General features: G+C 48.4%; 2 protein-coding genes across 2 annotated transcripts in view; both read left to right on the top strand.

Moving 5' to 3' along the window:
- Positions 1-4,436: 4,436 nt before the first annotated feature.
- Positions 4,437-17,875, top strand: NUFIP2 (nuclear FMR1 interacting protein 2). Its single transcript, XM_087924179.1, has 4 exons — positions 4,437-4,665; positions 10,152-11,855; positions 14,419-14,451; positions 15,761-17,875. Exons 1-4 carry the CDS (start codon positions 4,551-4,553, stop codon positions 15,811-15,813), a joined length of 1,905 nt encoding a protein of 634 aa, XP_087780305.1. The 5' UTR covers positions 4,437-4,550; the 3' UTR covers positions 15,814-17,875.
- A 40,272-nt stretch (positions 17,876-58,147) lies between these two features.
- MYO18A (myosin XVIIIA) overlaps positions 58,148-60,948 on the top strand; it is a 181,852-nt gene continuing 179,051 nt past the window's right edge. Inside the window, 1 exon segment of the mRNA XM_087924151.1 lies at positions 58,148-59,242. Coding sequence (XP_087780277.1) covers positions 58,238-59,242 — 1,005 coding nt within the window. The 5' untranslated portion in view covers positions 58,148-58,237.

Here is a 60,948-nt window from a genome sequence, read left to right as displayed (position 1 = left end):
AGGAGAAACTTTCTGACAGGGAGAACAATCAACCCATGGGGCAGAAGTTGCCTTCTGAAGTTGTGGAAGCTTCATCATCCCTGGAGGCTTCCAAGAAGAGACTGGACTGCCATTGGTCAGACATGGTGTAGGGTCTCCCGCTTGGGCAGGGGGGTTGGACTAGATGACCTATAGGGTCCCTTCCAACTCTGATTATCTGTTTGACAAAGATCTGTCTGTTTCTTGTCCTGCCTTCTGGTGCTTTGGAGAATAGCTTGACCCCCAACTGTTCTTTGGGGCAGCCCCTTAAATGCTGGAATACCCCTAGTCCTCCTCTTCTGTAGACCAGCCAAACTCAAATCCTGCAACCGTTCTTTGTACATTTTGGTCTCCAGGCCTTTAATAAAGTTAGTTGCTCTTCACTGCATTTTTTTTTTCAAAGCCTCAACATCTGTTTTGCAATGCGGCCGATACAAAACACCCCACTTTCTCTTTCTGCAATCATTCCACTTTCACTCTCATTTCCTCCACTTAAGATCTATTTTGATCCACCATCCACACTTGGCGCCTTGATATAATTATTTGTCCTCCATTTTTCAACCTTCTCATCTCTCTTGTAGAAGTCTCTATAAATCCACCTTCAAAGTGGATCAGGATCAATTGATCGGGCTTACAGATTTTGCGACCAGGTTGGTCACGCTTATACATTTCCATGATAAAAATTGATCGTGCTATAGGTTTATGTTAGGTTGATGTTAATTTGTTTGCCACGTTCATGTCAAAGTAGGATTAGTCCAATTATAAACTAACAACATCCTCATCGTACACAAAGAAAACCTGGACAAAATGTTTTACCGATGGGTATGTGGCCCCATCGAGATTTGGCTAAAATATATCCCACTACAAGTCCAAAATGTTGGAAATGCCAACAAGTTGATGGAACTTTCTACCATATGTGGTGGTTACGCCCTGAGACCAAGACATACTGGGCTAAAATTAAAAATTGGTTACAGGAAATGACAGGCTACCAAATCGAATTGAAACTAGAACTCTTCCTACTAGGAATGATTAAAGATTGATATCCAAAGAAAATAAAATATATAATTTTACATATTTTAACAGCAACCAGGGTAGCTTTCGCACAAATGTGGAAAAACCCCAGTGAGGAATTAATCCAACAAATAATAATAATAATAATAATAATAATAATAATAATAATAATAATAATAACAACAACAACATGCTCACGTTAAAAATGAAAGAGAAAGGGGATTCCAAGTATTATTTAATCTGGCACAAACGGTATGAATGGATAGCGAATAGATATAAGAAATAAGGAGTGAAGATTAATTGCAAGAGACCTTAAGAAAGTGATTTGCAAATGTGTAAAGTACCGTATATAAGAAGAATATAAGATAGAACCAATTATTGACAAAGAGAATAGTTATTGATAGATGTATATTAAATGTATTAAGACATAATAATATTTGTAGATGTCAACATGCTGTTGAAAATGTGATTATGATTTGAGTTGTATTGGTGGAAAACACAATAAAAATATTAAAAAAAATTATCCGTGCTCCATTTTGCAACCTTCTCAAACTCTCTTGTAGAAGTCTCTATAAATCCGCCTTCAAAGTGGATCAGGATCAATTGATCGGGCTTACAGATTTTGCAACCAGATTGATCACACTTATACATTCCATGATAAAATTGATCGTGCTATAGGTTTATGTTAGATTTATGTTAATTTGTTGCCGTGTTCATGTCAAGGTAGGAAGGTTTAGAGCAGTGTTTTTCCAAACTTGGCAATTGGAAGCTGGGTGGACTTCAACTCCCAGAATCCCCTGGCTAGCATGGCTGGTTAGGGAATTCTGGGGGTTGAACGGAACGTATCTTAAAATGCTTAAAACTGAAATAGTTTGAAAACGCATCCGTGTAAATTTCCCTGCATTTATTTGCTAACTCCATGCCACAAAATCATACCGCTGCCTTTTAGATCTCTCACATTCTTCCCAATTTCCTAAATGCAGAATAAATCTGTTTCGTTGCTTAAATTCTGCGATTTACCTTTAACCTCACAGCTGCAGTCTTCAACATGGTCCTCACCAGGTAGGCCTCCCTGTACGGGGAGCCCTCAACTTAACAACAAACGATCGGGCTCAAAATTTCTATCGCTAAGCAAGACAGTTGTTAAGTCAGTTTTGTCCAATTTTATGACGTTTCTTTCCACAGTCGTTAAGTGAATAACTGCACTTGTTAACAAGATGGTTGTTAAAGTGAATCTGGCTTCTCACATGACTTGGGATGCTGTCATCATCATCATCTTCTTTTAAACACCCTACAATCCCCTGTGGGGCAGTTGTCTGAATGGAGCCGAGTGTTTTCTGGCCAGATGCCCTTCCTATTGCCGGTGTGGAGTTCAATGTTCAGCAGATGTATTTTCATTGTGCCAAGAGTGAAAGAAATACCTACCTAGGTTTGAACTCACAGCTCCTGATTATGAGGCGAGAGCTCCGCCTCTAGGCCACCCGCACCTCTCCGACTTGGGACGCTAACCTTCGTAAATACGAGTCGGTTGCCAACCGTCTGAATTTGGATCACATGAATACAGGGCCGTTGCAACAGTCATAGGTGTGAAAAATAGTCACGAGTCCCTTTTTTCAGGGCTGTTGTAACTTTGGTCATTAAATGAACTGTTGTGAGGACTCCCTGCAGTCTTTCAAACCTTTGGCGCAGTGTGAATTTCAAGCCCAGAGTCTGTCGGATAGACAAGACTCCAACTCCCAGAATTCCCCCGCCAGTCAACGGTTGTAAAATGGGGTTACGGCTCACTTAACAAGGGCTGTGCTTAGCAACGGACTTGCTGGTTCTCTATCGTCGTAAGTCACGGCACTGAAAAAAGCAACTTATTTTTCACGCCTAAAAACCGTTGGAGCCATCCCCACGATCATGGGATCAAAATTCAGGCGCTTGGCAAACTGACTCGTATTTAGGACGGCCGTAGGGTCCTGGGATCGTGTGCGAGGTCCCCTTTTGTGACCGTCGGACAGGCAAAGTCAACGGGGAAGCCCAGATTCACTTAACGTCCGTGGGATTAATTGAACAGCTGCAGCGATTCGCTTAGCAACGGTGGCAAGAAAGGTCGTAAAATAGAGCAAAATTCACTTTAACCAATGTTTCGCTTAGCAACGTAAATCTGAGGCTCCGATTGTGGTCACAAGTCGAGGACTTTCTGATGGTTTTAGCACAGCGTGGAGGTGAGTGCAAAGCCTGTGATGTAAATAACATTATAATTTATGGACTGCCGTACCCATCAGCCTCCATTGTTCCCGGTGGGGAGCCATGGGTGTGAGAGTCCTACATTGTCCCCCTGGAAAACGGGGAGGGGGCTTTAGCGTCCCTAAAGTAGAAGGACTGCCATGCCCATCAGCCTCTCCTTCACAGTGGGGGAATATGGGCTCAGGGGTCCCATGCAACCCTGGAAAATGGGGTAGGGGGCTTGGAACCGGAGCGCCCTAAGGAGACGGACTGCCATGTCCATCCGCCTCCCTCCTCTTTCCGGCAGAGAGCGATGGGTATGGGAGTTCCGTCCTCTCCTCCTGGACAACAGGCAGGAGTTTTGGACCTGGTGCTGCTGAAGGACTATCATACCCATCGGTCTTCCTGGAGGAGAGCGATGGGCTCAGGAGTCCCCTTGTGTGGCCTGGGATGGGGGCGGGGTTTGAAACTGGAGCCCCTGGAGTTAGAAGGACCGCTGCACCCATCAGCCTCCCATCCCTCTTGGGCAGAGAGTGATGGGTATGGGAGTCTTGGAAAATGGGGAGGGGACTCGGAGCTAGTGCTTCCCCAAGGACTGCCCTGCCCATCATCCTCCATCCTCAGCGGCGAACGATGGGCTCGGGAATCCCGTCCCATCCTCTTGGAAAACGGGGAGGAGTCTCAGAGCCGGTCCTCCCCCAAGGACTGATCTGCCCATCAGAGGAGAGCGATGGGCTTTGGAGTCCCATTGCATTGACCGGGATGGAAGGGGGGGGTTAGAACCAGAGCCCCCTAAGGAAACAGACAGCCACCCATCAGCCTCCATCCTCAGTGGGGAGCGATGGGCTGGGGAGTCCCACCTCATCCCTTTGGCAAAGGGGGAGGAGGAGGGACTACCACGCCCATCGGCCTCCCCTCCCTCTTCGCAGGGCTGCGGCGCGGCCCGCTGTCCACGTCCGCCGAGGGGCGTGTCGCGGGGCGGGGCGCGGGCGTGGCTTAAGCTGCTAAGGCCGGGCGGGAAAGGAAGGAGGGAGGAGGAACAGCCTCCCCTCCCTCGCCTGAATAGCTGGGCGGGGTCGGAAGTGGCGGTGGCGGCGTGTGGGCGTGGCTTGAGTTCGGGAAGCGACTTTTCCTTGGGCCGGGCGGGGAAAAAGGGAGGGAGGGAGGAGGAAAAGGCGGAACAGCCCCCCCCTCCCTCGCCTGCCTGTTTGGGCGGGGCCGGAAGTGGCGGCAGCGGCGGCGGCGGCCTCCCTTCCGCGCCAAGCAGCCGGGGGCGGGCGGGCGAGCAGGCGGAAGGGCGGCCGGTGCCGATGGAGGCGCCCCCCGCCGCTCTGCTTCTACGGCCAGGGCCGCCCCCCCGCGGCCGCCGCCCCCCCGCCCGGAGACGGACACGGAGGAGCAGCAGCAGCAGCAGCAGGTCTGAGGGTAGGGTGGGGGAGGAGCGGCCGGAGGGCGGGCGGGCGTGGGGGGGAAGGAGGAGGAGAAGCCGGGCTCGCCTCAGGCCGGCCAGGCTGCCCCGCCGACACCGGCGCCATGTTGGGCGGGCGGGCGGCCTTCTCTCTCGCGCGCTCTCTCTCTCTCTCTCTCTCTCTGAGGGGAAGGCCTCGAGGCGGCGCGGGCCTGGTCTGGGCGGAGGGAGGGAGGGCGCCTGGAAGACACCCCTCCCCTCCGCCCATCTTGAGGGGGATAAAAAAAAAAGAGGGACGCCGCGGGGGTCCCCCTCAGGCGGCTTCCAGAGCGCTGGACTACGACGCCCAGGATGCCCCGCGCGGGAGGCTTGAGGGAGCCTGGCCGTTGGAGCGGGGCCCGCAAAACAAGATGGCGGCTGGGGGATTCTGGGAGTTGGAGTCCGTCCCTCTTAAAAGCATGCTGGGCGAGGGATTCTGGGAGTGGGAGTCCATTTATGTTCAAGGATGGGGGATTCTGGGAGATGGAGTCCATTTATATTCAAGGATGGGGATTCTGGGAGATGGAGTCCATTTATATTCAAGGATGGGGATTCTGGGAGATGGAGTCCATTTATATTCAAGGATGGGGGATTCTGGGAGATGGAGTCCATGTAAAGCATGCTGGGTGAGGGATTCTGGGAGTTGGAGTCCATTTATATTCAAGGATGGGGGATTCTGGGAGCTGGAGTCTATGTAAAGCATGCTGGGTGAGGGATTCTGGGAGTTGGAGTCCATTTATATTCAAGGATGGGGATTCTGGGAGTTGGGGTCCATGTAAAGCATGCTGGGCGAGGGATTCTGGGAGTGGGAGTCCATTTATATTCAAGGATGGGGGATTCTGGGAGATGGAGTCCATGTAAAGCATGCTGGGTGAGGGATTCTGGGAGTTGGAGTCCATTTATATTCAAGGATGGGGGATTCTGGGAGTTGGGGTCCATGTAAAGCATGCTGGGTGAGGGATTCTGGGAGTTGGAGTCCATTTATATTCAAGGATGGGGGATTCTGGGAGTTGGAGTCCCTGTAAAGCATGCTGGGTGAGGGATTCTGGGAGTGGGAGTCCATTTATATTCAAGGATGGGGGATTCTGGGAGTTGGGGTCCATGTAAAGCATGCTGGGTGAGGGATTCTGGGAGTTGGAGTCCATTTATATTCAAGGATGGGGATTCTGGGAGTTGGGGTCCATGTAAAGCATGCTGGGTGAGGGATTCTGGGAGTGGGAGTCCATTTATATTCAAGGATGGGGGATTCTGGGAGCTGGAGTCTATGTAAAGCATGCTGGGCGAGGGATTCTGGGAGTTGGAGTCCACCCACCCATCTTAAAACTGCCAAAGCTGTGAAACTCTGGACAGGCCTCCTCCAAGATGACCAGTCCCTTACCCGGCCTTTCAAATCTCCCAATCGGAGCCATAATAAACCTTCTGGCATGACAGGCTCAATTTTCACTGGGAGGTAGAAATGGGGAAGGTGAGCCCCATGGAGGATGCCTGAGGGCAGCGGGCAAGGAGTGAGTCCATGTATGACCGCAGCACCAGGCATTTTGTTTTATTGGTCCCGGCTTTCGTCTTCACTAGCAGCTGAACATGGGACTTGTAGTTGCATCCTCCTAGAAGGGGGTTGAGGTCTCCATTTCCCACCCTCTTTTTTCATGGAGTGGAATGGATTCTTGCCGCTACAGATCTAACCAAGTTCCTGGGCTTAGACCAGTTTGGGTTTTTTTACACATTCGGTGCCTTTAAGAGGGGTGGGCTTCAACTCCCAGCATCCCCTAGCCAGCCAACGATATCCCAGACTACCAGCCCATTCAGCTCTCTTAACAAGAGTTTGGTCAATTAATTAAGGTAGAGGTCTCCAAATGTGAACTTTTAAAACTTGGGGGACTTCAAGCCGCAGAATTCCCTGGTTAGTTCTGGTTGTTAGTCCACAAGTCTTAAAAGTTGCCGAGTTTGGAGCGCCCTGCATTATGGGAACCCATCAGGAGTTGCCATGGGGGGGAATTGCAGCCTTTGCAGCCAGGTAACCCTTTGCGGGGGGCAGGTAGAGCGTGTTTTATGCACGGCAAGAGCTTGTGAACTCAACACGTTGCACGTACCCAGTTTGGACACAACTAAACTGCCTTGCAAGGTGGCTGTGTGATAAAATGACCAGACCAGATAGTTGAAAATTTGAAAAACATTGCATTAGACCCAACCGGTATAGCTTGGAAGTCTGTCACCCCTTGTGCTGTGTTGTCATTGTTGGTCAGGAATCGGTGGGTCCTTATTTGTGTGGTTAGCACCAGCGGCTAAATCTCAGAAGAGGCCACAAACGTGTGTCGAAAGAGCTTGCTTTGTTGCAGAGATCACCTGAAGAAATTCGGGTGCCACCTGGTTCGCACACGGCACTGAATGTTGTAACGGCCTGTTTATTTTTCTTCATGTTTGTGTGAACCAGCCCACTTGTGGTTTGTCGACCAGGTTTGTGGCTTCTTATCGTTTTCAGCCAGTTTGGGCTCCGTTATTAAGAGTTTCCCAGTTCAAGTTTTCCTTGACTTACAACCACAATGGAGTCTAAAATTCCTGTTGTGAAGTGAGCCATTTCTTAAGTGAGTTTTTGCCCCATGTTACAACCTATTTTTGCCACAGAGGTTAGTGAATCACTGCAGTGTTAGTCACAGGTTCTTAAGCGAATCTGGCTTCCCCGTGGTCTGTGCTTCTCAGAAGGTCGCTAAAGGGGATCACTCATTAACATGAGTCAGTTGCCTAGCGTCTGAATTTCGGTCAGGTGACCCATAAGTCACTTTTTAAAGTGCCACTGTAACTTCAAATGGATGTAAGTTGAGGACTACTTGTATAAATCGAAAGATGTCTGGCTTTTGATGGCATTTTGTGAGATGAAAATGGATCTAGCTAGTGGATCCTGAGTTTGGACCAACACTGCTCCCTTCCTACAATGTCTTAATTAGCATTTCCCCCAGAAAATAACAAAAAAAGACCTTTTCCTGAAAATTTGGCAAAGCTTGTTCCTTTTACAAAGGATATGCTGCACAGCTGCATGAATTATATTGGTTAAGTGGAACTTGATGCTTTGAAGAGACTCTTGTCCAGCTGGATTTTTGCCTAAGACAAAAAACACATGAAGAAAATAATTAAATAGCCTGTCCTAAGTTTAGTTCTAACGTTATGGCCGGTTTCCATGTGGAATTGTCACGACGCAAACGTCACGTTTTGGACTGGCTTAGGATATCGCCTGCCTTTGGGAGAACATTTTTATGGCTGGAAGTGACTTTAGTCCGATGAAATAATAAACGGCTAATCATGAAGGACGCCCGGGAACCTGCTGGACGGCAAGCTCTACAAATTATTGGGAGAGGGGATGATCAAATAAATTCTGCTGATTATTTAGGTGAGGTCATTGCTGATCCAGAGTGCTTAAGTCCTTAAACTGCTAAAGTAGCTCATGAAAATATTGATTGAGAAGATCCCAGCGGTTAGCCAAATGAGTCCAAAGCTTGGATGAAGTCTCTCCTCAGTTGCTTCTCTTTATGGGAAATGTTGAGGTGGTTTTCTTCCAGACATTTCGTTACCAAAATAGGTAACATCACCAGCGCTAGAAAAGAGCAAGTTTGTGGAGAAGAGGAGGAGGAAGACTATGGGGTCCTTGATGCTCTCTGAGCTGGGTGGTTTTCTTGCAAACATTTCATGACCCAACTAGGTAACATCATCTGTGCTAGAAAAGGGGGGTTGTAGGGAGGAGGAGAAGGACTGTGGAATCCTTGCTGGGAGGTTTTCTTGCAGATGTTTCATTACCAAAGTAACTAACATCATCAGTGCAAGAAAACTCCAAGCTCAGAGAGCAAAGGACCTCACAGTCTTCCTCCTCCTCCTCCTCTTCTTCCTCCTCCTCTTCCTCCTCCACCACCACCACCACAACCCCAACCACCCTCCCTTCTAGCACTGATGGCGTCCCCTAGTTGGATCACAAAACGTCTGCAAGAAAACCACCCAGCTCAGAGAGCACCAAGGACCCCTCATTTCAACCCTGAGCTACAAATATTCTCGTCTCTTGGTCCCCCAAATGATGTTTTACGGCCTTTCTGTACTACTCAAAGTGATGTCCCTCGACTTGGGGCTCTCCCAAAGCATCGAGACTCCCACTCTCATCATCCCTTGCCAGCCTGGCAGCAGTTGAGGATGATGGGACTTTGGAAGAGGAGACAACGGCAGCGTGGCTGCCAAACTCCGAAAGCGCTTTTGACAGTCAAGGCTGGGGCTTCTCACAAGCTTTTAAAAACGGGCGGACTTCAATTCCCAGAATTCCCCAACTGGCGGAGCTCACCTTATAATCAGCAGAATGGATTTGATCCTTCTGCAAAATAATTTCCTTTTTTTAGGGCTCGATCTAGAAAGTTCCTCCCGGGAGCTTCGCGATTCAGGCTGTGTGACTACCAGTCACGTCCAAACCATAAAAAATGCCAAGCGTCTGTCAGAGTATATTCATGAACTGGAATAAGTCAGCCAATGAATAAGCATAGCAACTAAGTCAGCCAATGAGGACTGTTTGGAAACTGAAACTAGAAGTTGCCTAGGCATGGGTCTGTATTAAACTCCGCAGCTCTGCAGCTATGTTGAGCTCTGAGTCTTATTGAAAATGAAAATGTTTCTCTCTGCTGTGTATAATTCTTGCCTGCTGAACTAAAGTGAAACTGAAGTCTGTTTTCTGAGCGGAGTTGCTGTTGTGCTCTGAACCTGTAACATGTTTGCTCCGTGTTGGAGAAATCTACAACTGGTATTGTAAAATTTACTTTTTGTGTTTATAAAGAAGTTAAATGAAGCCTCAGTCATCTGTGTTCTATTTCTGGCGCTGAATTTACGCTGCAATACCCTGAACAAATTTGGATCATAGAACCACGGCAGTTGTAAGTGTGAAAAGCAGCCGTCAGTCACTTTTTTTCAGGGCCGTTGGGGAACTTCGAACGGCCACTAAATGAGGTGTTGTGACTTGTCTGCTGTTGCTAGAAACACACGAGCCTTTTCTCACCGTCCCGTAGCTTTTCCTCACTGGGTTCAGGGTGCGAATCTTGTTTGACCCCCCAGTTTCCTCCGGCATCCTCTCAGGTCTGTGAATCTGAGGATTCCACGGCTGTTGGGAGCCCAGATTTACCTTTTTATTTGAAATTTATTACCTGCATCCTCTGGAACCGGCCCCGATTTGCAGGAGAAGCTCCTTGGCAGATGAAAATCCTTCCTCGTCCTTCTTCTCGGGCTGTCCTAGATGCAGCCTGGGCCGAATTTGAGTGACGCCATCAGAAAAGTGGTGGAGTAGGCTTGCACCCAGGAGGAACTTGCTTCCACAGCAAGCATCCATGGGGCAGTTTGGGGTGTCAATGGCATTTGGGGGGTGTCTGGGGTGGGCTCTTTTGAATGCCTCCTTCAAGCAAGGGATTGCGTTGGGGACCTCTAATCTTCCCCTGTTCCTTTTCTGCAGATTATGGCGAACTCAATGGGACCGTTGGTAACCGAGACCCCTTCCTGACATCTCCTGGTGCCAGCGACTTGCCTGGCCCCGTTTCCGTGGTTCCCAACGGCAGCCAGCCCGGCAGGGAGCTCGGCCTGGCGCTCAAGCAGACGGCGAAAGGCGGCATGTTTGTCAAAGCCGGTCTGAGAACCAAGACCTTTAGCTTGAAAAACAACCTGGACAGGAAGAACGAGCGATGCCACGAGAGCCGAGCCGGAGAGGGCCGTTCCTGGGACAAAGGCGAGATGCACCCCGTCCCCAACGGCCTCGTGGCCGACGGTTCTGAGTACATCGCCAACGGCTGCACCGGCAAAGGGGCGGACAACGACGGCAGCGGCTCAGAGAGCGGCTACACCACGCCCAAGAAACGGAAAGGCCGGCGCAACAGCGCCAAGGGCTGCGAGAACCTGAGCCTGGGCCAGGAGAAGGTCGTGCCATGTAGCCCCGTCCTGGCCTTGAAGCTGGAGGCGGACCCCTTCAGGGCCGACGGTGGGGACTCGAAGGCTGACCTGAAGCCCGCTTGGAAGTGTGAGCAGCCGGGCGGGCTGGGGGTGGGCCACGGGAAGCCAGGCGGCGGTGGGGACATGCTCCGGAAAGCGGCGGAGGCCAAAGTCGGACTGGCGGGCAAAAAGTTTGAGGAGCGTCCCAAGGGGAAGCACGTCTTGGGATCGTCCTCGAAGGAAGATTCTTGGACCCTGTTTAAGCCGCCGCCGGTTTTCCCCGTGGACAACAGCAGCGCCAAGATTGTCCCCAAAATCAGTTATGCAAGCAAAGTGAAAGAGAACCTAAACAAGGCGGCTCCTCTGTCCTCCTCTTCCTCTTCCTCCTCTTCCTCCTCCTCGTGCTCATCTTCTGTGGGCGAGGTCCAAGTCCAGGCCCCCAACCGCCTCTCCCAGGTCCCCATGTCCGCCATGAAGTCTGTTACATCGGCCAGCTTTTCCAACGGCCCCATCTTGGCCGGGGCTGACCGTGGGGTGTGTCCGACCGGCGTCCAGGCCCTGCTGGTGCCGGCTGCTAGTACTGTCCTTTCGGCTTCTTCCAAACTGGCAGCCCAGGACTCGGGTCCCTCCGCGGTCGCCATGGACCCGCAGAAGCCGAGTCTCTTCATCTACCCGTCAAATATGCATGGCCTGTTCAGCGTGGCAGCCCAGGCCGAGTCTCCGTTCCTGTCCACGCAGCAAAACTTAGGCGATATCTTCCAGAACCAGTGGGGGTTATCCTTTATAAACGAGCCCAGCGCGGGGCCGGAGACTTCGCCCCGGAAGCCGACGGACACCAAGGTGGCCGAGGTGACCTTCCAGGGCCCGTGCCCCGCCGCGCCGGTTCCTCAGGAGGCTGAGACGCTTTCCGCCGGACCCGAACCGCCCGCCTTCCCCAAGGCCTACGAGCTGGCCAAACGGACTAGTCCCCAACTCTTAAAGCTGGAGGCCGCTGGGGAGGAGAGCGACTTGCTGTTAGAGGCCCACTTGCCGGGGGCCTTGCCCCAGGCGGAGCCCGGGGGCCCGGGGGCCTTTGTGTTCCTCGCCAAGGACTACCGCGTAGACAGTCATCTGTCTTCTCCTACGAACACTTTGTTAGTCTCCACCAAAGAGCAGAGGCACCCCGGCGGTCTAGAACGGAAAGCCAGCTGGGGGGAGTTTGACCTGCAGGCAGCTGTTCTTTATCACATCCAAGGTAACGTCTCCCGGGCTGGGAGGGATTCCGTCCCCCATCAGCCCCGGTGTTTTCTGGAGAACGGCAGCCCGGCTTGGGGTGGGAGGAGTCCTACCCTCCAGGGCTGGCGTGGGGGTCTCTCCGGGAGCTGGAGGGGGGAGGCAACTGTCACACAGGTAATCCTCAACTTGCAACTGCAAGGGAGCCCCGATATTTCTGTTGCTATAAGCGAGGCGGCTGTTAAGTGAGCTTCGCCTCCCTTTATGGCTTTTCTTGCCGCAGTCGTTAAGCAAATCACTGCCATTAAGTCAAGTCACCCGGTTGTTAAACGAATCTGGCTTCCCCATTGATTTTTGCCTGTCGGAAGGTTGCAGAAGGGGGGGATCACATGACCTCCCCAGGATGTTGCGACCGTCATAAATGCGAAGCAGTTGCTGAGCTTCTGAATTTGGATCACGTGACCCCGGGGATGCTACAATGGGGGCGTCTGTGAAAAAGGCTCCTTTTTTTTCCAGCGCCGTTGCAGCTTCACTAAATGACCTGTTGTCGAGGTCTACCTGTTTACCTACGTGGGTTGGGTGGTCAACGCAAGGGCTCGTTGTGTGTGGCAGCAAAGGGGCTGCTCTGCTCCCCCCAAGGGATTGTTGAACCCTGGGCTTCTGACCGAGGCTTCCCCAACGGCACGACGCCGAGTCCTCACCTTCCTAAAAACCTCTTTTATTTAGATTTACAGGGAATTCCTCTCCAGCAAAGTCCCGGCTACCGGTCTTTCAAGAGAGTCCGCCATTACAGACCTTTATCAGGCTTGGAGAATTGCCAGGCCGGTATCTGCCCCACGCCACACTATAGCGGGCGATATTTGGCAAGAAGTCAGGAACAGTTCTTCACCCAAGTGAACTAACGGTCTCCTACAACCACCATTCCCCTGGCGCTCCTCTTTTATTTCGTGGCCCCATCTCTGCCTTCGACGCAGAGCCTTCCCCAGACTCCAGGACTGGCCTCGGTTCCTCCTCAGTCTCTTGAGTTTGCCGCCAGCTCTGCTGGCAGCTGGCGGGCCAGAGCACCTGGGAAATGGGTTCAGGTTAGACCATGGTCTGGTTTTCGGGCCTGGCGCTTGCAAGACCGAGCTAAGCCCCAGTAGTCTCGCCTCTTCCCTGGTCTTGCTCAGCCGGTCGAATGCCTTCGATGGGGACTGGGCTTATCCAATGGCCAGGGGTGTCTTTTTGGGGAGGGGCTGGCCTTTTCTTGGTGGCCTAACTCTGCAGGTGAGGGGTGGGCTCCCTTTGGCCTAGAAGCCCTCCAGGCCCTGCAAGGCATACTGGAGCTGCTGGCCCCCTTTCTGCCCCCTTTGCAGGATCCGTGTTCTCACGGTGGGTCTTATTTTAGTTATTTTTATCCTGCCTTTATGGTTATTATAAATAACTCTAAAGTGGTGAGCATATTGGATTCTCCTCCTATTATCACCACAACAACCCTGTGAGGTGGGTTGGGCTGAGAGAGGGGTTAGGGCAAAAGTCACCCAGCCAGCTTTCATGCCTAAGGCGGGACTAGAACTCCCCGTCGCCTGGCGATTGGCTAAAAGTCACCCAACTAACTTTCACGCCTAAGGCGGGACTAGAACTCCCCATCTCCTGGTGATTGGGCCAAAGACACCTAGCTGGCTTACATGCCTTAAGGGGGGACTAGAACTCCCAGCCTCCTGGTGATTGGCCCAAAGACATCTACTTGGCTTACGTGCCTTAAGGCGGGACTAGAACTCCCAGCCTCCTGGTGATTGGGCCAAAGACACCTAGCTGGCTTATGTGCCTTAAGGGGGACTAGAACTCCCAGCCTCCTGGTGATTGGCCCAAAGACACCTAGCTGGCTTATGTGCCTTAAGGCGGGACTAGAATTCCTAGCCTCCTGGTGATTGGCGCAAAGTCACCTAGCTGGCTTACGTGCCTTAAGGCGGGACTAGAACTCCCAGCATCCTGGTGATTGGCCCAAAGTCACCTAGCTGGCTTACGTGCCTTAAGGCGGGACTAGAACTCCCAGCATCCTGGTGATTGGCCCAAAGACACCTAGCTGGCTTACGTGCCTTAAGGCGGGACTAGAACTCCCAGCCTCCTGGTGATTGGCCCAAAGACACCTAGCTGGCTTACGTGCCTTAAGGCGGGACTAGAACTCCCAGCCTCCTGGTGATTGGCCCAAACACACCCAGTTGCCTTTCAGGAGTCTCCCCTGTCCTCACTGACCCAGCCCCTCCCCAAAGGGGTCAGCTTGGCCTCCATAGCTGAAGGAATCCATTGGTGGAGGAGTGGAAAGAAGCTGGCCAGTTGACCAATGGCCAGAGCTCTGGGTTCCTTCCCTCCTTTGACAGAGCAGAGCGCCAGTCTCCAAGGGCAGCCCTAACCCACTGCACACTGCAGCCAGCCGGGTCAGAGGAAAGAATATGGCCCTTGGCATAACCTGGGCAGTCTGGTCCCAATTACCATGGTTAAGCAAGGACCGCCACCACCTGTACATTCTAATTAGAGTTTGCTTATATGTCTTTGCGATACTAACCAGTTTCTTCTCCTCCCCCCCCTTTTTTTCCCCCTTGCAGAAATGGAATCTATTTGTAATTTGCAAAAGCGAGGTAAGGATTTCCCTCCTTCCGTTCTCTTAAAAGGGGGTTCAGCGCATTCTAATTGTTGAAGGGGACAGCGGGAGGGTTGGGGTGAACCACTGAGGGATCCTTTCTTGATGTTGTGTAGCAAATCTGGCCGATCAGCCCCTTTCTAAATCTTCCCAGCTCGGACTATTTTCAAATCAAGCACAAACCAGGTTGTCCCTCCCAGAGAGCATGAAGGGCCATCTGGCAAGTACTCGCCGGGCGCAAGTGCTTTGGGTTTAGCCCGTACATCTGACGCTCCCTTTCCAAATAATGCAGCCACGATTCCTTTAGAACTGGCTGCGAGGGCTCATTTCACCCCAGGGCGAGCACCCGACAGGATCCCCTTAATGCAGGCATCTCCAAAGTTGGCCACTTTAAGACCTGTGGACTTCAACTCCCAGGATTCCCCAGCCAGCATTCTGGGAGTTGAAGTCCACAGGTCTCAAATGGGCCAAATTTGGAAACCCTCTAACTTAAATGTTGGAACTCATTGTTGGAACGTATTTTTGTGCAACACCTACAGTAGAATTCAGCCGGTAGATGGCAGTGTTTACAACTTTGTGTCTATTACGTTTTTTTTATTTATTTATTTATTTATTTATATATATATATATATATATATTTTCTGAGGTTTCATGGTATTTGTATGTGGATCTTTGGTTGTTGGGTTTTCTCCGCGTAAGATTCGAAGTATCTGAGCGTTTCGATGAAGTCTCATTCATCATCTTCAGGCTTCTGTCTTCAGCTCTGTGCTTCTCAGAGTAAGCTCACATTACTGCTGCAAGCTCACATCACTCTGAGAAGCACAGAGCCGGAGACAGAAGCCTGAAGATGATGACTGAGACTTCATCGAAACGTTGCCTAGATACTTCGAATCTTACGCGGGAGAAAACCCGAACAACCAAAGATCCACATACAAATACCCGCGAGAACCTCAGAAAACAAATATATATATACATACATACATACATACACATACATACATACACATACATACATACATACACATACATACATACATACATACATACATACATACTCTGTGCTCTTTCCTTCTAAGTAGAATTTCCTGTTACAGTTAAGCAGGAAAGCACATGGTGACTGTACTTTTTGTTTGATCTGCGGTGCTATATATAAACAGAATTTCTAATCAAGTGGACTCTTGATCACACGGCCGACTCCGCTGGGGTTGGGACATGGCTGATCTTGACTGATGCTGGACTCGGGGTGGCCGCGGGAGTGGCAGGCTGGATGTCCGGTTCACTTCAGACCCTGTTCTTCCTTTTTCCAGACCCAAAACGAATAATCACTTACGCCGAAGCCCTGGACACCCCCAGCACCTGAGCAGCAGCCGACGGTTTCCGCTGGGCCTGTGACCAGCCCCGTGCCCCGTACCTGAGGGGGGGGGCGGTGGCCTCCCGCTGGGCCGCTCTGGTCATCCGAATCCGAACCGCAGGACCATCCCTTCACGTGTGTGTCCCCGTGTGTATACCGATGCGCACACACCTGCCTAACACAATCCCTATTCTGGGCTTGACGAAAACTCCCTACCAAGCTGGCAGAGACACACACCCCCCCACCCCCTGTGGTTATTTAAACCCCACTTCTGGATGTCTGGACCCTTCCCAATTCCTCGTTTTTTTTCCTCCCCTTTTTTCTTTTCCTTTTTTCCTTCCTTCCTTCCTTTTCTCTCCCTCCTGTTAAAAGGAAACCAGACGTGGGTAGAGACTTAGCTTGTCCAGTAGCTCTGCGAAGGTGGGTTTTTTTGTTTTTTTTTTGGTCATATTTTTTGTGGGGGGCTTTGCAATCATTGGTAACACACTAAGCAGGAGGAAACTTTTCGGCACCCTGCTTTTCTTCGCTTGGGGGGGTGAGGAGCAGGAATTCATCTTGGATCTTCGCGTCTCTCCATTGCCCAGGGGAGGGGGGAAGAGAGGGGTAAGAGTGGAAATCCAGTTGCCAAATTAGCGGGTTCCTTCTTCGGGCAGGGGAGGGGGCGATGTTTTCGCGAAGATCTATCCACCCTTCGAGGCCCTCGACCGTGGTTGGCGGGGTGCGGGGGTGAGGAAGGGGCTTTTGTTTGCTTTTAATACGGTATCCAGGGTTGGGGTATATGAGCGTGTGCGTGTGTGTGTCTTGTGTGTTTGTGTGGTGAGAGCGAGAGCACAAATGCACTCGGTGGGATCTCCTCCTAACCGCCAGGATCAGGCCAAAAAAAATCCCCCCCCCCAACCCTTGGATTTATTCTTGAGTTTGCCTGGCGATTCTTTAGCGTGTGTGTGTGTGTGTGTGTGCGGTTCAAAGCATTGCATGTGTAAACTTGTGCACTTGTGCACTTACACACACACAAACACATCCGATGCATGTGGCAGCTGGTGTGGAAATAAATGTATGAAAGGGAAGCCAAACCAGCTTGCTTCTCTCTTCCCCCTCCTTTCTTCTGGCTGTGTGTGTGTGTCCCTCACCCACCCACCCTCCAGCCTGCTTTCTCCCTCCGGTGGTAACTCTGGACCGCTTCCCCCCCACCCCTCACTCACCCCGCTTCTGGGGAGGGTCTCCAGATTGTCCTCAACCGTTCTGGTTCTCTTGCAAAAGCAGAACCGCGAAGTCGGTTTTAAAAATCGTGGGTTTTTTTTTTTTTTAGAGAATTTCTTCGGGTTATGGAGCAGGCAGGGTTTTTTTTGGGGGGGTGGGTGTAGGTGGGGGCTTGGGTGCACCCACAGCTGCAGCCACAGGGGGGGTCTTGCAGCAGGAGCTGTTCTCCCTCTTCCTCCCTAACCCCCCAAAATGATACAAGCAAGGGCCTCTGAACCCCAAGTCAGGCTTCAGGTAAGACAATCCCCAGGTGTGCCTGGACACTACAGAAGTGGAGGGGGGGAGGGCACACCTTTGGATCCCAGGAAGCTCTCAGGGGGAGGGTCTCGGGGGGGAGGAAGGTTCTGCCTCTGTTCAAAACTTTCATCCTTCGGGGTTTGCGCCTTTAGCGGAAAATGGGATTATTTTTCTGCTTTTATCTTGCTAGGTTTTACTGCTGATCTTCTTGCTTCTGTCTCTGCGTCCTGCCCCCCCTCCCCGCTCCTTCTGCCCCCACCCCGAATTCGGTTAGGTGGGTGGTCCTTTCATGTTTGCATCATGCTAGACCCGCCTCTGGTCCTCCCCCGACCTGCAAAATCATGCCTCTCTTTTCCCATTCCTCAAATAGAGCTTCATTATTATCCCCTGTTAAAATGGGGGCGGGTTATGTTTTTTTTTTAAATCTGATTTGTTTCATCTCAATTATGGACAAAATTCCCTTACGCATAAACGTCCCTTGTTTTAAACTTCCCTCTATTATTATTATTTCCTTTTGGAAGAACCCTTTTCGCCAAAGCCTTGACCGCTTATTAAACAGAAACTCTTCTTTTAACCTTTTCCTCTCCCTCGTTGAATTTTGTGTGCGGAATTGGGGCTGGGGGGGAAGAAAAGAAGGGATTCAGTGGAGCTGTGAATGACGGTGGAACGTGAAAATAACGAATAGAGGTATAGGTTTTATATATATGTATATGTATGCATGCATGCATGTAGGTCTTGGCGTGTTCGGGTCTTTTCCCGTGGAAGATTGAGACCCAAACACACCCAAGACCTGCAGACCTACAATGCAGACCTACAATGACGTGGGAAAATACCCGAACAAAGCTGAATTGCATACATGTAAGTACCCGCGAAAACTTAAGAAAATATATATATATATGTATGGCATTCAGCTTTCTTCGGTATTTTCCCACGTCATTGTAGTTGTGCTTTTAAAGTTGTGGCAACGTTTCGGCAGAATCTCATCTGCATCGTCTGTATATCAGGCTATCTGTATATAGATATATCTGATATATAGGTATATCTGTTTTCTGAGGTTCTCAAGGGTATTTATGTGGATCTTTGGTTGTTGGGTTTTCTCCGCGTAAGATTCAAAGTGTCTAGGCAACGCGTTTCGATGAAGTCTCATTCATCATCATCAGGCCTCTGTCTTTGGCTCTTGCTTTTCAGAGTTCCCTCAGAGCCGAAGACACAAGCCTGAAGATGATGAATGAGTCTTCATCGAAACGTTGCCTAGATACTTCCAATCTTACACGGGAGAAAACCCGAATAACCAAAGATCCATATCTATATCTATATCTATATATATATTTGTATGTTTTCGTAGATTTTCACGGGAACAGGTATGCAGGCCTTGGCAACATTTCGGCGAGGTCCCACTGTGCTTGCACTGGCACGAAGCCGAAAGCACCAGCCTGAGGATGGCGAGTGGGACCTCGCCGAAACGTCGCCAAGATACTCTTAATCTTACATGGGAAAAGACCCGAAAACACCTAGACCTACGTGTGTGTGTGTGTGTGTGTGTGTATGTATGGTATTCAGCTTTGCTCAGGTATTTTCCCACGTCATTGTAGTTGTGCTTTTAAAGTTATAGCAACGTTTCGGCAGAATCTCATCTGCCATCATCAGGCTTCTGTACTGTGATTCACAGACGAACACAATACCGAAGCCTGATGATGGCGGATGAGATTCTGCCGAAACGTCGCTACAACTTTAAAAGCACAACTACAATGATGTGAAAAAACACCCGAACAAAGCTGAATACCATACATGTAAGTACCCGCGAAAACTTAAGAAAACACACACACACATACTTTTTTTGCTCAAGAGTATTAGTACTGTAGCATAAACCAAATTCTGGCAGACGTGGGAACGACAGGGTGGGAGGAGGGTCCGGTATCTTCTTGGGGTTAGGGGGTCGCCTGCAGGTTTGCTGGGAACATGCCAGCGCCCAAGGCCACGATTTGACACCTGTTACTGGTGCTCTTTAAGGGTGGGACTTCAGTCCACTCTTAACAGAAAACAATGTGAAGATTTGTTTCAAATTATTCTTTGGTTTGGTCCTGTAAAGCCGGGGTCTCCAACCTTGGGAATTTTTTAGGACTTGTGGGCTTCAACTCCCAGAATTCCCCAGACAGCATAGCAGCCTGCTGCCCTTCAAATAATACAGCTAGTCCTCGACTTAACAACAGTTCGTTTAGTGACCGTCCAAAGTTGCAATGTCGCTGAATAAAGGGGATTTGTGACCCCTTTTTTCCCATATTTAATGACCGTTGCGGCATTCCCCCAGTCTAAACAGGCAAGAGACTCGTCTTTACGACAGTCGCAGCGTTCCCGGGCTCACCCGATCCTCTTTTGCGACCTTCGCGCAAACAAAAGTCCCCGGGGAAAGCCGGATTCGCTTAAGAATCCAGGTTAACTTGGTCTCGGCGATTTGCTTAACAATCGTGGCGTGGAAGGTTGTAAAATGGGGTGGGACTCCTTTAGCAAGGTTCTCACTTAACAACATAAATTTGGGGATTCAACTGTGGTCACGAGTCGAAGACTACCTACATTGGCCCTGCTACCCTCTGTTTTGACCCAACCGGGTCCCCAAAGAGCAAATACAAGACAAAGGCAGCAGCCCCCACCTTTTAAGGTTTAATCACGAATCCTCTTCTGAAGGCTGTTTTCCACTCATCGGCTCCGACAAGAAAGACCCTTGCCAAATTGTTGGTCAAGGCTGCCCAAAACCCAGAAATAAGGATTAATTTAGACAAGATTCACAAACTAAGATGTCCCCCAGTTGAGCTTCACAGCTTCTTTGCTGTCTGCAAAGAACGCTTTCCCAAACCTGGCTTTTATCCTCTGGAGGGAGGGGCCATTTCCTTGCAGCCTTACTCCCGAGTCGCCTGTAGTTGCTACCAGCTAACCACGACACCGTCCAGTCACTAACTCGAGGCTGGGCAACAATGCTGACTTTACAACCGGCGGACTTTGGGCTCCCAGAATTCCTGAGCCAGCCACCCGTTGCAAAGTCGGCATCGTTGCCCGTTCCTGCTCTCGCTGTCGACTGGCACCGATGCCTCCCTGGCACAGTTTATTAATTTGCTTTCCCTGCCGGTCTTTAAGGGTCAAGGACGGGCAGGAAACCCACCTAAAACATTTAAACGAAAGGGAATCGAGACCGCCTAGCTTACGATCGCGGTAAAAGTCACTGCACCCTCCTTTTTTTTCCCCGCCTGCCCACGAAGTAGGGACTCAAAACGTGCTGGTTACCGGTGCCACTTAGCACATGGGGGGGGGGGGGCATCGGCCATCTTTTTTAAGGGATCGGCACCCAGAAGCGCCTTTGGGTGAGTAGGGAACCCCCCCCCCCACCGAGTCTTAAAATACATTCAATAATAAAAGCACCGAATTGTTTGCAAGGATTCCCATGGTCAGTTGTGATCACTCCTTGGGGTCCACGGCCCATTTAGGTGAAGTGCCCATCCGTTTTGGCAGGCGTTGACTCTAGGAAGCGCACTGTTCGGTCAAGGCTTGTGTGCGTGTGTGTGTGTGAGTGTGTGTGTGTGTGGTGGCACGTTAAGTTGAACCAAAAATGGACGGCACCTTTTCGTTGCCCCCTTCTTTCTGAGAACGGTTGATGCTGAAGCCGTTTGCGTGTGTTTCGGAGCGTGGCGGGGAAGCTCTTGACGCCAATTTTGCACACCCGGCACGCCTCCCTCCAAGGCTCCAGTCCTGGTCTCCCCCCTTTTCCCCTCTCTGCGCTTCTTCACCCCTTCGCTCCTCTTTGAGAGGTCAGGCTGGTTACAAACGGCTCCTGTTTTTCTGCGCACCCGTGTTCCAATTCTGGCAGTCGGTGGCCAACCTCGGCCCGTGTGAGCCCTGTGGACTCCCAGAATTCCCCAGCTGGCACAAAAAAGGCTACATGATGTTAAAATGATCGATGAAAAACTGGAGGGGAGGAATTCTGGGAGTTGGGAGTCCACGGGGCTTAAAACAGCCGAAGTTGGGACTCCCCCGGTTTCTACCCTGAGCGCTTGCATGGGAGGGACGTGCGACAGAACAAGGCTCGGCTGGTTGTGCGCATGCAAACGCCGCCCTCGCACACGAGTGCATGGAGGTTTGGCTTTTTCTCACAAGTGCCACTGGGGGCCGCTCCTTGGGCCTCTCTTTGGTTCCTGGCTTTTTCCTCTGGGTGCCCCCCCCCCCCAAAATGCACCTGACGTGTGCATTTCAGGGCATGGGGAGCTATGAGAAGCTTAATTTCACCCTTAATTTTCCCTCTGTGTATGTGTGTGTGGAATAGCACTAAATCTGCCCTTTGGGTCCAACGCGGTGAGATCCAGGGGTTGGATCTCTCGCAGCTTCGGGGGTTTTTTTGGGGTGGGGGGGGTTCCTCCCATCCTTCCTGCCACACACACACACACACACTTACACACACCCTTGAGGTGCATGGCATCTGCATCCTCCTTTTGAAAGCATGCTGGCAGGGCAGGGGGATTTATTGCCAGCCCTTCCCAAGAGCGTGCAGCCTCTTTGCCCTCAGGCTCAAGCCCACCCACCCACCCACCCCCCTTCGTTGCAAACCGTGCCAGGTTTGGCTGCTGGCAACTCTCTCTTTTCCCTGCGGGGTGGGGGCGGCGGAAAAACCAGGGCGTGCTCCGTTAGGTAGGTACCAGGTTTGGGAGGGGCAAAGCGGGCATCAGGGTTGGCAAACGAAGGGAAGACTTTTTATTTTTCCTGGCACGGAGAGACGAAGGGAAGAATCGTTCCGGCATGCCCTGAATTTTACTATTATTTTTATTTTTAGAAACAGGTTGTGCTTCTCAAGGTAGCAAAAAATGGATTGTGTGTGTGTGTGTGTGTGTGTGTGTGTGTGTGCAAAGCAAGAGGCCAGGTTTTCCATGCAGGACCCCGGGCCAGGAGCCCCTTGCCTCTTGGGTGGGGGGGCTGGGATTTGGGGGCGTTTTTAACCCCTCCCCACGGACCAAGGGACCCCCCAGGTGTGGGGCCAGCCTGCCGGAGTTGCGGCTCTGCGGGGCGTTTCCTCCAATCCAGGACCGGGGGCAGGGGGGGGTGTAAGCCAAAGCCCCTTCCCCCCCCCACTTTTTCCCCCTCCCCCCCCTCCTCCATTCTGAATTCCCCCCCCCCAACGACAGCGCTTCAGTGCTTATCCGGCTTCCTCCCCCACCCCCCCTCTCCCCACGTTTTTATATATATTTTAATTAATGAAGACAAATAAAGTAAAACCCAGTGGGCAGAGATTGTGTGTAGAACAAATAAATTAAAAGAGAGATGCTACATAATGTAAAATTGTTGATTAAAAAACAAAAATTAAGTTTCCACGGTTTGGCGGGTGTGTTGTTTTTTTTTCTTTCTTTTGTCGTTTTCTTCTCGAGTTTCTCAAGCCCCAAATATTCAGATTTATACATCCATATTTCTTACCTTGAGAGGCTCCGGTCTAAAGAGAGGACAAAAGTCTCCGAAATCCGGGTCAAGGTTGTCTCAAAAGATGCTTTTCCAAAGGACAACTGGACTTTCTTAGTGTTTTTTTTTCCCCTTGAAAAAAAACGTTTCGCTTCTCATCCAGGGAGCTTCCTCAGTTCTAACTGAACAGGCGGGAAAGGAGGAGGGACTTCTATCCTTCACCGTCATTTTGCTGTGAAAGGCGCTTCTTGGATGGGAGGAAGCTAAATTAAACTAGAGGAAGCTTCTTGGATGAGAAGCGAAACTTTTCAAGGGGGGAAAAAAAAAAGGAACTTTCAGAACTGGGCTTCCGAAGAACTGAAGAAGCATCTTGGATGGGAAGGGAAATGTTTTCAAGGAAAAAAAAAACCCAAGAAAAGCCCAGTTGCTTTTGGGGAAAAATACCTTTGGGATGAAGAGAAAACGGTCTTGTTGTGTTTTGCCCGCTGGACCTCTTCGTGTCCATTTGTCCACTCTGGATGGTGAAGAACGCCAGAGGACCAGCTACGTCCAGCAGCCAAACGGAGACTTCGCGTCCCTCCTTCGGATGCCCTCAACAGACGCGGCTTCCATGCCAGCAATGGTTAAGATAGGAGGGTCTAAATTCCCGCCCCCCCGAATGCAATTAATGCAATTAATAAAATCTTTGCTATCCATTAATGCATTTTATTAATGCAATTAATAAAATCTTTGCTGTAACTGGACTAGAACTGCATTGGAGACTCATGCCAGAGATGGTCAGTGGTGGTCAAATCGCCTGAGGATAAAGGCCGCCAGCAAGACAGGAAGTGAGGTCAGCGTGCTGGCCAAGGCGGCGGAGGGTTCCTTAGCCTCTTCCCCCTATCCCATGTGCCACTGCTTACCCAGCATTATGGGGAATATATCCCCTCTTCCTCGCCCATGCTTGGGAGGGACCGGCTAATATTCCGTCTTGCACCTCTTGCCAAGATTTGGTGGTGGGTGATGGGACGGTCAGCTGGTTACGGGTCGTCCTTGACCACAACTTGAGGCCAACCTTTCCAAGCAAGACCGTGGTCAATTGACCGCTTGCCCCATTTTGCGACCTTTTTAAGTGAATTGCATGGATGATAACCAAGCCTGGCTTCCCCCGTTGGCTTCGCTGGGAATGCCGCAACGGTTGTAAGGGGCGAGGAACTCAGGAGTAGTACCGTTGTAACTTCGGTCACTAAGCGAACGGTTGTATGTTGAGTACAATACTGTCTGGAAGTGGGGGTTGGTCGACTGGCCGTCTCCTCCTTCGGAAGTCGGCTCATAAGGTCCAGCAGCCATTTCAAGATCTCCAGAAGTTGGCAAAGGTGGATTTGTTCTAGAAGCAAATTTTGAAGAATGTTTGGGGTCTCCCAGAGCAGGAGCAGCTTCTTCGAGACCACCCAGGTTTCTCCTTGAAGGACTTAAGCATCTCTTGGTGGAATTGGCTTCCCCAGCGCCCCCTCAAGCCACGTCTTCCAAGAGAAAGGTGACCGTTACGGTCCATTGACTTGTTTCCAAAATGGTGATCGGAGAGAACCACACAGTTCTGTGGGTGCAAGGCGGCCTAGAATTCCCCATCGCCTAGCCCAGGGGTGTCCAACCTTGGGCACGTTAAGACCCGTGGACTTCAACTCCCAGAATTCCCAAGCCAGCATGTAACTCACAGCGTGTAGACAGTCACGCGCTTGTTGTCCACTAACTGAGATGGACCTTGGGAGTCCTAGTGGGCGATGACTTAAACAGGAGCCAGCCATGTGCTGTAGCCACAAAAAAAAGGCGAATACAATCCTGGGTTGTATAAACAGAGGCATAGGATCAAAATCACGTGAAATATTAGTACTGCTTTCTAAATCCTAAGTAAGGCCACAACAGGAATATTCTGTATCCAGTTTTGGTCATCACATTATATATATTATACATATATATATATATACATATATACATATACATACATACATACATGTGTGTGTGTGTGTGTGTGTGTGTGTTGTTTTGAGGTTCTCGCGGGTATTTGTATGTGGATCTTTGGTTATTCGGGTTTTCTCCCGCGTAAGATTGGCAGTATCTAGGCAACGTTTCGGTGAAGACTCATTCATCATCTTCAGGCTTGTGTCTTCGGCTCTGTGCTTCTCAGATTAAGGTCACATTACTGCTGCAAGCTCACATCACTCTGAGAAGCATAGAGCCGAAGACACAAGCCTGAAGATGATGAATGAGTCTTCACCGAAACGTTGCCTAGATACTGCCAATCTTACGCGGGAGAAAACCCGAATAACCAAAGATAGATAGATAGATAGATAGATAGATAGATAGATAGATAGATAGATAGATAGAAAGAGAGATGTTGAGACTTTGGAAAAAGTGCAGAGAAGAGCAACTAAGATGATTAAAGGCCTGTGGAGTAAAACATAAGAAAGAACGGTTGCGGGATTTGGGTTTGGCCAGTCTAGAGAAAAGAATTAGGGGGGACGTGATAGCAGTCTTCTAGCATATGAGGGGGTTCCCCAAAGAAGAAGGAGTCAAGCTATTCTCCAAAGCCCCAGAAGGCAGAAGCCGCCGCGACAGATGGAAACTAAGCGAGGAGAGAATTAAGGAGAAACAATTACGAGAAAGATTAACCAGTGGAACAGCTGAACCAGAAGTTGTGGGCGCTCCGTCACCGGAGGTTTGTAAGAAGAGACTGGACAACCAGTCGATATAAGTCTCCTACTTGAGCAGGGGGCTGGACTAGAAGACCTCTAAGGTCTCTTTCCAGCTCTATTCTGACATTGAAAAGACACCCCTGGCTTAGCCCAGCAGCCTCAGAAATTTGCATTTTGAGGAGACAGGAAGATTTCCCGCTTGGCATGAGCGACCCACAGCAACTTCGTGCAAAGCCAGTCGGACGGTGGTGGCTCCCGAGAGCAACACAAAGTTGTCTGTTCAGGCACCACCGAGAAAACGGATCTAATTTCCTTTGGACCTGATTTGAAAGGGAAAACTCCGCCCGGAAATCCTTTCTCCCTTCCGCTGTTCCTGGGCAAAAGTTCACCGAGATTACAGAGAGCTCTTATTAACTCTTTATTTTATTTTATTTTGGTGTGTGTGTGTGTGTGTGTGTGTGTGTGTTCCTTTTGTCGACATTTCGCTCTTGAGTATGAATGCACAGATAACAAAGGTAGTCCTCGGCTTACAGCAGTTCACCTAGCGACCGTTCAAAGTTACAACAGCACTGGAACAAAAGCGACTTATGATGGCATTTTTCACAGTTAAAATCTTTGCGGCCTTCCCACGGTCGCATGATCAAAATTCGGCCGCTTGGGCAACTGACTCACCTTTGTGACGTTCGCAGCGTTCCAGGGTTAAGGATCCCCTTTTGCGGCCTTCGGATCAGGAAAATCAATGAGGGAAGCCAAGATTCACTTAACAACCATGTTGTTCATTGAACAACTGCAGTGGTTCGCTTAACAACTCCGGCAAGAAAGTTTGTAAAATGGCAAAACTTAATAACAAATTTTGGGCTTTGTTGTCGTCATAAGGCGGGAACTACCTGTTGTTCTGCTCAAGGCTTCTTGAGACCATAATTAAGCCCACGCTTATTTAAAACAACTCTTGTTTTATTTCAACGCTGGGAATTATGTTTATTCCCAAATAGTTCCTCGAAATAAGCACCCACCTTTCTCTCCTTTGAATCGCTGCCAACAGCTAGAGTGCCAAATGAATTGTAAAAAAAAAAACCAACCGAAGTACAAAGTCCACATAGAGTTTCAAGTATTAATCTGAAGAGAATGAACAACCTTGCTTCCTGCAAAGGTTTCTCTACCTTTGCCTGTCCTTTATCCCTTATGGGAGGGGCAGTCACGTCCAAGCCTTACTCCCGAGTCTTCCCTTTCGCCTTCTAGCAGCTCTCTGCATACGCACATTGAGAACAGGCTCCCTTTATTCCTCTGCCTCACTGCTGGCAGACTCTGGAGGCAGCAGATGGTCCTGGCCCCATCTCTGCGTCGGACGCAGGACCCTCGGCCAAGTCCTTTCCAGACACCCCGGACTGGTCCCCGTTCTTCCCCACTGTCTGATTCCGCTGCCATCTGCGCCGGCTGCCGGTGAACCACAACGCTAGTACTGACTTGATTTTACAAGGTTTAAACCAACTCCGAGCACCATACAGTTCCTCGGTTCTGTAATCTTGAGTTAAAAACGGACCAGATGACTATGACCATCACCAAAAAACCAAATAAACCCAGGTTACCAAAAATCTAAGTTGTCGACTGCTGGTTGCAGCTGACATTGAGTAATTTTGGGGAAGCAAAGCAGGATAACCCAACGGGTTAATTCACGGGTGGGAGGCTACCGGGCCATCCCAGGGTGGAAGGGTAAACTGAAAGTCAAAATATTTTGTAGGAAGGGAAAGACACGAGAGTTGAAATCCAAAAGGGCCCCTGACGGAAACCAAGCGCCGCTTATCCACGCAAACACTGGCATCCCCAGCAGAGGGCAGCATTGGGCAGCTGTGGTTTTCCCCAATAAGAACGGGCAGGGCGGGGCGGTTCAGGAAGTCGAAATGCCGGGTTTTTTTTGCAAAAATAAGTGGAAGAACCTTTTTCCAAGTAGTAACCGGATCAGGATTGTTCCTAAGGAAGAGTCCTGCTTGCTGGGAAGACACAAGAGTTGCAATCCATCAAGAGAGACACCAGAAGAAGGCAGAAGAAGAAGCAACGGATGGAAACCGACCAAGGAGAGAGGCGACCTGGAGTTAAGGAGGAATTTTCCCAACAGTGAGAACGATTAACCAGTGGAACAGCTGGCCACCAGAAGTTGTGGGTTGTTCCATCACTGGAGGCTTTTAATCATTGGATCGCCGTTTATCTAAGTGTCCAACCTTGGAAGTTTTAAAACTTGAGGATTTCAACAACCCAGAATTCCCCAGCCAGCCTGATAAAGGAAAGGTAGAATGTCATTTGGGGGAGAAAAATTTTTTAAAAAATGAAGCGTTTTGCAGAAAGAGTGGTCGACCGTCTCGAAGAGAAAAAAAATGGTGTAATGTTGTGTGATGGAGCCTGACAGGGAATTGATAGAATGATTGAATAACAGCGTTGGAAGGGACCCTGGAGGTCTTCTAGTCCAACCCCCTCTCTTGGCAGGAAAACCTACACCATATTTCAGACAAATATCGTAATGAAAATTTGTAACGGACATTTGCTGGGCCTCTGCAGAGAAGCCTCTCCGGGGTTTTTTTTGTGTGTGTGTGTGTGGTTTGAAATGTTCAAAATCGGACTCTTATCCGTCCCCTTATAGACCTCAGTTGCACGGCCCGGAGCATCAGACACAAGGTCCCAAAGGCTCGGCTGGCCAGTGCGAAGGCTGGGTTCGCACATCCCGCTTGGCTAAGATGGGGCTCGTGGGTGTGTGAATCCAGCTGGTGCGGTTGGTTTATTGTTCGGTCCGTTGTGCAATTCCAGTCAGCTGCCTAATTTAGTTAATTGTGGCATGCGCGTTGCCTGAATACGGCTCTTGCAGCCTATTCATTCAGCCAGTCAAATTGTCTAATTTGTGGTTTGGCAGCACACGGCTACACCAGCTGAGTCAAAGGCTGCCATCTGGAGAATTCAAAGACACACACAGACACACACACACACACACGCACTTTCTCCAGGAAGGACCAATGTCTTTCCCAACAGAGCATGGCTAGTTTCACCACTTCTAGTTCACACACCCCCCCCCGTTTAAACAGGAACGCTACACCATTTCAGACAAAGGGTTATCTAAAACACTTACGGAAACCTCCAGTGTTGGAGCACCCACAATTTCTAGTGGCAAGTCATTCCACTGTCAGGAAATCCTTAGTTCTAGGTTGCTGTGGTGCAACTTTGGATCGTTCAAGAATACGGACCTATCCCTAAATGCCCAATGCATTAAAGTTGCCCGTTCTAGAACGTACTGCTCCTCCTTTGCATTAATTGAGTCACTAGCAACCCTTAGTTGGAAGGGTCGCACAAGGGAACCAACAATCTCTCTCTCTCTAAACGTGTTCCCTATTCCAGAGGCTTGGGTTAGAAGACCTCCAAGGTCAGTCAGTCATAATAGAGCTGGTAGGGACCTTGGGAGGTCTTCTAGTCCAACCCTCTGCTCAAGCAGGAGACCCCAAACCCATCCTGGTCAAATGGTTGTCCAATGTCTTCTCGAAGACCTGCCAGCGACGGAGCAACCACAACTTCCGTTCCGCGGATTAATTGCCGTTACTGTCAGAATATTTCTACTTAGTTCTAGGTTGGATCTCTCTTTAACACGCTTCCCCTCCCGCCCCCCCACTGCTTCTTGTCCTGCCCACAGGTGCTTTGGAGGTGTTTCCTGCCCCCCCCCTGGCAGCCCCTCAAGAATCGGCAGGTGCTATCACCAGTGGCTATTGTGGAGGACTTAAATGATGAAGCTAAGTTTAGGTCTGCAGGCGATGCAGAGTCAGGAAATGGGAGGAATAACTTGGAGAAGAGAGAAAAGATTCAAAAAGGCAGTTTGCACACACGCACACACACACACACACACACACACACACACACACACACACTGGGCAATCTCTATGATGGGTGAATTGAAATGTACAGGAAGTCCTTGAGTTATGAGCACAATAGAACCCCGAATTGTGTTGCTAAGTGAAACATTTAAATGAGTTTTGCCCCTTTTGACGACCTTTCCTGCCACAGTTGTTAAGTGAATCACAGTTGTTAAATTAGTGAGCGAATGTGGCTTCCCCGTTGACTTTGCTCATCAGAAAGCCGCCAAATCACATGACCCTGGGAGACCGCAACCGTCATAAATATGAGTCCGTTGCAGAGCGTCTCTTCAATTGACCATGGGGAAGGTCATAATTCACTTTTTTTCAGTGCCGGTGAACAGTCACTAAACGAACAGTTGTAAGTCGAGAACGACCTCGGACGTTGTGGGAGCGCCATCCCTTGAGACTTTCAAGAAGAGACTGGACTGCCATGGGTCAGAAATGGTGTAGCTTCTCCCGCTTGGGGCGGGGGGGTTGGTCTAGATGACCTACAAGGTCCCTTCCAACTCTGATTATCTGTTATCTGTATACAGTAATTGTCCAGCAAGGCCCGGGAAACTTTTTCCAAGAGACACATCGTGACGCATCTTAGTTTTCATAATACTAAATTATAGTATTTGAGGATATTTGACTATTTCTTATTCGGTTTGGGAATTCATGAAGGATGACTGAAGAGTTTGAATCTAAGAACTGCTCAGAAACTGCTCAGTTGCTAGAAAAATGGATTTTCTGAAATATCTGGGGATAGTTATTCAAGCAAAATCTCTTTGAAAGACCCGAATATCTCAAATGCTATTACACAAACTAACAGTGATGCTTAATAGATGGTTAACAATCCCTGTGAGATGATGGAGAAGAATTAAATGTGGTAACAAGGAATATGTATAATTTCACAATGCTTATACAGTTTAACGAAGATGCCTTTGTTAATTCCCCTTAAATATTTTTGATAATGTAATGATTAAATTTTGTAAAGAATGGCAAGAACGTGTATCTCTTTCTGCATTGCGGTTCCCACGGGGGCTTTAAGCTTCCAAATTGTTATTGTATTATATCATTAAACATATTTATTAGCCCCTGTTTTTATTGGTATTAAACTAATACTGATTATGTACCGTTCTGGGCACAGTTAAGCGTTATTATTCTGGCAACTCTGAAATCCTGGAAAATGTTTTATTCCTGCCTTTGGAGGCAATTAGACATAATGAGATATCGCTGGGAAAATAAACTTGCATTTTCTTATTCTTATGAGATATTCATTCTCTGAAATAAGCAATTTTTTTTCAAAATAGTAGGTGAAGCAATCCAGCGGATCTGATTTTACTAAGTCGAAGATCTCAGGTCTTTAAAAACTATTTTTTTTTTGAAATGATCTCAGAATAAAATGTGTGGGTCAGAAAATGGGTTACCAGATCCCTCATATTCTTCTCTCTTATTTTCTTATTCTTTCTCTTTTGTTTTCTCTGGACGTGCTTGGATAAGATTAAGATTAGGACTGAAATCTAGAACTAAAATGAGGATTAGGATTAAGACCACGGGTAGTCCTCGATTTATAGCCGTTCATTTAGCAACTGTTTGAAATTATTAAAAAATATATGTTACAAGCCACCCAGACATTTGCTTGAGCTGGTCGGCTATAGAAACCCAACCCAACCCAGCCCAACATTTAAAAAGTGAACATAATGGTCCTGAAAAAGGGACTTTTAACTGGTCCTCACACTTACAACCAGGGTCACATGATAAAAATTTGGCCACTTGGCCACTGGCATGTATTTAGGACAGTTGAAGCGTCTGGCAAAGTCAATGGGCGGAAGCCGCATTCACTTAAACAACCCCATAATTCACTTAACAACTGCATGATTCGCTGAACAACTTGTGGCAAAAAGTTTGTACAGTTGGGTGTGACTTGCTGAAGGACTTGAGATTCTCCTAAAGACCGTGTGATTCACTTAAGAACCACAACTCGAAAAGGTTGTAAAATCAGGCACAATTCAGTTAATGACCACATTGCTTAGCGAGGGAAGACCTAGTTGCGGTCTTAAGTCAAAGGCTTCCTGCCTGCGAGTCTAATGGGTTGTAAGAACATACCCAAATAGCTTTGAGAGACTCGAGGAAAAGCCACCACCAAGAGATCCTTGAGACCTGAGGCAGAAATTTTTGAGGGATGTGACCCTCCCTCCTTCTCTTGAGGGAGAAGCACATTGAGGCTGGCAAGAGCCTATTTTAATTCTATAGAATAGAATAGAATAGAATAGAATAGAATAGAATAGAATAGAACAGAATAGAATAATAGAATTACGGAATATGGAAAATGGGATGGGATGGGATGGAATAGAATAATTAGCTTTAGAATAGAATGGGATGGAATAGAATATAGAATAGAAAGAGTAGAATAGAATAGATGATGGATAGAATAGAAAAAAATGAATAGAAATAGAATTAGCTTTAGAATAGAATGGAATGGAATAGAATATAGAATAGAAAGAGTAAAATAGAAAAGGTGACGGATAGAATAGAAAAGAAAAAAATGAATAGAAATAGAATAAATAGCTTTAGCATAGAATGGAATGGAATAGAATTTAGAATAGGAAGAGTAGAGTAGAATAGAATATACAATAGAAAGAGTAGAATAGAATAGATGATGGATAGAAAAGAAAAAAACAAATAGAAATAGAATAATTAGCTTTAGAATAGAATAACCGAAAGAATAGAAAATATAGAATAGAATAACAGAGCTGGAAGGGACCTCGGAGGTCTTCTAGTCCAACCCCCTGCCTAGGCAGGAAACCCTACACGCTTCAGACAAATGGTTATCCAACATCTTTTTTTAAAAAAGATTTTGTTGGAGCATTCACAACTTTCTGGAGGCAAATAGTTCCTCTGGTTAATTGTTCTAACTATCTGGAAATTTCTCCTTAGTTCTAAGTTGCTTCTCTCCTTGATTAGTTTCCACCCGTTGCTTCCTGTCCTAGAAGTAGTAGTAGAGTATTAGCATTTGGGGGGTTTCTTACGCTGGCCTACTCTGAAGGGCAGTTGTGAAAACCTGAGGCGGCATTTTCTCTTAGAGCAGCTGCCCAACTCCAAATTTAGGATTAAAAACTAAGACCGAGATGTCTGTGGAGATTCTCCATCATCCAGGTCATGATTGTCCCAAAGCTGATTTTTTTTCAAGAGGCAACTGGATTTTTCTTGTTTTTTTTTTTTCTTTTGAAGACATTTCGCTTCTCATCCAAGAAGCTTCTTCAGTTCTTTTTCAGAAGCTTCAGAACTGAAGAAGCTTCTTGGATGAGAAGTGAAACGTCTTCAAAGGAATTTTAAAAAAACCCCAAGAAAATCCAGTTGCCATTTGGAAAAGCACAATATCTGTGGAGATTCTCAGTCTTCCAGGTTACGGTTGTCCCCAAAATGGCTTTTTTTTTTTTTGTACTTTCTTGGTTTTTTTTTCCTTTTTTAAAGAAAAAAATTTTTTTTTAAATTTTAACAACAAAACAACATAGACATACCACATAAAACATAAAAATATCATCCTTCTTCATAAATTTATAAATTTATGGGTTTTTTTTCCTTTGAAGACGTTTCGCTTCTCATCCCAGGAGCTTCTTCCCTTCTCCACCATCCTGTCAGAACTGAGGAAGCTCCTGGGATGAGAAGGGAAGAAACGTCTTCAAAGGGAAAAAAAAACAAAAACCAAAGTCCAGTCTTGGGAACAAAAAGCACCTTTGGGAGAAGACCAAGACGGCCTTCGCTGAGGGGAACCCCATACAGGACCCCCAATTCTGACAGAAAAATGCCCCCCTCAGTGTGGAGCACAGCGTAAAACCCTCATTTCCCCTCGGCCGCCGCGCGGCTCTGTTTCCCTCTCTCCCCTCAGCGAGCCGCTCCCGCCTCAAAGAAGGAGAAGGAGGCGGCGCCCTGCACTGTTGCCTAGGCGACCGGTAGAAGCCCCGCCCCATCGGGGCCGCTCGCCCATCCTCCTTCCCTAACAGCCTCCGCTGACGCCCCGCCCCCTCAAGGGCGGAGCCCCCTCCCGCCCCTCGCTCCGCCCCGCCCCGCCGTCGCCCGATGCCGGCCCGGGAGCGGCCGAGCGAGGTAGCAGCAGCAGCACCAGCGACCGAAGCGGCTCGAACGCACCGCAGCAGGCCGAGGTGAGGCAACGCCGAAGCCGAACAGGAGCCCGCTTGGACGGGGCCTCTCCGGACTCGAACTCGCTCCTCTTTCCCAGTTTGGGGCGGGGGGTGGGTGCACGTCTGAATGCACGCGTGTCTCCCCACGCGTGTCTGTTTGGGGCCGGCGCCCGTGGAGGGGGGTTGCTTGGGAAGAGACTCCCAAGCCGGGCTGGGGTGGGGGTGGTGGAAAGAGCCCGCAAGCGAGCGAACCGAACTACAACTCCCAGCAACCCCGCGGCTGGCTTGCGGCGGCGAAGCATGCCGGGAATTGTAGTTCGGGGAAAAAGCTTCGCCGGGGCATCGCGGATTCTATCGCCCCGTCCGCCCTTCTGCCTGCCTGCGATTCCTTGTTCAACGCAATTTGGGGGTAAATAATTACAATTCCACCCCGGGGAGGGGGCGAGGAGGAGGGACTGGTCTGGGTGGGTCTGGGGTGGGGGGCTGGAAACAGGCCCGGGGGGTTTCCAGGGGCATAATTCTGGCCCCCCTTCTCCCTCTTTGCAAAAGATGCCCATTTTCCTCTGCAATGGCCAGGTGTGCGGTGCCTGGCTGCCGCCCGGGGGCAAAAGGGGGCTGGGTATCGCCGGGGAGGGGAGGGAGTTTGCCGCAACATGCATCCTTGGAAAAGGGGGGAGAAAGAAAGGCTGCCCAGAGAGGAGGGGTGTGGCTTTGCAATCCTTTTAAACCTACCTGGCCCTGGGATGCAGTATTGGGTGGTGGGTGGGAGCACCTCCAGGTCCCCAAATGTTGGGCTGCAAATGGTGTGTGTGTGTGTGTGTGTGTGTGTGTGTGTGCATGCGCTCACCACCCGGCCCTGGCATTGTTTGCAATGGCCTGATTCAGTTGGGAGTTCCTCTTCTTCTTTGACACCTTGCACTGGGCGTGTGTTTGTGTACCTGGCGTTCACTTGGTCCCCGGTTCTGCCCCTTGGATAGGCCAAAGGTGGTGTGTGTGTGTGTGTGGCAGTCTGACAGGGAGGAAGGGGGGACCACTCTGGTGATTTCCAGCCAGCCTGGTTGGGGATGTGGGGGTCTGGCACAGATTTAGAGGGCGCTTTGTGTCTCTGTTGCACACCACATCTGAGTGTGGTGTAGTTGAATTTATAGAAGGGTAGGGGTGTGTGTGTGTGTGTTTGTGTGTATGTGAGTGCAGGAGGGGAGTGGGATCTGGAAAGGAACCAGGCTGGGTGCTCTTCTTATCTAAGGAATAAGCCATGTTTGGTGTAAAGGCGCCAGGATAGAAAGTGGCAGACCGTGAGTTGTAGTCCCGCCTTAGGCGTGAATGGCAGCTGGGTGAACCTGAGCTAATAACCAGGAGATGCTGAGTTCTAGTTCTGCCTTAGCCATGAAAGCTGCTGGGTGAACCTGAACTAATAATGAATTCTAGTTCTATCTTAGCAGCTGTCTTACCTGAAAGACAGCTAGGTGACTTTAGCCAATCACCTAAGAAGTCAGGGAGTTCTAGTCCTGCCTTAGACATGAAAGCTGCTGGGTGAACCTGAGATGGTGAGTTCTAGTTCCGCCCTAGCCATGAAAGACAGCTAGGTGACTTTAGCCAATCCCCTAAGAAGTCAGTGAGTTCTAGTCCTGCCTTAGACATGAAAGCTGCTGGGTGAACCTGAGATGGTGAGTTCTAGTTCCGCCTTAGCCATGAAAGACAGCTAGGTGACTTTAGCCAATCACCCAAGAAGTCAGTGAGTTCTAGTCCTGCCTTAAGAAATGAAAGCTGCTGGGTGAACCTGAGATGGTGAGTTCTAGTTCCGCCTCAGCCATGAAAGACAGCTAGGTGACTTTAGCCAATCACCCAAGAAGTCAGTGAGTTCTAGTCCTGCCTTAGACATGAAAGCTGCTGGGTGAACCTGAGCTAATAACCAGGAGATGGTGAGTTCTAGTCACTCAGTAGCCATGAATGGCAGCTGGGTGACTTTGGGCCACTCCTCCTCTCAGCCCAGCCCTCCTTACAGGGTTGTTGTTGTGGGGAGAAATAGGAAGGGAGGTAAGTGAACGTTGGACATGTTTGCGGCCTTGAGTTCTTGGTTAAAAACAATAAAGGTGGGTTATGTAAATAAACTAGATAAAAGTTTCTGTCCTCCTCCTAGGATGGTTAATTTTTAAGAAAATCCTGGCTTTTGTAACTTTTAAAATACTGAAAAACGAAGTAGTGACGGATAAACTCCTTTACCTGGCTGAGGAATTCTGGGAGTTGAAGTCCACAAGTCTTAAAGTTGCCAAGTTTGGAGACCTCTCCTTTATTATCTCTCTCCTTTTGTCATTTTTGGCCTTGTGGTGTTTTTATTTTGTTGTTGTTCCTGGTGGCAACTGCACTTCCTGGTTTTTCCTTTTCACTTCTCATCCAAGGAGCTTCCTCAGCTCCGAATGAATGGAAGGATTTACCTTCCTTGCAGGCAGCTGGTGGTCATTTGCATCCTTTTTAGAGGGGTTGTTGAGGCCGCTCGGAGGTTGGTCTGTGTCCTCAGGGTCAAATGGGTGTGGAGTCTTCTTAGCTGCAGGATATTTTCTTCCCTGTTCCCCTTCACGGTGGAAGACAGGTGTTTCTCCTGGCTGTTTTCAAGTTTTGAATTCTTCTTTTACATTTTCCACACCTGGACCCCAGAATTTGCGTGTTCGGTTTACTTAAATCTATATGATATTTCACTGTCAGGTGGCTCACACATCATCATAACACAACCATACAGAATATAGAATAATGAATAGTTGGAAAGGACGCTTGGAGGTCTTCTAGTCCAACCCCCTGCTTAGACAGGAAACCCTTTACCATTTCATAAAAATAGTTGTATAATAACAACAGTAATAATAATAATAATAATAATAATAATAATAATAATAATAATAATAATAATAATAATGTATGTCAGCAAAGAATACACACAAAGGGTCAGAAAACTTCTAAAAAGCAAACTGAATAGTGGTAACACCATCAAGGCTATAAATACCTGGGCCATACCTGTCATCAGATATACTGCTGGGATCATAAACTGGACACAGGCAGAGCTGGACAGCTTGGATAGGAAAACTAGAAAACTGATGGATAGTTCCTTGAAAAGATCCAAGGAAAAGACCTGGTTATGGCTGACCAACAAAACACTGAAGAAAGAGACAGAAGGCCTGATTCTTGCAGCCCAAGAACAAGCCATCAGAACGAACGCAATTAAATCCAGAATAGAAGAATCTGCTGATGACCCCAAATGCAGACTCTGCAAAGAAGCGGATGAAACCATCGATCACATACTGAGCTGTTGCGAGACAATAGCTCAGACTGACTGCAAACAGCGTCACAACACAGTCGCTCAGATGGTCCACTGGAACTGGTGTCACAACTACCATCTGCCTGTAGCAAAGAACTGGTGGGATCGTAAGCCTGAAAAAGTGGCCGAAAATGAGCGTGCAAAACTACTGCGGGACTTCCGAATACAGACTGACAAAGTTTTGGAACACAATACTCCGGATATCACGATTGTGGAAAGGAAAAAAGTGTGGATCGTCGACATTGCCTTACCTGGTGACAGTAGAATCGACGAGAAACAACTTGAAAAAGGTCACCAGATATCAAGACTTGAGAATCGAACTGCAGAGACTCTGGCATAAACCAGTGCAGGTGGTTCCAGTGGTACTGGGCACACTGGGTGCTGTGCCTAAAGACCTAGGCAAGCACTTAAAAACAATTGGCGCTGACCAAGTCACCATCGGTCAGCTGCAGAAGGCCACCTTACTGGGATCTGCTCGCATAATCCGCCGATACATCATACAGTCCTAAACACTTGGGAAGCGTTCGACTAGTGATTTGTGATACGAAACCCAGCATGGCTGCTGTGTATACTGTCATTTTCGTGTACAACAACAGCAACAACAATAATAATATAGGAAATACTTAATGCTCTGATGGTCATTTCGAAAAATCCTTTCTTAGTGAGCACCTAGAAGCCAAGAGGAACATACATGCTAAATTTCAAGTTTGTAGGCTTTACGGTTCTGGAGATTTTGTGATGATGTGTGGGTGATAATTTTGCCTTTATAGAGATAGAGATAGAGATAAATAACAGTTGGGAGGAACCTTGGAGGTCTTCTAGTCCACCCCCCTGCTTAGGCAGGATACCCTACACCACTTCAGACAAAAGATTATCCAATGTCTTCTTAAAAACCTCCAGTGTTTTAATATAAGCAAGCATGTTGCATTCATTCACGTTGCATTTAAGGCAGGGGTCCCCAAACTTTAAGACTTGTGGACTTTGAGGAAGTTATTAAGAAAAATATGGACTGTGGTGAAATGAGTAAATTGACATTTGAAATTAGAGAACAGGAAGATAAACAATTTTATATGATATGGGATTTGTTTTATCAGTGGTCGGACAAAAAGACGTGATAATGTAATAGACCAGATAATTTTGTAATAGAAGTTTAATAGATTGATATAAAATATAATATAGACATATATAACCATTGGATGGAAGTACCATATTTCAAAATAAAATTTGGAATATCTCGTATAAAATGATGGAATAAATAGTTTAGTCATGGATGATTAATAACTGATAAATATATAAACGTGTTAGTTTGACAATGTGAAAATTGATATAAATTGGGAGTAATGACTACAAAAGGATAGCACAAAAGATTTCTAACCAACTGAAACACTGTACGTAACTATAAAATGGACGATGGTTTTTATGTTTTTTATGTTTTGTTTGTATATGTTCGTCTTAGAAAATAAAAACTTTTAAAAAAAAAAACACTTGTGGACTTCAACTCCTAGAATTCTGGGAGTTGGAGTCCACAAGTCTTAAAGTTGCCAAGTTTGGAGACTTGGAGCATTTAAAACACCCGGTGATTGTAGATGGAAGAGGATTCTCTTGTGTCTTCCATTAAAAGGAAATTATAAGGTTAATTAGACTAAATGCCTGGGATCTTTCCTTCCCAAAAGGCCTATAAAGGCTGTGATCAATCAGGGAAGACAACTCCCGGCTTAAACAACCAGCAGCTGTGATCTCACAAAAGGCAGCTTTCTCGGAGGGGCCTTGTCATCTACGTCCCACCTTTCGTGTGCGTGCGTGCGCTTCGGGGCAGCGCGCAGCTCTTTTAACAATGAGGGTTTTCTAGCAGTGCTGAGTTCTGCCTTTGGCCAGGCCATGCAACAATGCTTTCTGTGTTGTGCAGAAAAAGAGGGGGAAAAAAAACCAAAAACCAACCATGCCAGGCATAAAAAATCCTGTCCTGTTTATGAACCGTTTGCAGGCAGCTCCAAGGACGTTTCTCTGCAGGAATAAAAAGAGAGTTGAAATAAGTTTATTAAATGAAAAAGGAGGACCGGAGGGTGATGGGATAGCAGCGTTCCGATATTTGGCGGTCAAGTATCCTCAATCGGGAGAAGAAGCGACATGTATTAGTGTTGATTCAGATAATCAGACTTGGAAGGCACCTTGGAGGTCATCTAGACCAACCCCCCCCGCCCAAGCGGGAGAACCTACACCATTTCTGACCAAGGGCAGTCCAGTCTCTTCTTGAAAGTCTCCAGGGATGGCACTCCCACAACTTCCAAGGGAAACTTCGGTTCCCCTGAATATAGAATAACAGAGTTGGAAGGGACCTTGGAGGTCATCTAGTCCAAACCCCCCCCCCCCCCCGCCGCCCAAGCGGGAGACCCTATACCATTTCTGACAGATGGGAGTCCGGTCTCTCCTTGCAAGTCTCCAGGGATGAAGCCCCCGCAACTTCTGAGGGCAACCAGTTTCATTGGTTGATTGTTCTCACTGTCCTTTCATATTTTATATTAATATATAATAATATATGTTATTATAATATAGAGACTGGACCCCCCCACTAGCAGTTAAAAGGAAGAAGCAGCTGCAAGCTCACATCACTCTGAGAAGCACAGAGCTGAAGACACAAGCCTGAAGATGATGAATGAGACTTCATCGAAACGTCGCCTAGATACTTCCAATCTTACGCGGGAGAAAACCCGAATAACCAAAGATCCACATACAAATACCTGCGAGAACCTCAGAAAACAAATATTATAATATATATATTATATTTTAATATACATTTCAAATGTGTATTTTAAAAATAAAAATCCAAAAAAAGGAGGAGGAGGAGAAGGAGGAAAAGAAAAGAGAAGGAGGAGGAGGGAGAGAGGAAGAGGACGACAGTGGGGTCCTTGGTGCTCTCTGAGCTGGGTTGTTTTCTTACAGACGTTTCATTACCAAAGTAAGTAACATCATCAGTGCTAGAAGGGGGAGGGTTTGTGGGGGAGGAAGAGGAAAAGAAGAAGAAGAAGAAGAAGAAGAAGAAGAAGAAGAAGAAGAAGAAGAAGAAGAAAAGAGAAGAAAGAAAGAAAGAAAGAAAGAAAGAAAGAAAGAAAGAAAGAAAGAAAGAAAGAAAGACACCGATGGAAACTCGACAAGGAGAGAGGCAACCTAATAAAAAGGAATCTCCCGACAGTGAAAAAAAAAGAATGAGTGGGACAGCTTGCCACCAGAAGTTGTAAGTGCTCCCAACACTGGAGGTTTTTTTGAAGCAGGACTCTCCAACCTTGGCCACTTTAAGACTTGTGGACTTCAACTCCCAGAGTTCAAAGCTGGCTGAGGAATTCTGGGAGTTGAAGTCCACAAGTCTTAAAGTGGCCAAGGTTGGAGACTCCTGCTTTTAAAGAAAAGATTGGACAGCCCATTTGTCTGGAATGTAACAGCCCCTCCTCGACTTGTTTAGTGACCGTTCCAAGTTGCAACGGCACTGGCAAAAGCGACTTAGGATCCGTTTTTCACAGTTGCAACCTTTTCAGCCTCTCGGCGGTCAGGTGATCAAAACCTACACGCTTGGCACTATTTATGACCATCGCTATATTCCTGGGGTTGCAACCTTCTGACCGGCAAACTCCGGGGAGCCAGTTTCGCTTAACAACCAAGGTTGCTAGCTTATCAACTGCAGCGATTCACTTAACGACGGAGGCAAGAAAAACTGGGCAAAACTCCCTCAGTAAGTATCTCACTTAAGGAGACAAATTTGGGGCTCAGCTGTGGTCGTAAAGTCCGGGACTGCCCATCTAGGTTTTCCTGCTTGAGCAGAGGGTTGGACTAGAAGACCTCTGAAGTCCCCTCCAATTCTGTTATTCTGTTACAGCCTCTTTTGGTGGCCTGGGTCCTGTCTATGATTAGATATTTAGCTGAGTTGGAACTGGCTGTTCCATGGGTTAATTGTCCTCCCTGTAATTTGATTTGTCAATCAAGATAATAGCTATAAGTATAAACATGAGTAAGAATACAGGAAATAGGTATGAATAAATGGGGACAATAGGACAGGGACGGTAGGCAGGATGGTGCATTTATGCACACCCCTTACAGACCTCTTAGGAATGGATATTCTCTCCCTTCCTTCCTTCCTTCCTTCCTTCCTTCCTTTCTTTCCTTCCTTCCTTCCTTTCTCCCAATCCCTCCCTTCTTTTCTCCCTCCATTCTTTTCTCTCCTTCCTTCCTTCCTTCCTTCCTTCCTTCCTTCCTTCCTTCCTTCCTTCCTTCTTTCCTTTCTTCCTTCATTTTTTATTTATTTTTATTTATTTGATTTGTTGATCGCTTACAAGATAATAGGTAAAAGTATAAACATGAGTAAGAATACAGGAAATAGGGACGAATAAATGGGGACAATAGGACAGGGACGGTAGGCACGATGGTGCACTTATGCACGCCCCTTACAGGCCTCTTAGGAATGGGTATTCTCTTCCTTCCTTCCTTCCAATCCCTCCCTTCTTTTCTTTTCTCCCTCCATTCTTTTCTCTCCTTCCTTCCTTCCTTCCTTCCTTCCTTCCTTCCTTCCTTCTTTCCTTCCTTCTTTCCTTCCTTCCTTCCTTTGAATCCCTCCCTTCTTTTCTCCCTCCATTCTTTTCTCTCCTTCCTTCCTTCCTTCCTTCCTTCCTTCCTTCCTTCCTTCCTTCCTTCCTTCCCCTTCCCTGTTCTTCTTCCCCCTTCCTTCTTTCCTTTCTTCCTTCATTTTTTATTTATTTTTATTTATTTGATTTGTCGATCGCTCACAAGATAATAGGTAAAAGTATAAACATGAGTAAGAATACAGGAAATAGGGACGAATAAATGGGGACAATAGGACAGGGACGGTAGGCAGGATGGTGCATTTATGCACACCCCTTACAGACCTCTTAGGAATGGATATTCTCTCCCTTCCTTCCTTCCTTTCTTTCCTTCCTTCCTTCCTTTCTCCCAATCCCTCCCTTCTTTTCTCCCTCCATTCTTTTCTCTCCTTCCTTCCTTCCTTCCTTCCTTCCTTCCTTCCTTCCTTCCTTCTTTCCTTTCTTCCTTCATTTTTTATTTATTTTTATTTATTTGATTTGTTGATCGCTTACAAGATAATAGATATAAGTATAAACATGAGTAAGAATACAGGAAATAGGGACGAATAAATGGGGACAATAGGACAGGGACGGTAGGCACGATGGTGCACTTATGCACGCCCCTTACAGGCCTCTTAGGAATGGGGTGAGGTCAATAGTGAATAGTTTGAGGTTAAAGTTTTTGGGGTTTGATGATGTAACTACAGAGTCAGGTAGTACATTCCAGGCATTGACCACTCAGTTGCTGAAGTCGTACTTTCTGCAGTCAAGTTCGGAGCGGTTAACATCGAGTTTGTATCTGTTGTGTCCTCTTGTGTTATTGTGGTTAAAGCTGAAGTGAACATTGATTGGTAGGACGTTGTAAGCAGATAATTTTGTGTACTACGCTTAAGTTCAACCAAACTTCTGAAGGCAAAGTTATTATTCCTTTGGTTCATTGCTCTCACTGTCAGAAAGTTTCTCCTTATTTCCAGGTTGAATTTCTCCTGGGTCATTTTCCCATCCATTATTCCTTCTCTGGCCTTTGGGTGCCTTGGAAAATAGCTTGACCCCCTTCCTCCTCCTTTCTAGGGCAGCCCCTCCAATATTGGAAGATGCTCTCCTGTCTCCCCTGGTCCTTCTCTTCCCTGGACTAGCCAGGCCCAGTTCCTGCAACCGTCCGTCGTATGTTTTAATCTCCAGGCCTTTATTAAAGTTAGTTGCTCTTCTCTGCGCCCTTTCCAGCGTCTTTGTTCAGTTTGAAACGCTGTCGGAATACTTTCTTCCCATCCCAGGGATTGCATCACCGCTGCAATGCACAGCTGGGTGGGAGGTAAGGCCGTGGGCTGGGATGGGGGGGGGGGCTTTGGTGTGCTGTCCGCCAATCGTCCTGACTTTATAACTTCCGGTCTCTGAGCTTCGACCTTTAAAACCAAGAGATTCCAGCCCAGGTTGGATGATTGGGGTGGGTGAGGGAGAAACAGCCTTTTGTTCCGCTTGTTCGTAAAACACCACCCTTCTTCCGTCTCGCGTCACAGCATACCTGGCGTGCCTGTTCATCGCTCGGGCGATGGGTGTGTCTGAATTCCCAGATCAGGGAAGGCAGGTTCCAGCTCTGGGATGGGGAAAGGTACCTGGCCGTTTTTCACCTGTCTTTCTGGATTGCCCCGATGGGCTTTGCAAGTCGAGGCCGGTAGCAGGAAGTTATGATGCTGTAGTCCAGGGGTCTCCAACCGTGGCGACTTTTAAGACGTGTGGACTTCAACTCCCAGAATGTTGAGAGTTGTCGTCCACAAGTCTTAAAAGTTTGGACACCTCGGCTCTAGCCTGACCCTTTCCCGGTGAAGGTGGGGCCCGGGTTGTGCAAACATGTTAGTGCAAATCTTCTGGACCTTTAGGGCACCTGGCATGGAAGGAGAATTCAGGTGAATTGCTTCTGGTACAGGTACAAAGGCGTGTTTAGCAACTGTTCCGAGTTTTTTAAAGATCCCATAAGGCTGTGGATGACTATATGTGGTATCTAATGGATAACAGATAACCAGAGTTGGAAGGGACTTTGGAGGTCATCTAGTCCAATCCCCTGCCCCAACGGGAGACCCTACACCATTTCTGACCAAGGGCAGCCCAGTCTCTTCTTGAAAACCTCCAGGGATGATGACGCTTCCACCACTTCTGAAGAACAGAATAATAACTGATTAACGGAGATTGGAAGGGACCTTGGAGGTCATCTAGTCCAACCCCCTGCCCATGCAGGAGATCATACACCATGTCTGACAGGTGGGCAGTCCAGTCTCTTCTTGAAAGCCTCCAGGGATGAAGCTCCCAGAACTTCCGAAGGCAACTTCTGTTCCACGCGTTGATTGTTCTCACTGTCAGAAAATTCTTCTTTATTTCCAGGTTGAATTTCTCCTTGTTCAGTTTCCATCGATTCTTCCTTGTGTGGCCTTCAGATGCCTTGGAAAATAGCTTGACACCTTCCTCCTCCTCCCTGTGGCAGCCCCCCAAATATTGGAAGATGCTCTCCTGTCTCCCCTGGTCCTTCTCTTCCCTCGACTAGCCAGGCCCAGTTCCTGCAACCATCCATCGTATGTTTTAGCCTCCAGTCCCCTAATCATCCTGGTTGCTCTTCTCTGTAATTTTTCTAGAGTCTTTTTCATAGTGTGGGGACCAAAACTGGGTGCAGGACTCTAGTTGTGGCCTTACTCAAGCTTCATAGAGTGGTATTAGTCCCTCCCTTGACCTCGATTGTATCCCTCTGTTAACGCAACTTAGGATTGCATTGGCTTTTTGGGCTGCTGCTGCACAACATCGGCTCCTATTTAGCTGGTTGTCCACTAAGACTCCGAGATCCCCCTCCCAGTTCCTGCTACTGAGCCTGGTTTTACCCCGTCTATTATATGTGTACTTAAGTTATGCCGCTGGAAAAAAAAATCACCGTTGTTCATACTTACGACCGTTGCAGCATCCATGCAATCAAAATTCAGACGCTTGGCTTGTATTGAGACTATAATATAGCTGGAAGGGACCACGGAGGTCATCTAGTCCAGACCCCTGCTCAATTATGACGGCCTAAGTGTCCTGGGATCACATGATCCCCTTTGGCGACTTTTTTGATTGTTCAAAGTCAAGGGCGGGGGTGTGTGGAAAGCCGAATTCACTTAACGACCGTGGTACTGGTTTAACAAACAGCAGGGAATTCACTTAACAAAGTGGCGAGGAAGCTTGTAAGATGGCACAAAACTCCCTTTACAAATCTCTCGCTTAGCAACAGAAGTTTTAGACTCAAGTGGAGTTGCATGTCGAGGATTACCCGTAATCCAACGCAGGGTAGCTGGTCTTTCGTGAAGGGACCTGATTGTTGGGGTGCCTCGTGAGGGGGGGAACAATTTGTCTGGTGTGGGGGGCCAAGCTCCAAGAAGGCTTTGCAAATCTCTCTCTGTCTTGGTTGCATGGGAGATTATGTTTAACTTCCTCTAACTTTATACTTTTATCTTCAATCTGGACTGAGAAGGAGCAGCCTGTTCAAAATATGTGTAGGAGGGCGGCCTTGTGTCCTGCGTAAAGATCCCAGGAGTGCGGCCTTGAATTGTTAAGTTTGTGAACAAAAGGTTGTTGAGAGAATGAGGAAGGAAGAGCAATTAAGTCTTGCAAATCTGCAGAATTAATCAGTGTTTCTTGACCCTGGTAACTTTAAGAGGGATGGACTTCCACTCCCAGAATCCCCCAGCCAGGATGCTTTAAGAGGGATGGACTTCCACTCCCAGAATCCCCCAGCCAGCCTGCTTTAAGAGGGGTGGGCTTCCACTCCCAGAATCCCCCAGCCAGCCTGCTTTAAGAGGGGAGGGCTTCCACTCCCAGAATCCCCCAGCCAGGATGCTTTAAGAGGGGAGGGCTTCCACTCCCAGAATCCCCCAGCCAGCCTGCTTTAAGAGGGGAGGACCTCCACTCCCAGAATACCCCAGCCAGCCTGCTCTAAGAGGGGAGGGCTTCCACTCCCAGAATCCCCAGCCAGGATGCTTTAAGAGGGAGGGCTTCCACTCCCAGAATACCCCAGCCAGCCTGCTTTAAGAGGGAGGACCTCCACTCCCAGAATACCCCAGCCAGCCTGCTTTAAGAGGAGGGCTTCCACTCCCAGAATCCCCAGCCAGCCTGCTTTAAGAGGAGGGCTTCCACTCCCAGAATCCCCAGCCAGGCTCCTTTAAGAGGGAGGGCTTCACTCCCAGAATCCCCCAGCCAGGATGCTTTAAGAGGGGAGGGCTTCCACTCCCAGAATCTCCCAGCCATCCTGCTTGAAGTGGAGTGGGCTACAACAGTTACTAAACGAATGGTTATAAGTCAAGGACTACTTGTATTGAAACATCCCGGCCTCATTTCTTTGGGGCATCGGTAGCTGATGCAAAAGTACTAACGGAACAAATAAAAAGGGAAGAAAATAGAGGAAAATGTAGTTTGCCCCAACAGGGTTCATTCTACCTCTCAGTAATCATTAAACTGCCCTTGCAGTAAGATCCTCCTTGGTGTAAATTGGGAGGTCTTGTCTTGCAGCGAGAAGGGGCCACGATCCTTTTCTTGCAGGTTGAAAATTAGATGAGCGCTCCCGAACTCTTCGGGGCGAGGAAAAATAGAGGCGTCTTAACTCCGGCCAGCTGGAGAGGGCCAGAATTTATTTATTTTCCCCTCATCCTCAGAAAAGCCTCTGTTTGCACAACAAGGGCCTTTGTGAAGGGCTGAGAGGCCGGATCCCTCCAAGAACGGCCGGCTTACAAGAGGGGCACGAGCCCTCTCCTCTTAAGAGCTATTGAGCACGGACTTAAACCCTGGAGGAGGTTTTGAAGAAAAGACTGGATGTCCATTTGTTTGGACTCTGGCATTCTGCGATTCAGGAAGGAAGGAGGAAGGAGGGAGGAGGAAAGGAAGAAGGGGGGAAGGACGGGAGGAGGAGGAAGGAAGGAAGGAAGGAAGGAGGGAGGGAGGAAAGAAAGAAGGAAGGAGGAAAGGGAAGGAGGAGGAAGGAAGGATGGAAGGAGGAAGGAAGAGGAAAGGAAGAAGGGAGGAGGAACAAAGGAAGGAAGGAAGAAGGGAGGGAGGAAAGGAAGAAGGAAAGGAAGGAAGGAGAAAGGAAGGGGAAGGGAGGAGGAAGAGGATGGAAGGAGGGAGGGAGGAGGAAAGGAAGGAAGGAAGGGAGGGAGGGAGAAGGAAGGAAGAAGGGAGGAGGAAGGAGGAAGGAAGGGAGAAAGGAAGGAAGAAGGGAAGGTGGGAGGAGGAAGAAGGAAGGGAAAGGAAGGAAGGAAGGAAGGAAAAGGGGTGGGTGGGAAGGAGGAGGAACAAGGAAGGAAGGAAGAAGGGAGGGAGGAAAGGAAGAAGGAGGAAGAGGAAGGAAAGAGGAGGGAGGAAGAAGGAAGGGAAGGAGGAAGGAAGGGGATGGAAGGAGGAAGGAAGGAAGAAGGGAAGAAGGGAGGGAGGAGGATGAAGGAAGAAGGGAGGGAGGAAGGAAGAAGGGAAGTAGGAAGGAAGGAGAAAGGAAGATGGGAGGAGGAAGGAAGGATGGAAGGAGGAAGGAAGGAAGAAAGAAGTGGGAAGGAAGAAGGGAGGGAGGAAAGGAAGGAAGGAGGAAGGAAGGAAAACAGCTTAACAGAATAACAGAGTTGGAAGGGACCTTGGAGGTCTTCTAGTCCAGCCCCCTCCTCAGACAGGAGACCCTCTACCATTCCAGACAAGCGGCTGTCCAGCCTTTTCTTAAAAACCTCCAGTGATAAGGAAGGGAGGGAGGGAGGGAGGGAGGGTCAATGGGTGGAAACCTCAGAGGACGATCACAACACCCAAACCCGTTTCCCCATCCCGGCAAGGACAATTGAAACGGACGTGAAGTTCGCCCTGCGTCCTAAAAAAAAGATTTAAGTGCCTCCCAAAGGATTCCTATTGAGACCAAAATTGATCCACTCGCCGGGGGCAATTGGCTGAAATGGCATCAGGTTCATTGGGGAGGTTTTTTAGTGTCCGCTCCCTTAATCCTCTTAGTTAACAGAATAACAGAATAACAGAACTCGAAGAGACCCTGGAGGTCTTCTAGCCCCACCCACCCCCACTTAACCTTATATGGTTCCAGAGGAATGGCTGTCCAATCTCTTCTTAAAATCCTCCAGTGGTGGAGCCCCCACCACTTCTGGGGGCCAGCAGTTCCACTGGTTCATTGTCTTCACTATTAGGGAGTTTCTCCCTAGTCCCAGGTTGCTTCTCTCCTTGTTCAGTTTCCGCCTGTTGCTTCTGGTCCTGCCTTCTGGGGCTTTGGAGAATAGCTTGACCCCCTCCTCCTCCTCTCTGGGGCAGCCCCTCAAATATTGGAAGACCGCTATCATGTCTCCCCTGGTCCTTCTCTTCCCTAGACTAGCCAGGCCCAGTTCCTGCAACCGTCCGTCGTATGTTTGAGCCTCCAGTCCCCTCATCCTCCTGTTTGCTCTTCTCTGCACTTTTTCTAGAGTCTCAACATCTTTTTATTATAGTGTGGTGACCAAAACTGGATGCAGGACTCTAGGTGTGGCCTTACTAAGGATACATAGATGGATGTACATGACGGATAGATGATAGACAGACAGAGGGTAGAGATAGATAATGGATAGATGATAGATAAATAGATGATAGATAGGTAGACAGACAGACAGACAGACAAGACTAGCCAGGCCCAGTTCCTGCAACCGTTCATTATATGTCTTAGACTCCAGTCCCCACTATAGATGGATGGATGGATGGATGGATGGATGGATGGATGGATGGATGGATGGATAGATAGATAGATAATAAATAGATAGAAATAGATATAGATAGATAGATGATAGATGGGTAGATGGGTATAGAGAGAGAGAGTAGATAGATAGGTAGAGATAGGTAGATAGATAGATAGATAGATAGATAGATAGATAGATAGATAGATAGATAGATAGATAGATAGATAGATAGATAGATAGATAGATAGATAGATAGATAGATAGGCAGGCAGGCAGGCAGGCAGGCAGGCAGGCAGACAGGTAGACAGGTAGACAAACCAGCCAGGCCCAATTCCTGCAACCATTGATGGTATATTTTGTCCTTCAGTCCCCTCATCCTCCTGGTTGCTCTTCTCTGCCCTCATTCCAGATTCTGAGCTCAGTTGCATCAGCCTTGGGCTGTTTCGGTCCTAAATCAGGTGTGCCAGAGTTTTCTGCCTGCCGTCTCCTGCCCTTTATCTGGGGATCAAAAGCAAACCAGAGCCAGCTTCGGGGTACACCTGGGCAGGGAGCCCCGAGATTGGCTGCCAAAGGTACAAGGAGTTTCTTACGGCTGCCAAGAAAATTGACCTGGGCAACCGGGTGAAGTCATCAGGAGCTCACTGGGCGGGAGGCGAGTGACTCCTCATTGATGGGCTCAGGTAAATAAAATTCGCTTCCAGGCAGCTGGGCAGGGAAGGTTGCTGGCAGCTGTGCCCCTGTTTTTCCCCCTCCCACCTTTCCACAGAGGCCTAGCAGGGGATCTGTGGAGTAGCTGTGGTTTTGTGAAAAGGTTCGTTGCGGATTCCGGGCTTATTTGCAATGCTGTGCATTTGGGGCATATTGTGTGTGTGTGTGTGTGTGATTTGGAGGTAGAAGTCTGTCTGTCCGATCTCTGCTTAAAAGCCTCCAGTGTTAGAGCATTTACAACTTCTAGTGGCCAGCTGTTCCTCTGGTTAATTGTCCTCACTATTAGGAAGTTTCTCCTTAATTCCCAGTTGCTTCTCTCCTTGGTTAGTTTCCATCCATTTTCTTTCCTTCCTTCCTTCCTTCCTTCCTTCCTTCCTTCCTTCCTTCCTTTCTTCCTTCCTTCCTTCCTTCCTTCCTTCCTTCCTTCCCTCCCTCCCTCTCTCTCCCTCTCCCTCTTTGTCTTTCTCATCTTCCTTCCTTCTTTTCCTTCCTTCCTTCCTTCCTTCCTTTCTTCCTTCCTTCCTTCCTTCCTTCCTTCCTTCCCTCCCTCCCTCTCTCTCCTCTCCACTTTGTCTTTCTCATCTTCCTTCCTTCTTTCCTTCCTTCCTTCCTTCCTTCCCTTCCTTCCTTCCTTCCTTCCTTCCTTCCTTCTTCCTCCCTCCCTCCCTCCCTCTCTCTCCTCTCCACTTTGTCTTTTCATCTTCCTTCCTTCTTTTCCTTCCTTCCTTCCCTTCTTTTCTTCCTTCCTTCCTTCCTTCCTTCCTCCCTCCCTCCCTCCCTCCCTCCTCTCTCTCCTCTCCAGACAGACAGACTGGATGAAGAATGATTTCCCCGTCGATAAACAAAGGATTTGCAATGACTACATTTAAAATTATTCATTTCATTGTTTGTTAATTAATTACATCTATAGAACTGGGTTCCTTCTTCTGTGTCAGTTATTCCTTGAGGAATAACCTTTGCTAAATTCTAAACCTCCGGTGTCTAAATTTGCTTTTGTTGTGTACAAAGTACATGTTTTCTCAACCTTGGCGACCTGAAGTTGTGTGAACTTCCACAATTCCCCAGCCAGCCTAGCTCTTAAAAAGGGCTTCGTTTGTTTTTTCTCTTTTCCAAGTGAATTTAACCATGATTATTATTATTTTTTCTTGGAATGAAATCGTTGCCGTTTGAAATTTAAATTTTTTATGACCATACATTCGTGTAATATAGGTAATATATTCATTTTAACAGTTGCAATGGAAGCCTAACCAGATGTCAGGCGTGAAGGGCCAACATGATACAGGAAGAGTTCAGTTAGCTATTTTATTATTCCTGATATTTGCACAGCTATCTTTTCCCTCTTCTGGCAGTTTGCACCTGGGCCAGACTAGATAAGTGTGATGACCCAAAGGGGCGTGGCACAAAAGCCACACAGTCAGATAAGCAATAAGAGTCGCTTTATTATCTCCAACTTTGCCCCCCAATGTCCAGGTTAGCTTCAGGCTGGAGAAAAACTCTCCCAGGAACAGCCTTTGAGGGCAGAAAATTAAGTCCAAAACAGGGTCAACACAAACTGTAACTTAAAGACCAAAACAAGCCAAACTGAAGTAATTAGTTTGGCAGGGCAGGAGCAAGAATTTCGGACTTGAAGGCACGGCAAAACTCACACACAGTTGGAAAGACGCCAGGAACACAAACAAGCCACTACGATACAAGATAAATTTATGGTTGCTCCCAGCAGCCTGCCTTTCTTAACCACTGTGTTCCCAGCTGTAGCTAATGAAGGGAATCAGGACCCTTTCCTCCCCCGTAAGCCATGCAACCCACGTTGCTCCCTTCTCCGTTCCCTTCTGCATGCCCTAGGATGAAGAGAGGGTAGGCCTGGGTCTTCCTCTGAACTTCCTCTTCCTTGTTCTCCCTCTCCCCTGCTCTGCCCAGCCAGACTTTGCCCTTCCCCAGTTTCCCCCACAGCCAAAGGAGCCACACTCCCACTCTCTGACAGCTGTTCGGCTTTCTTCTCTGAGTCAGATTCCGACATGGGTATGACAATAAGGTTGTAGGTTCAAAATCCAGATTGATCTTAATAGCAGGAACTGGGAGGGGGATCTCGGAGTCTTAGTGGACAACCAGTTAAATAGGAGCCAGCCGTGTGCAGCCGCCGCCAAAAAAGCCAACGCAATCCTAAATTGCATTAACAGAGGGTTACAATTGAGATCAAGGGAAGTACTAATACCACTCTATAAAGCCTGAGTAAGGGCCACACCTAGAGTCCTGCATCCTGTTTTGTCAACACGGTATAAAAAAGGATGTTGAGACTCTGGAAAAAGGGCAGAGAAGAGCAACCAGGAGGATGAGGGGGCTGGAGGCTAAGACATACGATGGACAGTTGCAGGAACAGGACATGTCTATCTATATCTATCTATCATCTGTGTGTGTGTGTCTGTCCGTCTGTCTGTCCATCTGTCTGTCTATCCATCTATGTCATGTCATGTCATGTCATGTCTGCCTGCCTATCTATCTATCTATCTATCTATCTATCTATCTATCTATCTATCTATCTATCTATCTATCTATCATCTATCTATCTATCCTTAGTAAGGCCACACCTAGAGTCCTGCATCCAGTTTTGGTCTCCACACTATAATAAAAAGATGTTGAGACTCTGGAAAGAGTGCAGAGAAGAGCAACCAGGATGATGAGGGGACTGGAGGCTAAAACAGACGAAGAACGGTTGCAGAAATTGGGCCTGGCTAGTCTAGCCTGTCTGTCTATCTATTATTTGTCTGTCTGTCTGTCTGTCTATCTATCTATCTATCTATCTATCTATCTATCTATCTATCTATCTATCTATCCATCCATCCATTCATCCATCCATCCATCCATCCATCCATCCACCCATCCACACCTATCTATCTATCTATCTATCTATCTATCTATCTATCTATCTATCTATCTATCTATCTATCTCCTCTATCTTTCATCTCTGTCTGTCTGTCTGTCTATCTATCCTATGGTGGGGACTGGAGGCTAAGAAATATAATGAATGGTTGCAGGAATTGGGCTAGTCTGTCTGACTGTCTCTCTCCCTCTCTCCTTAGTAAGGGCCACACCTAGAGTCCTGCATCCAGTTTTGGTCTCCACACTATAAAACAGACACTCTGGAAAAAGGGCAGAGAAGAGCAACCAGGAGGATGAGGGGGCTGGAGACTAAATTCTGTGATGAATGGTTGCAGGAACTGGGCCTGGCTGGTCTAGGGAAGAGAAGGACCAGGGGAGACAGGAGAGCATCTTCCAATATTTGAGGGGCTGCCCCAGAGAGGAGGAAGGGGGGGTCAAGCTATTCTCCGAGGCACCTGAAGGCCAGACAAGGAATAATGGATGGAAACTGACCAAGGAGAGATTCAACCTGGAAATAAGGAGAAACTTTCTGACAGGGAGAACAATCGACCCACGGAACAGGCCCTCGGAAGTTGTGGGAGCTTCATCCCTGGAGGCTTTCAAGAAGAGACTGGACTCCCATCTGTCAAAAATGGTGTAGGGTGTTCTTCTTGGGCAGGGGGGTTGGACTAGATGACCTACAAGGTCCCTTCCAACTCTGATTATCTGACTTTAATCTGGCATTCTAGAGGGAGGGTCAGACTTTGCCCTTTTTGCCTGCAGAAGGATTCCAGACTGATCCCCTGCTTGACTCTTGCCCTCGTCCCGGCCAGTCTCTCTCTCTCTCTCTCTCTCTCTGACACCAGAAAAGTTTTTCTTCCAACTTTTAAAATCTCTTAAAACTGTCTTTCCATCATTTGGTACAAAAGCAGCCCATTGACTTAACAACTGTCCATCTCGCGGTTGACGTTACAGCAGCGCTGAAAACAAGGGACTTATGACCAGTTTTCACAGTTACGACCTTTGCCGCCTCATGCGATCAAAATTCAAAACGGCTTGGCAACAGGCCCGCCTTTATGACGGCCGCGGCGTCCCCTTTTTGCGACCTTCCCACAAGGAGAGTCCATGGGAAGCCGGATCCACTTAACAACTGTAGTAGATTCACTTAATAACGGCGGCAAGCAAAATCGTAAAATGGGACAAATTTCCCTGAACAACCATCCAGCTTAAGAGCAGACGTTTTGAGCTCTGTTGTGGTCGTAAGTCGAGGACCACCTGCAATGCATTTGAATATTGTTTGTTAGCGCCTTTCAATTACTGTACAGGAAGTCCTCGACTTATGACGACAACCGAGCCCAAAATTTATGTTGCTAAGTCGGACCTTTGTTCAGTGAGTCCTGCCCCATTTTACAAACCTTTCTTGCATTAGTTGTTAAGTGGATCACTGCAGCTGTTCAATTAGTCCCACGGTCGTTAAGTGAGTCAGACTTTGCCAGAAGGTCGCAAAGGGGGATCACGTGGCCTCCAGGACACTGCGACCGTCGTAAATACGAGTCAGTTGCCAAAGTGTCTGAATTTGGATCACGTGTCCATGGGGATGCCGCAATGGTCGTTAAGTGCGAAAATGGCCATGAGTTCACTTTTTTTAAAGTGCCTTTGTAACTTTGAATGGACAGTAAATGATCTGTCGTAAGTTGAGGACTTCCAAATATTTCCCTAGGCCTTTTCTTCACTGTCAGCCTGACTCTTTTTGCACAAAGCTTTGTGTTTTTTTAAAAAAATATCTCATTATTACCTTTGTTTTCCTAGTAGATTTGGATGGTGTCCGTTGCAGAGTTTATGCTACAAAATGCAAAAAAAAAGCAAATTGTGTTTTGCATGTTTTATATCATAAACTCATAAAAACCGGAAAGTTTCACTCATCGCTTTTCTTTTTTAAACAAGTTTTATTTCAGTTTTCCACATTTTAAAAACATCTATTTTTAGTGAACAGCATGATTGCAGGTTTCCACATTTACACACAAACATGACCGTAGTTATATATTCATCTTTGACGTTCAACTTATCAATATTTCACATATTTTCTTACCAGTATTTTACATATTTTCTATTATTATATTTTTCCAAGCGCTTTCCTCTTATTTAAATCACAAATATTTCACATATCTTCACAATCATTGTACTTTAGTACTTTTAACTGTCAAATTTGCAATTTCATCGCATATTCTTATTTCACCATTTCACAAATTCTAAATTAATACAAACATTTAAAGAAAAAAAATACCCCCCCACCCCAATTACTAATTTGTGGCATCACTCATCACTTGAGACCTTCAAGAAGAGATTGGACTGCCATCTGTCACAAATGGTGTAGGGTCTCCCGCTTAGGCAGGGGGTTGGACTAGATGACCTACAAGGTCCCTTCCAACTCTGGCATTCTATATTCAATGGGAAAGCTTGCCTTTGGAAGTTATGGGAACTTCATCCCTGGAGGCTTTCAAGAAGAGACTGGGCTGTCATTTGTTAGAAATGGTGTAGGGTCTCCTGCTTGGGCAGCGGGTTGGACTAGATGACCTACAAGGCCCCTTCCAATTCTGATGGTCTGTTATCCGTTATGTGTTATCAATTTCATTGAGGGCCTCATTAGGGTTATCACTTGAGACCTTCAAGAGGAGACTCGGCTGCCATCTGTCAGAAATAGTGTAGGATCTCCTGCTCGGGTGGGTGGGGTTGGACTAGATGACCTACAAGGTCCCTTCCAACTCTGATTACCTGTTATGATTCTATTATTCAGAAGTTGTGGGAGCTTCATCCCTGGAGGCTTTCCAGAAGAGACTGGACTGCTCCTTGGTCTGAAATGGTGCAGGGTCTCCTACTTGGGTTTGGAGGGGGTTGGACTAGATGACCTACAAGGTCCCTTCCAACTCTGATTATCTGTTCTTATCTGGCATAGAATGGATATGCAGGCTGAATGTAACAGGTCACATGGCTCTGGGGAGGAAGTTGGGACACCAGGACTTCAAAATCGGGTTGTAAGTAGCTTTTGGGTGGGTCCGTCAGTGGTAAGTGATTGGTCGTAAGTCAAGGACTAAGGGGAAGGCAACCTGTCTCATATCAGGGTACCTACTGCCAGACCTCCGTCCACCCTCTTCCCTTCCTTTCCTTTCCTCCCTCTTCCCATCTCCTCCTTCTTCTCCTTCCCTTCCATCCTTCCATCCCCTCTCCCTCCCTCTTCTCATTTCTTCCTTCCCTCCTTCCCTCCCTTCCTCCTTTCCATCCCCTTCCTTCCTCCCCTCCCTCCTCTTTCCCATACCTTCTCTCCTCCCTCCTTTCTTTCCTTCTTCCCATCGCCTTCTCCTCTCCTTCCTTCCCTTCCTTCCTTCCATCCCCTCCTCCCTCCCTCTTCTCATTTCTTCCTTCCCTCCTTCCCTCCCTTCCTCCTTTCCATCCCCTTCTTCCTCCCCCCTCCTTCCCCATTTCCCCCCTTCTTCCCTCCCTCCCTTTCCCTCCCCCTTTCCCTCCGGTGCTGGCACAGTGGGTTAGCATGCTGTATTGCAGGCTGACGCTGCCCACTGCCAGCGGTTCGATCCTGACCAGCTCAAGGTTGCCTCAGCCTTCCTCCCTTCCTCCCCTCCCTTTCTTCTTTCTCTCTCCCTTTTCTCCTTCCTTCCCTTCTTTTTCTCTCCCTCCCTCGCTTCCTGCTATGGTGGTGCAATGGTTAGAAGGCAGTATTGCAGACAGTTCGATCCTGACCGGCTTAAGGTGGACTCAGCTTTCCGTCCTTCCGAGGTCAGTAAAATGAGGACCCAGATTACTGGGGGCAAATAGGCTGACTCTGGAAACTGCTTAGAGGGGGCTTGGAAGCACCGTGAAGTGGTTTATAAGTCTAAGTGCTAGCGAGGGAAGGAGGGAGAGAGAGAAGGAAGGAAGGAAGGAAGGAAGGAAGGAAGGAAGGAAGGAAGGAAGGAAAATGAGGGGAAGGAAGGAAGCTGTACGTGGCACAGTGGTTAGCATGTACTATTTCAGTTCGATTCTGCCCACAGCCAGAAAGTTCAATCCTGACTGGTTCAACATTGACTCAGCCTTCTGTCATTCCGAGGTCGGTAAAATGAGGACCCAGACTGTTGGGGACAAGAGGCTGACTCTGTAAACTGCTTAGAGAAGCACCGTGAAGTGGTATATAAGTCTAAGTGCTAGGGAGGGGAGGGAGGGAGGGAGAGAGAGAGAGAGAGAGAGAGAGAGGGAGGGAGGGAGGGAGGGAGGAGGAAGGAAGGAAGGAAGGAAGGAAGGAAGAAGAAAGGAAGGAAGGAAGGAAGGAAAGAAAGAAAGAGAAAAAGAAAGAAAGAAGGAAAATGAGAAGGAAGGAAGGGAAATGAGGGGAAGGAAGGAAGATGTAGTGGCACAGTGGTTACAGTGTAGTATTGCTGACTGACTCTGCCCATTGCCTGGAATTCGATCCTGACCGGTTCAACGTTGACTCAGCCTTCTGTCCTTCTGAGGTCAGTAAAATGAGGACCCGGCTTGTTGGGGACAAGAGGCTGACTCTGTAAACCACTTAAAGAAGCACCGTGAAGTGGTATATAAGTCTAAGTGCTAGGGAGGGAGGGAGAGGAGAGAGAGAGAGAAAGAGAAAGCAAGTATGCAAGAAAGAAAGAACAAACGAAGGAAGGAAGGAAGGAAGGAAGGAAGGAAGGAAGGAAGGAAGGAAGGAAGGAAGGAAGGAAGGAAGGAAGGAAGGAAGGAAAATGAAAGGAAGGAAGGGAAATGAGAAGGAAGGAAGCTGTAGTGGCACAGTGGTTAGCGTGTACTATTTCAGGTCGATTCTCCCCACAGCCAGAAAGTTCAATCGTGACCAGTTCAACGTTGACTCAGCCTTCCGTTCTTCCAAGGTCGGTAAAGTGAGGACCCGGGTTGTTGGGGACAAGAGGCTGACTCTGTAAACTGCTCAGAGGGGGCTGCAAAGCACTGTGAAGCGGGATATAAGTCTTAGGTGCTAGGGAAGGAGGGAGGGAGGGAGGGAGAGAGAGAGAGAGAGAGAGAGAGAGAGAGAGAGAGAGAGAGAAAGAAAGAAAGAAAGAAAGAAAGAAAGAAAGAAAATGAGAAGGAAGGAAGGGAAATGAGGGGAAGGAAGGAAGATGTAGTGGCACAGTGGTTAGAGTGTAGTATTGCTGACTGACTCTGCCCATTGCCTGGAATTCGATCCTGACCGGTTCAACATTGACTCAGCCTTCTGTCCTTCTGAGGTCAGTAAAATGAGGACCCGGCTTGTTGGGGACAAGAGGCTGACTCTGTAAACCACTTAAAGAAGCACCATGAAGTGGTATATAAGTCTAAGTGCTAGGAGGGAGGGAGAGGAGAGAGAGAGAGAGAGAGAAAGAGAAAGCAAGTAAGAAAGAAAGAAAGAACAAACGAAGGAAAGAAGGAAGGAAGGAAGGAAGGAAGGAAGGAAGGAAGGAAGGAAGGAAGGAAGGAAGGAAGGAAAATGAGGGGAAGGAAGGAAGCTGTACGTGGCACAGTGGTTAGCGTGTACTATTTCAGGTCGATTCTGCCCACAGCCAGAAAGTTCGATCCTGACCAGCTCAACGTTGACTCATCCTTGTGTCCTTCCAAGGTCGGTAAAGTGAGGACCAGGATTGTTGGGGGCAAGTAGGCGGACTCTGTAAACTGCTCAGAGAGGGATGCAAAGCACCGTGAAGTGGTATATAAGTCTTAAGTGCTAGGGAAGGAGGGAGGGAGAGAGAGAGAGAAAGGGAAAGAAGAAAGAAAGAAGAAAGAAAAAGAAAAGAAAAAAAGAAAGAAGGAACGAAGGAAGGAAGGAAGGCAGGAAGGAAGGGAAATGAGAAGGAAGGAAGGGAAATGAGGGGAAGGAAGGAAGATGTAGTGGCACAGTGGTTAGAGTGTAGTATTGCTGACTGACTCTGCCTGGAATTCGATCCTGACCGGTTGAACATTGACTCAGCCTTCTGTCCTTATGAGGTCAGTAAAATGAGGACCCGGCTTGTTGGGGACAAGAGGCTGACTCTGTAAACCACTTAAAGAAGCACCGTGAAGTGGTATATAAGTCTTAAGTGCTAGGGAGGGAGGGAGAGAGAGAGAGAGAGAGAAAGAGAAAGCAAGCAAGCAAGCAAGAAAGAACAAACGAAGGAAGGAAGGAAGGGAGGGAGGGAGGGAGGGAGGGGAGAGGAGGAAGGAAGGAAGGAAGGAAGGAAGGAAGGAAGGGAGGAAGGAAGGGAGGAAGGAAAATGAGGGGAAGGAAGAAAGCTGTACGTGGCACAGTGGTTAGCGTGTACTATTTCAGGTCGATTCTCCCCACAGCCAGAAAGTTCGATCCTGACCAGTTCAACGTTGACTCAGCCTTCCGTCCTTCCGAGGTGGGTAAAGTGAGGACCCAGATTGTTGGGGGCAAGTAGGCGGACTCTGTAAACCACTCAGAGCGGGCTGGAAAGAAAGCACTGTGGCTATGGCTCTCCCCTTCCTCCCTCTTCCCATCTCCCTTCCCTCCCTCAGGACCGAGGTAAGATGGCTTAGCAACGGCGTACTTAGATGGCTGTTTCTGTCGGTTGTATCCATCGCAGGCGCACCGGGCTGGATGAAGACCTTGGAGTCCCTCCCTGAGGACATCCAGCTGCTTTGATCCCGGACCTCGCCCAGCTCTGCTTCCCGCCATGTTCCACCTAATCAAGAAGGACCGAGACGGGTCCAGGAGGGAGAAGAAGAAGGACAAGGAGAAGAAAGAACGCATGTCGGCCGCCGAGCTGAAGAGCCTGGAGGAGATGAGCTTGCGCCGCGGCTTCTTCCACCTCAACCGGGCTTCCAAGAAGGACACCAAGAACCGCCTGGAGATCTCCAACCCCATCCCCATCAAAGTGGCCAGCGGCTCAGACCTCCACCTCACCGACATTGACTCCGACAGCAACCGGGGCAGCGTGATTTTGGACTCCGGGCACCTCAGCACGGCCAGCTCCAGCGACGACCTCAAAGTGGACGACGGCAACTTCAAGGGCTCGGTGCTCCAGCGGGCCGCCAAGTTTGGCTCCTTGGCCAAGCAGAACTCCCAGATGATCGTGAAGAGATTCTCCTTCTCCCAGAAGAGCCGCGACGAGAGCGCCTCGGAGACCTCCACGCCTTCCGAGCATTCGGCAGCGCCTTCCCCGCAGGTGGAGACACGGACCCTGGAGACGCAGCTAGCGAAACACGGCGCCGGGACGCCTCCCTACCCCTCCCTGGCCTCCGCCTCGCGCCCCCGGCTGCCCGAATTGGTGAGCAAGCGGTTCCCGGCGGAGTTGAAGCTCCCCGCGGTGGTGCCTCCACAACCCCCCGTGCCCCGCCAGCTGGAGCTGCAACGGCGCAACACGGGAGATTTCGGCTTCTCCTTGCGCCGTACCACCATGCTGGACAGGGCGGCTGACGGGCACGTGTATCGGCGAGTGGTGCATTTTGCCGAGCCGGGCGCCGGAACCAAAGATCTGGCCTTGGGCTTGGTGCCGGGCGACCGTCTGGTGGAGATCAACGGGCACAATGTGGAAAATATATCCCGGGACGAGATCGTGGAGATGATCCGGCAGTCGGGAGAGACGGTGCGGCTGAAGGTGCAGCCGATTTTGGAACTGAGCGAGCTGAGCCGCTGCTGGCTGAAGAATGGTGAGCGAGCCCAAGGAGCGGCCTTTGATGTGAGTAGCCGGTACGCGTTGGGCAGGCTGGGGGCTTATGGGGGGTCTCCTTCCACCTTGCGGCCGAGTGGCGAGTTTGGGTTGAGTTTTGTCTCCTTGGCTGCCTTAGTGGGACTTCAAAATGCCCTCTCTCTGGAATGATGTGGCCATCACCATTGTCATGACCCTGTCGGAATCTGACTCGGAAGGGGAGGCCGAGAAGCTGATAGGGAGCGGGAGTGTGGCTCCGTTGGCTGTGGAGGAAACCGGGGAAGGGCAAAGTCCGGCTGGGCAGAGCAGGGGAGAGGTAGAACAAGGGAGAGGGAATTCGGAGGAAGACCCAGGCCCAACCCCTCTTCATCCTAGGGCACGCAGGGAGGAATGGAGAAGGGAGCAACGTGGGTTGCATGGCTTACGGGGGAGGAAAGGGCCCTGATTCCCTTCATTAGCCGCAGCTGGGAACACAGTCTATAAAAAGGGAGGTTGCGGACAGCAACTTGTTGGAAGAAAATCGTGAGTTATCTTTTATTGTAGAGGCTTATCTGGTTTCCTGGCGTCTTCCCAAATGTGTTTTGTTGGCCTTTCAAGTCTGCAATTCCTTCTCCTGCCTTGTCCAGTTAATTGCTGCAGTGTGTTTTGTGTGGATTTTTATTTACAGTTTGTGTGTACTTTGTTTTCGGACTGAATTTCCTCCGCTTTAAAGGCTGTTCTTGCGAGAGTTTTTTCTCCAGCTAAAGGTAACTGGACATTGGGGACGAAGTTGGAGGAATTAAAGGGTCATTACCTACTTTGGTGACTTGGTTGCTTTTGTGCCATGCCTGGGTCATCACAACCATCAGCCCTCCACGCTTCTCTTTGTGTGATGAGAAATTTGCCGCACAGAACCGTTTCCTTCTTATTCGCCAAATGATATGGGGCACTTTAAAAAGTTGTGGTGGTTGCCCAAATGTTCGCAAGGATGCTTGGGGAAAATTTAATTCTGCATTTCAGCGGGTTTCACGATACCCGGGGTATTTTGGGTAAATGAGTTTTCGAAGATTGGGGAGCCTGAGGGGTGCATTTCCCCCCAAAATATTCCTTTGTGTAGACCAGGGGTGTCCAAGCTTAGCAACTTGAAGACTTGTGGGCTTCAGCTATGCTGGCTGGGGAATTCTGGGAACTGAAGTCCATTGTTCTTCAAGATGCCACGGTTGGACACCCCTGGTATAGTCCAAGAGTGGCTGAGAATAAAAAAGGAGAATGCTGCCTATATTTCTGGTTAACTGTGAGAACTTGTAGGGCTAACAAATAAGGAATATTTCTTCATGCTTGGACGAGAATTTAGATTCGATAGGCAAGACCTTCTGATTAACCACCATTTTCCAAATCCATCCAGTTTTTCGCAGCTTACCTTGGAAGCGTGCGGGAAAAAAGTTGTTTCTGGCTATGATCTCTCTAGTCACTGTGATGGGACAGACGTTGCGTTGTCAAAATGTTCTCTTTGCGCCCAATAATCCTTTGCACCCAATTTCTCACAAGGAAGCTTGTTCAAGGCCATCGAGCGGCCGCTGTGGCTTTTGAACCTTAAATTGGATTTAGGAGTTTCCGGCATGTGCCGAGTCTGTGCGTTGGTATGTGTGCATTATTGATCCATTATTTTTAGAAAGGCCAGTGTTTTCTATATATATATATATATATATATATATATATATATATGTGTGTATAATTGTGTGTGTGCGTGTGCATGT

This window comes from Pseudonaja textilis, chromosome 1 (assembly GCF_049901715.1).
Source record: "Pseudonaja textilis isolate UNSWEBS1 chromosome 1, rPseTex1.2, whole genome shotgun sequence".
NCBI classification, from domain to species: Eukaryota; Metazoa; Chordata; class Lepidosauria; order Squamata; family Elapidae; genus Pseudonaja; species Pseudonaja textilis.
Note: the sequence above shows the minus strand (reverse complement) of the source record. Positions and strands in the feature narration are given on the sequence as shown.

Coding starts and splice junctions, on each gene's coding strand:
- NUFIP2 (XM_087924179.1), top strand. CDS start 4,551: ATGGAGGCGCCCCCCGCCGCTCTGCTTCTACGGCCAGGGCCGCCCCCC. Junction 11,856..14,418: donor TGTTCTTTATCACATCCAAG/GTAACGTCTCCC, acceptor TCCCCCTTGCAG/AAATGGAATCTATTTGTAAT. Junction 14,452..15,760: donor TTGTAATTTGCAAAAGCGAG/GTAAGGATTTCC, acceptor TCCTTTTTCCAG/ACCCAAAACGAATAATCACT.